Genomic DNA, 71705 nt, shown 5'->3' on the forward strand with positions numbered 1-71705 from the left:
CCGGCGAACCTGGCCGTCTCCGGCCAAGCCGTCAAGTCCGGCGTGTTCCTGGTGAGCTTGCGATTCGCCTGAGCTTAATATTGCATCCTATAATCGCCTGTAGCTAGTTCTTGCAACTTGGCCGGAGTGCACCGCCGCGGTACCTCACCGCCGGGCATGCTCCGGTGACCTATTTGGGGCGGCGTCACCACCATTTGGTTCCGTTCGTCGTGCTGAATCGATAGAGCATAGTCACGCATCGGGGGATGCACTGCATCGCCGGCTTCGTGGTAGTCTGGCCGCCGGCGAGGTGCTCCTCTGCCCAATCATCGATTTTGACCAGTCAAAATCAACGTGGCTGCTGACATGGACCCGTGGCCCACTCGTCAGAGACTCTGGGTAACACTAGCCCGGGTGTCTTTAGCCAATTCGTTTTCAATTCCAAATTTCAGAAATTTGCTGCAACTTTGACAAATTGTAGAAAATCCAATATAACTCAGAAAAATAAATAGAAGATATCAAAATTCTTATAAAGAAAAACTCTATCCAATAAAAATATAAAATGAAATTTTTATTTTTAATAAAAATTCACTTATTTAATACTTGTTAGTTAAGACTTTAATTCTAATTTTAAATGCTATTAAAATTCAATAATTAGGAAAATCTTCCAAATTAAATAAAAAACCAATAAATAAATAAATAAAGAAAAACATGAAAACTAATTTTCTTTATTTATCCTTTGTTAAATCATTATTAGTGAGATTTAAACCCTAATTAATAATTACCTAATTATTAATTGTTTAAAATAATAAAATGCCAAATTCAATATTATTTTTATTCCCAAATTATTAATAACTTCAATTTTAAATTGAAGTTATTAATCATAGAACTATATGGTGATTAAGAAACCCTAGTTCCATATGGTAGAAAACTAGGAACTCATCATCTCATGTGAAACCTAAAACCCTAATTCAATTAGGAATCCTAGCTCCATTATTACATGTGAACCTTAAATTGCTCCTAACCTAAACCCTAGGTTAGAGCATGTGATCATGATACCTTATTACAAATCATAGGACCATAGTAGCAACTAAATACTTGTCTTGGACACATAAAATGTAGAAGACCTATCACTAATATATAGGTATCCCATGTGTTTATTCTTATCAGACTTAACCAATCAAGTGGGATCAACCAAGTATAAAACCCTAGTTCCTATCCCAAAGACCACCATCCTTAGTTATCCATAATTAGCATCACACCAGTGTGATGAACCCTAATAGCAACTACACCTACTATTTAGTATTACATACCATATTCCACTAAACCCTACTAGTGTTGAATACTTATCCACCATCCTATTCAGGAACCAATCACTCCTTACTTAATAGAACCAACAGTAAAACCTAGACCACTTCAACCCTAATTGATATACTTCTTATTATTTAAGAAGTATGTTCTTCAAAGGTTATTCTTTTGAAGAAAATAAGGAACCATCATCAACCCTGTTTATTAGGACCTATAAACCCTAGCCAGCTATCACCAACAAGGTATACCACTTTGATAGCAACTTTTGGTAAGTAAAATGTTTAGGCTTAATTCAACAATACAAGTCTAGTAGCTAATGAATCCAACTAGGTTGTGATCCATGTACCACTTACTCCAGAAAACAATTAGAACCATAGAAAACCATAGAACCCCCACAAATCTAATAATCATACTTATTCTTTATTAAATAACATGTTCTTCAAAAGTTATTCTTTTAAAGAATATAACAAGTAATCATCAACCATGCCTTATAGGACTTAAAATTGACAATTGCTCTTTACTTATTATACAACTACTATTCCTGGTTGTGTATGATTGTTACTATTCATTTTGCCATCTGCTTATAATTCTAAAACAACACAACCCTGAATAAGAACCTTGTTTGTGAATCACCCTAAAAGTGCAACACACCCTGAAATAATCATTACAACTCACCGATCCTAAATCATCGGGGTTAGGTCACGCTTAGAGCGATTGCATCTCATTCTTATGCATTATTGCATCCTTGCCAATCTTTTAAACATCGTCCTTACCGGACGATGATGCTATTTCAGAATTTGGAGTTATTGCGTATCGAAGACCTTGCCTGCATAATCTTGCAGTCAAGAAAGGCAAGTTCATCACTTGCTCATGTCATTTGAGTATTTTTATCAAATTACTTGCAAAGTATTATGGTTATCACTATTGCACAAAAATCAAAACCACTACTTTCATAACTATGAATATGACTATGTGGTGGGCAATGGAACCATGGATTGTGTTGATATGGTGGAGGTTCCATTGCACGGGTTTATATCCATCTAGGATTAAACAACAAATGTCGCCAGTGATTCTTGTGCCGTAATACCCGTGTTAACCATAAGATCCGGAGTGGGACGGAGTAGTCAAAAGTGTTTCCACCTCTCGTTCATCAACGGATGCGCTTTACCGTAGACACTTGTATCTGTCGGCGGCAAGCGGTAGGCTGGGGAAGCCTTAAGTCCCCACGGCACAGTCCGTAGACACTTGTCGTTCGAAGAACAAGCGGTAGGCTGGGGAAGCCTTAAGTCCCCACGGTATTGCGGTCTATGATGGGTTGCAGCCACCGGCGTAGGAGTGTATGGTAGAGCCCAGCACTGTTGTCGTGGTCGGGGTCCACCCTGAAATTACGGGAATAATGGGACCGACGTGGACCCAGGGTCGGCGCATGCAACAACGGGTGGGTGTTCGAGGTAGCGGAGGAACATGATTGGCTAGACCTTATACCGGGCCTCACACCAAAGGAAGTGTGGACGGGTAACGTGCTCGGTTGGCAACAAGGTTAAGATCTCTTATGGGTAAAGCAACACACCTCTGCAGAGTGTAAAGAACCGTGACCTGTCACTCCCTGTTCCGGGATATGGAACTGCGAACGCGGCCGGAAAGGAGCTCCATGAAGTTCTAGTAAACCGGTGAAGGCTGACGGACATAGTTCTTCTGAATAAAAGCAACCTTTTGAAGAAATGGTTATGAAAACTTGCATTAGTATTAGACTTTCTGGTCTAATGCTGTAGCTAGTGCATTAAACACCTCTTTTCTATAATGAACTTGTTGAGTACGCTCGTACTCATCCCACTCTTAAATCCCCTGCTTAGATATGGAGGCATCGAAGGAGGATCTACAGTGCAACTCGAAGGCCAAGGAGCCAACAACTACTTCACAAGACAGGACCCTGTCAGCGGAGTCAGATACGTCATCCAACAAGGAGAAAACCTAGATTAGCAGTAGAAATGAACTAGCTTCCTCAACCTAGCTCCTACATAGATAGAATCTATTCTTAGCCTCTATAGCTAGTCAAATACTCTACAAATAGAGTTCGTGATAGAATTAGATTACGAGTCGTTCTTCTGGAGTTCATTTGCAGATTTACCTCATTGTAAAGTAGGAGGCTGTGCTGATCTTATGTAATAGAGTCAATGTTGTAATTCTATAGACATGCCTTGGACCCGCATATGTTTCTGTTGTACCACTCTGAGCGATATAATACTAGTGGAACGGTGTTTCATTGGTATTATATCAGACTTGCATACTACACCATGCAGTGGTATGCCGGGTCACCACAGGTTGGCACACACCTTCCTCCTCCATCTGTCTCTCCTCTCCACTTCCCGCACAACACAGTCTCCATGGTAGACAAGGGCGGTGAGGGCACCAGCGGGAGCGCTAGCCACATTTCTCGTAATCTAACCATCGATGAGGCCACTGTGCTCGTTGAGAACTGTGTATTGGTATCATCGGTTACCCGCCCCACTGGCGGGTGGAATATTGGCGCGATCGTCCTTGTTGTCCCGCCTGTTCTAGAAGAATAACGACTCGTGACGATGCTCGAGCAGCGCCGCGTCGTCCCAGTGCAGCATTATGTTCCGGACGCCAAAGCCCTATGCACGCTCGCCGCCACACGATGGCATTGTGTTCCAAACCCCAAGTCCTAGCTACGTCGAGGGGTGGTGGCATAGTGTTCCGTAAGCCTAAGCTGGAGCCATCGTCGCCGAGGGGTCGCCTCTTCCTCGAGCGTCGGGGAAGAAGGCGAAGCATGAGGAGTCGGCGTGGGTGGCAGATCTACTAGTGCATGCGATGATGCGTGACCCCGCCAACCTCGACGACGAGTCGGGCCTCCACAAAGCCCTTGGAGACTCCACCAACGTCGCTTTGCCGGTGACGTTTGACTCCACCAACTTAGACAACGGCGCGATCATCGACCTCGATGTCGCGGAGGAGTCCAGCGACAACGATGACGACGATGGTGGCGATTACCGGCGCCAGTAGATCTATGGTTTAGTTTACGCTTTAAAATAATAAAAATTGTTAAAATTTGTGAGATGTCCTAAAACCAGAATAACGTTCACCATTTTTCTTTGAATTTATGTTTTAATTTTTTTGGTGGCACCTGGAAATGCCCTAATCTCGTCGTACCAGTGAATTCAGGATCATAGATTATCTTGATGATTGATGACTTATGATGGGGAAAAGAAGAGCACTAGTACACCTCGTACTTGTCAAGTGGCACGCCGATGGAATTCCCCGAGCTGCATCCCAACACGCTCACCTAGGTAGGAGGCGCTGGTCGGCGATGCAGCGTTCGGACTTGCGAAGCGGGTGCGAGTTAGGGCGCGTATGGACATGGCGTCGACCACGGTGAAAGAGAAAGCAAACAATTCGGTGCTTTTGATTCACCCGAGCCCGGTGTCTGCTAGTGGCTTGTCTTCTTTATCTACCGATGCGCCGATCCTTGCATAATGGCTGCATTGACATCCGAAACCTGCTCGAACTTCGTGTCACTGCTGTCTTGATGCTCCTCCCAGGGTTCAAACTTTCTCGCGATAAGATTTACAAATGGGACAAATGCAATGAATTGATATGAAACCTGTGGCGCCCAGGATCAGGTTAAGACAAATATTATATCTTCGTCTGACATAAGTCTAACCTCGAGCTCGAGAGACTACAGTGAGAGAATCGGTAATACAACAGTGACTCTACGACTCAAAACCATATATTACAACTCTTAGCAGAGTAAGATCCAAATTATTACACGCAGAGATTGACCCAACATTCAACAAGCAACGGAAAGCAAATTATGTTATTCTACATAACAAGATAGCAAATGGCTTAAGAAGCCATAACATAAAATAAGTCCCAGGCTGCTCCGATTACCCTATTTATCCTACTGTACTCACTTCACATCGGTTTAACGACAATGCACGTAGTTTAAAATAAAATTTAACCACTAAATTGGTCAACAAAATATAAATTACGATATATGTCTACAAAATCTATCATCAGATTCATATTTTACAAAAAAATGATCTAATTTTCTTGACATATATTTTATATTGTATTGATTAAAATAATGGTCAAAACATTTTCTTCACTTGCATGCGCGTATGTTATGTTAGGGCAATATACTTGTTGTATTACCAGGGGGCCAAAGGCCACAATATATAGTACATGTACAGGTGCACATATGCAGAAAGCCCCCTAACATATGGGAAAACTACAATATACAGATATATACATCTAACACCCCCCCCCCCTCAAACTCATGGTGGATCCATGATACGTCTCCAACGTACCTATAATTTCTGATGTTCCATGCTTGTTTTATGACAATACTTACATGTTTTGCTTGCACTTTATAATGTTTTTATGCATTTTCCGGAACTAACCTATTAACAAGATGCCGAAGTGCCAGTTCCTGTTTTCTGCTGTTTTTGGTTCCAGAAAGGCTGTCCGGGCAATATTCTCGGAATTGGACGAAATCAACGCCAAAGATCTTATTTTTCCTGGGAGGCTCCAGAACACCGAAGGGGAGTCGGAGGAGAGCCAGGGGGCCACCACACAGGTGGGCCGCGCGGGCTACACCCTGGCCACGCCGGCCTGCTGTGGGGCCACCCTGTCGCCCCTCCTGCGCCGCCTCTTCGCCTATATAAGCCCTTTCGACCTAAAAACACGAGACCTTTTGACGAAACTCCAGAAAGACTCCAGGGGCGCCGCCGCCATCGCGAAACTCCAATTCGGGGGACAGAAGTCTCTGTTCCGGCACCCTGCCGGGACGGGGAAGTGCCCCCGGAAGCCATCTCCATCAACGCCATCGCCTCCATCATGCTCCGTGAGTAGTTTCCCCATGGACTACGGGTTCTAGCTGTAGCTAGTTGGTATTCTCTCCCCCATGTACTTCAATACAATGATCTCATGAGCTGCCTTACATGATTGAGATTCATCTGATGTAATCGGTAATGTGTTTGTTGGGATCCGATGGATTGTTACGTTATGATTGTCTATCTATAAAGTTTGTGAAGTTATTGTTGCTGCAATCTTGTTGTGCTTAATGCTTGTCACTAGGGCCCGAGTGGCATGATCTTAGATTTAAGCTCTATACTTATTGCTTAGATTGTATCTACAAGTTGTATGCACATGTCTATGTCCGGAACCAAAGGCCCCAAAGTGACAGAAATTGGGACAACTGGAGGGAAAGGCTTAGATATGAGGATCACATGTTTTCACGGAGTGTTAATGCTTTGCTCCGGTGCTCTATTAAAAGGAGTACCTTAATTTCCAGTAGATTCCCTAGAGGCCCGGCTGCCACCGGCTGGTAGGACAAAAGATGTTGTACAAGTTTCTCATTGCGAGCACGTATGACTATATATGGAAAACATGCCTACATGATTAATGATCTTGATGTTCTGTCTTAATGCTATTTCAATCCTATCAATTGCCCAACTGTAATTTGTTCACCCAACACTTGTTATTGGAGAGTTGCCACTAGTGTAGATAGCTGGGAACCCCGGTCCATCTCTCATCATCATATACTCGTTCTACATGACATTGGAAGTAGTATCAACTATTTTCTGGTGTCATTGCTCTCATGTTACTATTACTGCTGATGTGTTACTGTTACTATTGCTCTCATATCACTGCTACTTTCACATCACCCCTGTTACTAGTGCTTTTCCAGGTGCAGCTGAATTGACAACTTAGTTGTTAAGGCTTATAAGTATTCTTTACCTCCCCTTGTGTCGAATCAATAAATTTGGGTTTTACTTCCCTCGAAGACTGTTGCGATCCCCTATACTTGTGGGTTATCAAGACTGTTTTCTGGCGCCGTTGCCGGGGAGGCATAGCTCTACTCATAAGTTCACCTGGGGAGTACACTCTACCTCTCTCTCTGTTTTATTTTATTTTGTTTTGCTTAGTTTACTTTTGTCTAGTTTATTTGTGCTTAGTTTATTTCTGTCTAGTATTATTTTGCTTAGTTTACTTTTGTCTAGTTTGTTTTTGTTTTGTTTTAGTTTTCTCATATACCCAAAAATCCATAAAAATTTGAAAAACCTAAAAATTAAAAACTGCTGTTATGGGAGAACCCATAACCTACTTGGAGCTTATAGAATATTATAATAATTATAGAGAATCAAGAGCGGGAAAAGTGATGAGTGCTGTGATAGAAAAATTGAATACAATTGCTAAAATCTTGCTTAAACGCCATGATATAAACTGTTGCTCTCAACAGGACACTAAACATCTTAAATTTCAATGTGGCTTTAGTGAGGAATTTTTAATTAAGAACTATAATCGGAATAGCTATATTCATTTTGGGTTTGAAGAGGTAGAACAATTTGTCATATTTATGGGAGCCTCTGAGATAGAATCCTTCATGGTTAAAAATTATGAAACTTGTGTTGTTTGTAAGGACCTTAAAGATTATGTCTCTTCTATCCTTAATTTTTGCAATGAAAGTTACACTGATAATCCTTATATCATTGATTATAAAGAGAGACTCATTAATGCACAAGAATGCACTCACAATTTGCAGGAACCAGTGGAAGAAGAAATTGATGAACCTGAAAGCTCATTGGATGAAAAAGAGGAGGAAATTGATGAACCTGAAAGCTCATTGGATGAAAAAGAAGAGGAGAGTGATGAACAAAAGGAGGAAGAATGGATTAGCTACCCATGCCAACCTTCTAATGAGAGTAACTCTTTATCTCTTACACTATTTGATTGTCCTCCATGCTTACCAAAGGAGGTTGAATATTATGTTCATGTGGATTCTCTTGAAATATTTCCTATGAGTAAAACTTGTGAGAATAATTATGCTACTGTTATCTACGATAATCCATGCTATTTTGATAAATCTTATGATAATGCTTTGTTTGTGCCTGATGTCGAAATGCATGGCACTAAAGAGTTTTGCTTGGCAAATGTTTATGATAAATCTCTAGATGATGGTCCTATGTTACTTGATACTATTAATTGTACTACTAATGAAAATGGGATTGGAGAGTTCTTGACTTTATCTATGAGTCCCATATCTTTTAAGATTGACCAATCATCTTGTTACATTATTGATAAAAGTGGTTTTGAAAGTTTTGATCCTATTATTTATTATTTTTAAGCTTGATAAAAATTATGTGTTTATGGATCATGAAAAGCATGCTGTATGTGATAGTTATGTTGTTGAGTTTGTTCATGAAGCTACTGAAAATTATTATGAGAGAGGAAAATATGGTTGTAGAAATTTGCATGGTACTAAAACACCTCTCTATATGCTGAAAATTTTGAATTTACTCTTGTTTTATCTTCTTATGCTTATCACTTTGTTCTTCATGAATTTATTTGTGTACAAGATTCCTATGCATAGGAAGTGGGTTAGACTTAAATGTGTTTTGAATTTGCTTCTTGATGCTCTCTTTTCCTTCAACTCTTATTTCTTGCGAGTGCCTCATTAAAATTGCTGAGCCCATCTTAATGGCTATAAAGAAAGCACTTCTTGGGAGATAACCCATGTGTTTATTTTGCTACTGTTTTGTTGAGTCTTGGAAGTTGTTACTACTGTAGCAACCTCTCCTTATCTTTATTTTATTGCAATGTTGTGCCAAGTGACGCCTCTAATCGAAGGTTGATGCTAGATTTGGATTTCTGCGCAGAAACAGATTTCTATCTGTCACGAATCTGGGCTGTTTTCTCTGTACGTAACTCAGAAAAATCTGCCAATTTACGTGCGTGTTCCTCAGATATGTACGCAACTTTCATTAGTTTTGAGTTTTCTGATTTGAGCAACGTAAGTACCTGTTTTGTCACTACAGGACCAAGGTGGATTCAAGTTTTTTTGAGTACTAACCCCTCTAATGAAGTTTATGAGAAGTTTGGTGTGAAGGAAGTTTTCAAGGGTCAAGAGAGGAGGATGATATATGATCAAGAAGAGTGAAAAGTCTAAGCTTGGGGATGCCCCCGTGGTTCATCCCTGCATATTTCAAGAAGACTCAAGCGTCTAAGCTTGGGGATGCCCAAGGCATCCCCTTCTTCATCAACTTATCAGGTTTCTTCTATTGAAACTATATTTTTATTCGGTCACATCATATGTGCTTTACTTGGAGCGTCTGTTTGTTTTATTTTTGTTTGTATTTGAATAAATTCGGATCCTAGCAATCCTTGTTTGGGAGAAAGACACGCTCCGCTTTTTCATATGAACACGGTGTTCTTAGCTTTATTTTAATGTTCATGGCGGAGTTGAAAGCTATTGCACTTATTGATATTTGGTTGGAAACAGAAAGTGCTTCATAATATCTTGAATAATTTGATACTTGGCAATTGTTTTGAGCTCTCAAGTAGATCATGATTAAGTTTTTTCATGTAGTTTAAACCTATTAGTGGAGAACTACTGTAGAGCATGTTGAAATTGATTTGCATGATTGGTCTCTCTTAAGGTCTAGATATTTTCTGGTAAAAGTGTTTGAGCAACAAGGAAGACAGTGTAGAGTTTTATAATGCTTGCAATATGTTCTTATGTAAGTTTTGTTGTACCGGTTCATACTTGTGTTTGCTTCAAACAACCTTGCTAGCCAAAGCCTTGTACTGAGAGGAAATGCTTCTCGTGCATCCAAAACCTTGAGCCAAAACCTATGTCATTTGTGTCCACCATATCTACCTACTATGTGGTATTTCCTGCCATTCCAAGCAAATACTTCATGTGCTACCTTTAAACAATTCAAAAGCTATTATCTCTTATTTGTGTCAATGTTTTATAGCTCATGAGGAAGTATGTGGTGTTTTATCTTTCGATCTTGTCATTTACTTTTGACAGACTTTCACAATGGACTAGTGGCTTCATCCGCTTATCCAATAATTTTGCAAAAAGAGCTGGCGCGGGGTTCCCAGCCCCCAATTAATCAACTTTCATTAATAATTCTCTTCACATGTTTTGCTCTGATTCATCAGTAAGCAACTTAATTTTGCAAATAGACACTCCTTCATGGTATGTGAATGTTGGAAGGCACCCGAGGATTCGGTTAGCCATGGCTTGTGTAAGCAAAAGGTTGGGAGGAGTGTCAACCATAAATAAAACTAAAATACATGTGTAAACAAAAGAGAAGAGGGATGATCTACCTTGCTGGTAGAGATAACGTCCTTCATGGGAGCCGCTCTTGAAAGTCTGGTTGATAAGGTAGTTAGAGTACCCGCTACCATTCGTTGACAATAACAAACACCTCTCAAAACTTTATTTTTATGCTCTCTATATGATTTCAAAACTTAAAAAGCTCTAGCACATGATTTAATCCCTGCTTCCCTCTGCGAAGGGCCTTTCTTTTACTTTATGTTGAGTCAGTTTACCTACTTCCTTCCATCTTAGAAGCAAACACTTGTGTCAACTGTGCATTGATTCTTACATACTTGCTTATTTGCATTCATTATATTACTTTATGTTGACCATTATCCATGAGATATACATGTTGAAAGTTGAAAGCATTTGCTGAAACTTAAATCTTCCTCTGTGTTGCTTCAATGCCTTTACTTTGAATTTATTGCTTTATGAGTTAACTCTTGTGCAAGGCTTTTGATGCTTGTCTTGAAAGTACTATTCATGAAAAGTTTTGCTATATGTTATCTATTTGTTAGCAACTATAGATCATTGCCTTGAGTCACTTTATTCATCTCATATGCTTTATAATACGATGATCAAGATTATGTAAGTAGCATGTCACTACAGAAATTACTCTTTTATCGTTTACCTACTCGAGGACGAGCAGGAACTAAGGTTGGGGATGCTGATACGTCTCCAACGTACCTATAATTTCTGATGTTCCATGCTTGTTTTATGACAATACTTACATGTTTTGCTTGCACTTTATAATGTTTTTATGCATTTTCCGGAACTAACCTATTAACAAGATGCCGAAGTGCCAGTTCCTATTTTCTGCTGTTTTTGGTTCCAGAAAGGCTGTTCGGGCAATATTCTCGGAATTGGACGAAATCAACGCCAAAGATCTTATTTTTCCTGGGAGGCTCCAGAACACCGAAGGGGAGTCGGAGGAGAGCCAGGGGGCCACCACACAGGTGGGCCGCGCGGGCTACACCCTGGCCGCGCCGGCCTGCTGTGGGGCCACCCTGTCGCCCCTCCTGCGCCGCCTCTTCGCCTATATAAGCCCTTTCGACCTAAAAACACGAGACCTTTTGACGAAACTCCAGAAAGACTCCAGGGGCGCCGCCGCCATCACGAAACTCCAATTCGGGGGACAGAAGTCTCTGTTCCGGCACCCTGCCGGGACGGGGAAGTGCCCCCGGAAGCCATCTCCATCAACGCCATCGCCTCCATCATGCTCCGTGAGTAGTTCCCCCATGGACTACGGGTTCTAGCTGTAGCTAGTTGGTATTCTCTCCCCCATGTACTTCAATACAATGATCTCATGAGCTGCCTTACATGATTGAGATTCATCTGATGTAATCGGTGTTGTGTTTGTTGGGATCCGATGGATTGTTACGTTATGATTGTCTATCTATAAAGTTTGTGAAGTTATTGTTGTTGCAATCTTGTTGTGCTTAATGCTTGTCACTAGGGCCCGAGTGGCATGATCTTAGATTTAAGCTCTATACTTATTGCTTAGATTGTATCTACAAGTTGTATGCACATGTCTATGTCCGGAACCAAAGGCCCCAAAGTGACAGAAATTGGGACAACTGGAGGGAAAGGCTTAGATATGAGGATCACATGTTTTCACGGAGTGTTAATGCTTTGCTCCGGTGCTCTATTAAAAGGAGTACCTTAATTTCCAATAGATTCCCTAGAGGCCCGGCTGCCACCGGCTGGTAGGACAAAAGATGTTGTACAAGTTTCTCATTGCGCGCACGTATGACTATATATGGAAAACATGCCTACATGATTAATGATCTTGATGTTCTGTCTTAATGCTATTTCAATCCTATCAATTGCCCAACTGTAATTTGTTCACCCAACACTTGTTATTGGAGAGTTGCCACTAGTGTAGATAGCTGGGAACCCCGGTCCATCTCTCATCATCATATACTCGTTCTACATGACATTGGAAGTAGTATCAACTATTTTCTGGTGTCATTGCTCTCATGTTACTATTACTGCTGCTGTGTTACTGTTACTATTGCTCTCATATCACTGCTACTTTCACATCACCCCTGTTACTAGTGCTTTTCTAGGTGCAGCTGAATTGACAACTCAGTTGTTAAGGCTTATAAGTATTCTTTACCTCCCCTTGTGTCGAATCAATAAATTTGGGTTTTACTTCCCTCGAAGACTGCTGCGATCTCCTATACTTGTGGGTTATCAATCCACAACACTGAGTTTGGAGAGTAAGAAATCATGCTGCTCTCGAGTCTGTGCCTTCGTAAACAAATCCGCCAACTGCAAATCTGAAGGCACATAATGAACCGCAACAACATCATCTTGTACCTGTGCACGCGTGTAAAAAGCATCAACACCGATATGCTTGGTCAGCTCATGCTTGACCGGATCACGTGCAATACTGATAGCACCTGTACTGTCAGACAAAAGTGGAGTGGGTGTCGTAACAGAGACCCCAAAATCTGCAAGCAACCACCGTAACCAAGTCACCTCAGCAATCAACAAAGCCATAGCCCGCAACTCAGCCTCAACACTCGAACGGGAAACTGCGACCTGTTTCTTCGTCTTCCAAGCAACAAGCGAACCACCAAGAAACACACAGTAAGCAGAAAGCAAACGACGATCTGTAGGATCACTCGCCCACGTAGCATCCGAATAGCACTGGAGCTGGAGAGAGCTGGAACGGGGAAAGAAAAGGCGACGAGTGATCGTGCCACGAAGATAACGAAGAACACGGAGGAGATGACTATAGTGAACAGTGGTAGGAGATGAGACAAACTGACTCAGAATATGAACAGGATAAGAAATATCAGGACGAGTGACAGCAAGATAAACAAGACTCCCAACAAGATGGCGATAACGGGTGGGATCAGGAAGAGGATCACCATCAGTAGGATGAAGCTTAACAGTAAGCTCCATAGGAGTATCAACCGTGCGCTCATCCCCAAGAGCAGCACGAGCAAGAAGATCCTGAATGTACTTTTCCTGAGAGATAGAAAAGCCATCAGAAGTGGAGGAAACCTCAATGCCAAGAAAATAGCGAAGAGGACCAAGATCAGTCATAAGAAACTGATCACGAAGACGAGTATTGACGAAGGCAATATACTCAGGATCATCACCAGTAATGATCATATCATCAACATAGAGGAGAAGAAGAGTACGTCCACGAGGAGAGGTGTGAACGAAAAGTGCTGGATCATGAAGACTAGGAGAGAAACCAGCAGCAGTCACAACAGAGGCGAAGCGCTCAAACCAGGCACGAGGGGCCTGTTTGAGACCATAGAGAGAACGTCGAAGACGACAAACCATCCCATCAGGAACAGAATACCCAGGAGGAGGCTGCATGTAAACCTCCTCACTCAACTCGCCATTAAGAAAAGCATTCTGAACATCAAGCTGGGAGACAGACCAGCGGCGAACAGAAGCAACAGCAAGAAGGGTACGCACAGTAGTCATATGAGCCACAGGGGCAAAAGTCTCATCATAGTCACGGCCGTGCTCCTGCTGAAAACCACGAGCCACAAGACGCGCTTTATAGCGCTCAAGAGATCCATCAGAGCGAGTCTTAATTTTATAGACCCACTTACACGTGATAGGACGAACACCAGAAGGTGGAGAAACAAGATCCCAAGTGCCAGTGCGCTCAAGCGCAGCGATCTCCTCGGCCATGGCAAGCTGCCATTCAGGATGACGCTCGGCATCCCGATAAGAAGTCGGCTCGGAAACGACAGAGAGACCATACTGACTAGGAGAGTAACGAGCTGGAGCACGATGCTGACGGACAGGCCGTGACGGGGGAAGGTCATCAGCAGAGGACAACTCATCAGAAGAAGCGGAAGAAGGGACAACATCAGAAGGATCCGAAGCCAGAGAACGAGGAGTACTAGGTGGACTAGACAGAGGAGAGGATGGTGATACGTCTCCGACGTATCGATAATTTCTTATGTTCCATGCCACATTATTGATGTTATCTACATGTTTTATGCACACTTTATGTCATATTCGTGCATTTTCTGGAACTAACCTATTAACAAGATGCCGAAGTGCCAGTTGTTGTTTTTACTGCATTTTTGGTTTCAGAAATCCTAGTAACGAAATATTCTCGGAATTGGACGAAATCAACGCCCGGGGTCCTATTTTGCCACGAAGCTTCGAAGTCCGAAGAGGAGACGAAGTGGGGCCACGAGGTGGCCACACCCTAGGCGGCGCGGCCCCCCCTTGGCCGCGCGGCCCCGTGGTGTGGGGCCCTCGTGCCGCCTCTGACCTGCCCTTCCGCCTACTTAAAGCCTCCGTCGCGAAACCCCCGATCTGAGAGCCACGATACGGAAAACCTTACAGAGACGCCGCCGCCGCCGATCCCATCTCGGGGGATCCAGGAGATCGCCTCCGGCACCCTGCCGGAGAGGGGATTCATCTCCCGGAGGACTCTACGCCACCATGGTCGCCTCCGGAGTGATGTGTGAGTAGTCTACCCCTGGACTATGGGTCCATAGCAGTAGCTAGATGGTTGTCGTCTCCCCATTGTGCTTCATTGTCGGATCTTGTGAGCTGCCTAACATGATCAAGATCATCTATCTGTAATTCTATATGTTGCGTTTGTTGGGATCCGATGAATAGAGAATACTTGTTATGTTGATTATCAAAGTTATATCTATGTGTTGTTTATGATCTTGCATGCTCTCCGTTACTAGTAGATGCTCTGGCCAAGTAGATGCTTGTAACTCCAAGAGGGAGTACTTATGCTCGATAGTGGGTTCATGCCTGCATTGACACCTGGGACAGTGACAGAAAGTTCTAAGGTTGTGTTGTGCTGTTGCCACTAGGGATAAAACATTAGTGCTATGTCTAAGGATGTAGTTGTTGATTACATTACGCACCATACTTAATGCAATTGTCTGTTGTTAGCAACTTAATACTGGAAGGGGTTCGGATGATAACCTGAAGGTAGACTTTTTAGGCATAGATGCAGTTGGATGGCGGTCTATGTACTTTGTCGTAATGCCCAATTAAATCTCACTATACTCATCATGATATGTATGTGCATGGTCATGCTCTCTTTATTTGTCAATTGCCCAACTGTAATTTGTTCACCCAACATGATGTTCGTCTTATGGGAGAGACACCTCTAGTGAACTGTGGACCCCGGTCCAATTCTTTTTACTGAAATACAATCTACTGCAATACTTGTTCTACTGTTTTCTGCAAACAATCATCTTCCACACAATACGGTTAACTCTTTGTTACAGCAAGCCGGTGAGATTGACAACCTCACTGTTTCGTTGGGGCAAAGTACTTTGCTTGTGTTGTGCAGGTTCCACGTTGGCGCCGGAATCCCTGGTGTTGCGCCGCACTACATCCCGCCGCCATCAACCTTCAACGTGCTTCTTGGCTCCTCCTGGTTCGATAAACCTTGGTTTCTTTCTGAGGGAAAACTTGCTGCTGTGCGCATCATACCTTCCTCTTGGGGTTGCCCAACGAACGTGTGAAATACACGCCATCAAGCTCTTTTTCTGGCGCCGTTGCCGGGGAGATCAAGACACGCTGCAAGGGGAGTCTCCACATCTCTTTACTTTGTTTTTGTCTTGCTTAGTTTTATTTACTACTTTGTTTGCTGCACTAAATCAAAATACAAAAAAATTAGTTGCTAGTTTTACTTTATTTGCTATCTTGTTTGCTGTATCAAAAACACAAAAAAATTAGTTACTTGCATTTACTTTATCTAGTTTGCTTTATTTACTGTTGCTAAAATGGCTACCCCTGAAAATACTAAGTTGTGTGACTTCACAACCACAAATAATAATGATTTCTTATGCACACCTATTGCTCCACCTGCTACTACAGCAGAATTCTTTGAAATTAAACCTGCTTTACTGAATCTTGTTATGCGGGTGCAATTTTCTGGTGTTAGTTCTGATGATGCTGCTGCCCATCTTAATAATTTTGTTGAACTATGTGAAATGCAAAAGTATAAGGATGTAGATGGTGACATTATAAAATTAAAATTGTTCCCTTTCTCATTAAGAGGAAGAGCTAAAGATTGGTTGCTATCTCTGCCTAAGAATAGTATTGATTCATGGACAAAATGCAAGGATGCTTTTATTGGTAGATATTATCCCCCTGCTAAAATTATATCTTTGAGGAGTAGCATAATGAATTTTAAACAATTAGATACTGAACATGTTGCACAAGCATGGGAAAGAATGAAATCTCTGGTTAAAAATTGCCCAACCCATGGACTGACTACTTGGATGATCATCCAAACCTTCTATGCAGGACTAAATTTTTCTTCGCGGAATTTATTGGATTCAGCTGCTAGAGGTACCTTTATGTCCATCACTCTTGGTGAAGCAACAAAGCTTCTTGATAATATGATGATCAACTACTCTGAATGGCACACGGAAAGAGCTCCACAAGGTAAGAAGGTAAATTCTGTCGAAGAAACCTCTTCCTTGAGTGATAAGATTGATGCTATTATGTCTATGCTTGTGAATGATAGGACTAATATTGATCCTAATAATGTTCCGTTAGCTTCATTGGTTGCACAAGAAGAACATGTTGATGTAAACTTTATTAAAAATAATAATTTCAACAACAATGCTTACCGGAACAATTCTAGTAACAACTATAGGCCATATCCTTATAATAATGGCAACAGCTATGGTAATTCTTATGGGAATTCTTACAACAATAATAGGAGTTCACCCCCTGGACTTGAAGCCATGCTTAAAGAATTTATTAGTACACAAACTGCTTTTAACAAATCTGTTGAAGAAAAGCTTGGGAAAATTGATATACTTGCTTCTAAAGTCGATAGTCTTGCTGCTGATGTTGATCTTTTGAAATCGAAAGTTATGCCTAATGAAAATCATCATAATAAAATTACTACTACAGCAAATGCCATCCAAGTTAGAATTAATGAGAATATAAGATTAATGGCTGAACTGCGTGCTAGGTGGGATAGAGAAGAAAATGAAAAACTAGCTAAAGAGAAGAATGTAGCTAAAGTTTGGACTATTACCACCACTAGTAATGCTAATGCTACACATGTTGCTGCACCTCCTACTATTAATAATAAAAGAATTGGTGTTAGCAATGTTTCCACTTCTAATGCAAAGCGCGAGAAAGCACAAAGCGCTAAAGCTACTGAAACTGCACTTTGTGATAAAGCTGCTGAAATTTTTTCCAACATTGGGGATGATGATCCCATTGCTTTAGATTATAATGGTTTGAATTTTGATGATTGCCACATCTCTGAAGTTATAAAGTTCTTGCAAAAACTTGCTAAAAGTCCTAATGCTAGTGCTATAAATTTGGCTTTCACGCAACATATTACAAATGCTCTCATAAAAGCTAGAGAAGAGAAACTAGAGCGCGAAGCTTCTATTCCTAAGAAGCAAGAGGATGGTTGGGAGCCCATCATTAAGATGAAGGTTAAAGATTTTGATTGTAATGCCTTATGTGATCTTGGTGCAAGTATTTCTGTTATGCCTAAGAAAATTTATAATATGCTTGACTTGCCACCGCTGAAAAATTGTTATTTGGATGTTAATCTTGCTGATCATTCTACAAAGAAACCTTTGGGGAAAGTTGATAATGTTCACATTACCGTTAACAATAACCTTGTCCCCGTTGATTTTGTTGTCTTGGATATTGAATGCAATGCATCTTGTCCCATTATATTGGGAAGACCTTTTCTTCGAACTGTTGGTGCTATCATTGATATGAAGGAAGGTAATATAAAATATCAATTTCCTCTCAAGAAAGGTATGGAACACTTCCCTAGAAAGAGAATGAAGTTACCTTTTGATTCTATTATGAGAACAAATTATGATGTTGACACTTCGTCTCTTGATAATACTTGATACACACTTTCTGCGCCTAGCTGAAAGACGTTAAAGAAAAGCGCTTATGGGAGACAACCCATGGTTTTTACCTACAGTACTTTGTTTTTATTTTGTGTCTTGGAAGTTGTTTACTACTGTAGCAACCTCTCCTTATCTTAGTTTAGTGTTTTGTTGTGCCAAGTAAAGTCGTTGATAGAAAAGTTCATACTAGCTTTGGATTACTGCGCAGAAACAGATTTCTTTGCTGTCACGAATCTGGGCTGTTTTCCCTGTAGGTAACTCAGAAAATTATGCCAATTTACGTGAGTGATCCTCAGATATGTACGCAACTTTCATTCAATTTGAGCATTTTCATTTGAGCAAGTCTGGTGCCTCGATAAAATTCGTCAATACGAACTGTTCTGTTTTGACAGATTCTGCCTTTTATTTCGCATTGCCTCTTTTGCTATGTTGGATGAATTTTTTTGATCCATTAATGTCCAGTAGCTTTATGCAATGTCCAGAAGTGTTAAGAATGATTGTGTCACCTCTGAACATGTTAATTTTTATTGTCGCTAACCCTCTAATGAGTTGTTCTAAGTTTGGTGTGGAGGAAGTTTTCAAGGATCAAGAGAGGAGTATGATGCAACATGATCAAGGAGAGTGAAAGCTCTAAGCTTGGGGATGCCCCGGTGGTTCACCCCTGCATATTCTAAGAAGACTCAAGCGTCTAAGCTTGGGGATGCCCAAGGCATCCCCTTCTTCATCGACAACATTATCAGGTTCCTCCCCTGAAACTATATTTTTATTCCATCACATCTTATGTGCTTTGCTTGGAGCGTCGGTTTGTTTTTGTTTTTTGTTTTGTTTGAATAAAATGGATCCTAGCATTCACATTGTATGGGAGAGAGACACGCTCCGCTGTAGCATATGGACAAGTATGTCCTTAGTTTCTACTCATAGTATTCATGGCGAAGTTTCTTCTTCGTTAAATTGTTATATGGTTGGAATTGGAAAATGATACATGTAGTAATGGCTATAAATGTCTTGGGTAATGTGATACTTGGCAATTGTTGTGCTCATGTTTAAGCTCTTGCATCATATACTTTGCACCCATTAATGAAGAAATACATAGAGCATGCTAAAATTTGGTTTGCATATTTGGTCTCTCTAAGGTCTAGATAATTTCTAGTATTGAGTTTGAACAACAAGGAAGACGGTGTAGAGTCTTATAATGTTTTCAATATGTCTTTTATGTGAGTTTTGCTACACCGGTTCATCCTTGTGTTTGTTTCAAATAAGCCTTGCTAGCCTAAACCTTGTATCGAGAGGGAATACTTCTCATGCATCCAAAATACTTGAGCCAACCACTATGCCAATTTGTGTCCACCATACCTACCTACTACATGGTATTTTCCGCCATTCCAAAGTAAATTGCTTGAGTGCTACCTTTAAAATTCCATCATTCACCTTTGCAATATATAGCTCATGGGACAAATAGCTTAAAAACTATTGTGGTATTGAATATGTAATTATGCACTTTATCTCTTATTAAGTTGCTTGTTGTGCGATAACCATGTTCACTGGGGATGCCATCAACTACTCTTTGTTGAATTTCATGTGAGTTGCTATGCATGTTCGTCTTGTCTGAAGTAAGAGCGATCTACCACCTTATGGTTAAGCATGCATATTGTTAGAGAAGAACATTGGGCCGCTAACTAAAGCCATGATCCATGGTGGAAGTTTCAGTTTTGGACATATATCCTCAATCTCAAATGAGAAAATTATTAATTGTTGTTACATGCTTATGCATAAAAGAGGAGTCCATTATCTGTTGTCTATGTTGTCCCGGTATGGATGTCTAAGTTGAGAATAATCAATAGCGAGAAATCCAATGCGAGCTTTCTCCTTAGACCTTTGTACAGGCGGCATAGAGGTACCCCTTTGTGACACTTGGTTAAAACATGTGCATTGTGATGATCCGGTAGTCCAAGCTAATTAGGACAAGGTGCGGGCACTATTAGTATACTATGCATGAGGCTTGCAACTTGTAAGATATAATTTACATGATACATATGCTTTATTACTACCGTTGACAAAATTGTTTCATGTTTTCAAAATCAAAGCTCTAGCACAAATATAGCAATCGATGTTTTTCCTCTATGGAGGACCATTCTTTTACCTTCAATGTTGAGTCAGTTCACCTATTTCTCTCCACCTCAAGAAGCAAACACTTGTGTGAACTGTGCATTGATTCCTACATACTTGCATATTGCACTTACTATATTACTCTATGTTGACAATATCCATGAGATATACATGTTATAAGTTGAAAGCAACCGCTGAAACTTAATCTTCCTTTGTGTTGCTTCAATGCCTTTACTTTGAATTATTGCTTTATGAGTTAACTCTTATGCAAGACTTATTGATGCTTGTCTTGAAGTGCTATTCATGAAAAGTCTTTGCTATATGATTCACTTGTTTACTCATGTCATATACATTGTTTTGATCGCTGCATTCACTACATATGCTTTACAAATAGTATGATCAAGGTTATGATGGCATGTCACTCCAGAAATTATCTGTGTTATCGTTTTACCTGCTCGGGACGAGCAGAACTAAGCTTGGGGATGCTGATACGTCTCCGACGTATCGATAATTTCTTATGTTCCATGCCACATTATTGATGTTATCTACATGTTTTATGCACACTTTATGTCATATTCGTGCATTTTCTGGAACTAACCTATTAACAAGATGCCGAAGTGCCAGTTGTTGTTTTCTGCTGTTTTTGGTTTCAGAAATCCTAGTAACGAAATATTCTCGGAATTGGACGAAATCAACGCCCAGGGTCCTATTTTGCCACGAAGCTTCCAGAAGTCCGAAGAGGAGACGAAGTGGGGCCACGAGGTGGCCACACCCTAGGGCGGCGCGGCCCCCTTGGCCGCGCGGCCACGTGGTGTGGGGCCCTCGTGCCGCCTCCTGACCTGCCCTTCCGCCTACTTAAAGCCTCCGTCGCGAAACCCCCGGTGCCGAGAGCCACGATACGGAAAACCTTACGAGACGCCGCCGCCGCCGATCCCATCTCGGGGATCCGGAGATCGCCTCCGCACCTGCCGGAGAGGGGATTCATCTCCCGGAGGACTCTACGCCGCCATGGTCGCCTCCGGAGTGATGTGTGAGTAGTCTACCCCTGGACTATGGTTCCATAGCAGTAGCTAGATGGTTGTCTTCTCCCCATTGTGCTTCATTGTCGGATCTTGTGAGCTGCCTAACATGATCAAGATCATCTATCTGTAATTCTATATGTTGCGTTTGTTGGGATCCGATGAATAGAGAATACTTGTTATGTTGATTATCAAAGTTATATCTATGTGTTGTTTATGATCTTGCATGCTCTCCGTTACTAGTAGATGCTCTGGCCAAGTAGATGCTTGTAACTCCAAGAGGGAGTACTTATGCTCGATAGTGGGTTCATGCACTGCATTGACACACAGGACGATGTGAGAAAGTTCTAAGGTTGTGTTGTGCTGTTGCCACTAGGGATAAAACATTAGTGCTATGTCTAAGGATGTAGTTGTTGATTACATTACGCACCATACTTAATGCAATTGTCTGTTGTTAGCAACTTAATCTTTGGAAGGGGTTAGGATGATAACTTTGAAGGTGGACTTTTTAGGCATAGATGCAGTTGGATGGCGGTCTATGTACTTTGTCGTAATGCCCAATTAAATCTCACTATACTCATCATGATATGTATGTGCATGGTCATGCTCTCTTTATTTGTCAATTGCCCAACTGTAATTTGTTCACCCAACATGCTGTTCGTCTTATGGGAGAGACACCTCTAGTGAACTGTGGACCCCGGTCCAATTCTTTTTACTGAAATACAATCTACTGCAATACTTGTTCTACTGTTTTCTGCAAACAATCATCTTCCACACAATACGGTTAACTCTTTGTTACAGCAAGCCGGTGAGATTGACAACCTCACTGTTTCGTTGGGGCAAAGTACTTTGCTTGTGTTGTGCAGGTTCCACGTTGGCGCCGGAATCCCTGGTGTTGCGCCGCACTACATCCCGCCGCCATCAACCTTCAACGTGCTTCTTGGCTCCTCCTGGTTCGATAAACCTTGGTTTCTTTCTGAGGGAAAACTTGCTGCTGTGCGCATCATACCTTCCTCTTGGGGTTGCCCAACGAACGTGTGAAATACACGCCATCAGATCGGGAGCAGGCGGGCGGCCTCACGCGGGCGAATCGGGCGGAGCGGAGATCGGCCGGGGCGTCGGGCAGATGAGCAGGGGAGAGATCGGCGCGGAGAGAGAAACTGGATCGGCCGGAACAAGCTTGAACGTCGGCCGTACGGACTAGAGGAGGAGGACCAATTTTTGCTCTGATATCATGTTAGGGCAATATGCTTGTTGTATTACCAGGGGGCCAAAGGCCACAATATATAGTACATGTATAGGTGCACATATGCAGAAAGCCCCCTAACATATGGGGAAACTACAATATACAGATATATACATCTAACATGTTAAACCGATCCGGGCGAAGTACTTATTGTACTTTTAATAAATTTGAATTTTCATTATCCTATTTATTCAACAAAAATAAGAGTCTATAGTCGAAAGTCGGCATGTGGAAGTGAGATCTCACTTATCGAACTAGTCCTAACTTCCTATGATCCTACACCGTGAGCAACTTGGTGAACTGAAATACATGAATGGCCATGTACCTCTTCGTAACCAGGGGTGTAATGGTTAAAAATGTAAAAAGACATAACTACAAGCCCTACGGTAGCCGTTTAAGTCTATATTGTTCAGTAGTCAGCTGCGCGGATAAGGTGTACGCTAAAAACCGAAATGTCCGTGGGTAAAATATTCCGTCGACCACATCGGCTGGTAGGAACATGAAATACATCTAGTATATATATATGAGGGTATATATATGGCTCGATATGAACTTTTTGCGGGCTAAAAGAAGAATGCACTAGGGAAAACTTACCCCTTCAAGTTTTGATGAGGGGGGACACCGAAGCAAGCCTCGAAATATATATTTCTTCAAAACTTTAGTTAGATCTAACCCTTTTTTATCGCCAAACGCTCACCCTGTCGAGGTACCACGTACAAGGCTACCGGTAGAGCCTCTCGAGGTACAACGTCTAACTACACCGCTAGAGAATTTGGAGGTACCAAAATGAGTTAGAACTTGCTAAGTTTAAAGAAGTTTTAAACTTTCATACAAGAGTCAGATTTTTCAAAATTGCCGCCTAAATGTGGTTGCCCGGGGGCTTTCTCTTTCTCCCCACAGTTCGAAGCACCGCGAAACGCGAATTTATACAGGTTCTTGGTCGGTGGATAAACTGGGCCGCTTAAATTTGTGTGTTTCGGGTCAAGAACAAGTGTAAAAAGAAAAAACAAGTGCAAATTGTCCGATGGCTGTCCAAACTTTTGGGTGTTGTTTCTCTGCGAATTAAAGAAGTGCCGGAATGTCTTGCCAGGACAACCTTGTCTTCATCAAAACCAAGTCAGCGAGATTTTGGAGCTCTACACAAGTGTAGAAAATGAAGTGATAATGAGCCGATGATTCTCCCGACGTGTCGATGTCCCGGGACCACTCCTCTTGAGATCAACGGTCCCAGCTCCCAACCTCAGAGGGAGAGTGATACTAGGAGGGAGACGGACGACGTGGAGACAAAGGCCTCAGCTTCAAACTCCACTCGTACCGTCCGTGCACGCCCATGTTTCCCTCGTGCTTTGAGTCTACCTTCCTCAGAGCCACCACTCTTTCTTTTCTCTTGGGTTCTGAAGCCAAGGAATTTGGTTCTAGTCCGTTTTCGCATGTGGACACATCTTCCATGCATTTTAATTGTCTCGAATATAGATGTATTTAAACAAATTTTAATTCTAGATATATTTATATCAGTGATAAATAATACTCCTTCCGTTCCTTTCTATAGTGCCTATAGATTTTTGGCATTTGTTTCACAATATAAGGCTGTAGCTTGGCTTTTTTTCAATTGCCCCCTCCACCGGTTAACTCCCACACGACATGCATGAAAAAAAATCCATACAAAATAGGAAATAATTAATTGAGATTCCTAATGCATGGCCCCAAGGATTGCTTAGATTTAGGAAGCAATATTTTTCTTTCCTTAATTAAATATGGCTGCACATATATGGATAGTCAACCAGACAGATTTGTGGGATTTGTTATGGTAAGTTAGGAAGTTATCGATTTCCCTAATTTTATTATGATCTCAAATCGTTCAGTCAGGGGGTTTTGTGTAAAAAATACTCTTGCGCTAATTTCCGTGCCAAAAATCTATAGGCACTCTAGAAAGGAACGTAGGGAGTATGAATTAGAGAGAGTAAGTAAATTCTAGGGACTATATTTATAACACATTCATAGCAAAGTTAGCCGCGGAGAATGACATGGAAGCCGAGATCTGAAAATGGTAATTGTGGTCCAAGTCCAAGTGACGATGAGGTTTTGGATTGGTGATTCGTGACTTGGATCGACGACATCGACCATCTTGTGTAAAAAACTATGACCTATGATCAGCACGGTAATGACGAGTGTGGCTGAATTTTGTATTAACATGAAAACCGTATTGAGCTTGGCATTGGCATGCCCTAATTCCGATTTAACCACACTCGACCTAAAATAAGATCCACTTGTAACCCGTACAAGAGTGCATGCCTGTGTACATGCACGAGACCTTTTTGGATTCAGGCGCCAGAAGTCCAAAAGCATCTTAAGCACGCCGGGAAAAGGGTGAGAGAGAAAAGACAGAAAATGTCATGTACTGTACTACTCCTATTTGTCGAGTTCGTGCCCCGATTTGATTTGAAAGGTTCCATCTGATTAGCCACTCCATCAAAGTCCGCGACGTCGCTCCGTATATGATCGACTCAGGGTCGTAAAGCTGCACGTCCTTGAGAAAAGAAGTGCTTGACCTTAAATTTTTTCAAGGAATCAACTAAAGGCGATGAACCCGATTACCCAACAGATAGCAGCATGCTAGCTTGATGACAGGACGTGCCGAGTTTCAGGCTTTCAGCTCAGCGTGCTTGTGTACTATGAGAACGAAAAGGCATGAATAGATTGTCACAAGAATTTATTCACGTGGAGAGGGTATATTAATCGGATAATGTGTCACAATCTTCGCCAATTACATTGGCTACAATTGAAGAGAAGTTACCAGCCAGACATCAAATTTTAGCTCCCGACCGCATTGGTCACCAGTACATCTCTATTGGTCACCACTCACCAGTACTACATCTCTACCATCTACCATACACCGGGTCATGCTCTCGATGACTAATCGCGGTGATGAATTCACCAAAGTCCTTCTCCAGCACAAGTGCACAAGGTTTTTTTTCTTTTAACAGAGCAACTCCAGTCTCCAGATCTAGTCCCTCTCAACCTCACTGCGATGCGATGGCATAGCATTCAGCAGGTTGCAACTTGCAACTTGCAACCTCAGAGAATACAATTCAAAAAGATTTCAATATAGAAAATTTCTCTTTCAAATCATTTTCCATCTAAATCCTTCCTAGTCGTATTAAAAGACCTATTTATGTTGTTTTTTTTTAGAATCGATTAGGTGTCAGGTTGTGCACTTGCTACCAAAACACAAGAAGCCGTTTTAACTCTCACGTGCAACCTCACGTGCAGAAGGACGTGGAGCCGGCATTCACGTGAGGATGCCGTTGAACTGTTGAAGCCCTCACCCCTCACGTGCACAAGACCGTTCAGGAAAACTATTTCACTCCGAGCCAAATACACTACTGCAACTGGTAGTACATAATCTGTCAACAGTACTTCCCATGTAATACAAAATTCAGCCAAGCGGACCACCCTCCTCTTTAGACCATAACATGGCCTTCCATTTGCTGATAATATGATAATCCCAAAGATACAGTAGTTCTACACGTTACCAACAATGTTGGGATCCATGGCCTTGGCTGATCGGTACATGAATTTAAAGCCAAAGTGAATAAAACAGAAGCACCAAGCACCGAAGACAACCACGGAGCTGGCTGGGATACTTTTAGTGTCTTGATCTGCTTCTGTACCTGCAGTGTGACCGCTCTTCAGATGGTATACATCCTAAAATCTGCTTGAACAAACATATCTACCATATATTACCTTGGAGAGCGAGAGGGCGAACTCGAGGGTGAACGGTGTCTTCTTGGGCTCCTGCTCCTGCTACGGCTTCTGCTATAGTGTCGCTTTCTGCACATGAAACCATCATACTTACTAAACATGGCATATTGGAATAGTAAACATCTGGCGTTCTCGACAAAATCATGGCAAGCTGAGAAAACATAGTTTGCTAGTAAAGTTTAATATCAAAACATATTTTCTGGGCAAAATCAACAATGATGCAACTGTTTGCATTACAAAGAAAATGCAGCAAGTTTCTATTACGGTCCTCGACTAACCCACAAACTTAAGGCGACAGTGATTGAATCAGGTACCTTGGTGGAGAACGACTAAGACTTCTACTCCTGCTACGGTGCCTGTATCGGCCCACTTCTGCAAGTTTTTCCTGCCTTTGTCGCTCCTGTTCTCGTTTCTTTGCAGTCTCCGCAGCAGTATCTTTCTTAACTGTAGAGACAAACAAAAGCTTAGAATAAAGTACATATGAAGATACATGATTAGCATTGCGCAAAATTACTAATGCAGATAAGAACGAAAAAACGTGGCATACTTTGCTTGTTAAGCTGTTTGCTCATTATCCTTTTAAGACGTTCTTGTGGTGTTTCTTTCTTTTCAGCCTGGGGAGTTTTACCAACTCCTCCAGAAGCGCCCTTTAGTTTCGCTAGTGCTGATGGTGCGCTGTCAACCAGAAATACACCAAAGATTAGTACTTGCCAGTTAAGACTGAACATAGACACGACTATACTGGTACCATATATATGCTGAAGGTTAGGTAGTGTATAATGACTGCGAAAATGATGTAAAGGCTTCTAGGCAAATACACAATCACAAGCAGCTTGGTTGCACATACAGCTGCTCTCTTCATAACGTTGTAACCATGTTGACAAACCTGATAGGTGGTTTCAAAATTTTAGCACTTTTTTCCTGTTCCACAGACAAAGAAGATGCAGGATCACTGTGAAGTGCCTCCAGAATTTGGACACCTGATGACCTGCAAGAATGAAGGACTGTTATAGAAAAGAAAAGAAAAAGTAGGAGCAAAGAACTTAGGTCAGAAGCTCCATAGCTGATAGTAGGTGTATGTACACTATATCTTATTCCTTTCAAGTAAACAACATAATACAGTCTCTTCCACATGTCTATCTACCAATCAATCATCATTTTATGCCATAGCAATACCATTGAAACCTTGTCTTCACCTATCCTAATTCTGACACATATAAGTTTTACGATAACAAGCCCCTGCCAGTAAGCTGCAGTGGATAAACGACACCCCAATGTATCTTATTGCAAATATTAAAGTTCAAGTTCCCCGACCGGTTAGGTATGCCAACTCGTTTTGGAGACGAAGGCGGAGAGATCCCTGTAACTTTCAGGTCACTGGTGTCTTCTGAACCTCCAAATTCAGTAATGTATTCAACTCTTGGAGGCTTCGCCTTGCTTCGATGGTTACTTTCAGCATGTGAACCACGGGCATGACGTCTAGAATATGAAGGTGAACGAGATCTTGATCGTGACCTTGATCTGTCAAATGAAATACTATGCAGGTCAAGCAAAGCAAAGAACTTCGCAAGCAAATTGTTCCAGTCAACACAAGGCATAGTAGCATACCTTCTGCCCCTTGAATATGCTTCATATGATGGGCTTCTCCTTTGTTCCCTTGATTATAATATATATGATGTTAGAGCACTTAAACATGGTAGTCAAAATACAACTGCCACACAGTTCTCTTTTTACTCATTCAAAAGCTCATAGCTGCTTTTACCTATAAGGGTCATGATAAGATAGCCTTCCAACAGAACGTACTGCCTCCCTCTCTCTTTCCCTCTCAGATTGAGAAGCCTTCCTTCTTTCTCGTCGACTCAACTTTTTCTGCATACTTTCTTATGTTAGTTCTTACAAGAGGCAAATAAAGAGACACTTATCTGAAGCTATTGAGGTACTAACGATGGATGGATCGCCTTTAATAATTTCCTTCTGCCGCTTCTCTTCTTCTTTAACCTTTTTGTCCATGTAAACAAGCCAGTTATATCTTTTCACGCCAAATTCCTTAGCTAAATTTTCCATTCGCTCATCACTGCTATCATCACTACTGAAGTCCTTGCCATCATCATCTTCTTCCTCTTCATCTTCATTGTCACTGTCTAGATCATCAGAATCTTCATCTCCGTCCCCTTTATATGAGTATCCAACCTGCGAATAGGAACCTTTGCTAGCTGGAGTCTGCGAGGATTGAGGCCTGCAGAAAAAAAGAAAAATAACTCAGAAAACTGGACCAATGAAAGAAACTGGCAGGCCTAATAAATATAATTGCCTAACTAATCTAGATATATTTCCATCATGCCAACAATGCTAATTACACCAAATAGTAAAAACATGGGTAACTTTCACACCTGTTACGTATATAACAGAAAACAAATTGTAAGGGAAACAAAACTCGAACTGAAATTTTCAACTCGCAGAACAGTTTTCTATAAAATCTGGCATGTAGAATATTTAGTTGAGAAAGTATTGCTGTTATATGTAATTTTAAATAATTTTCTCTAAAAACAAACATTAGTGCCTTCAGTTATGTTCATTCACATTGTACACGTTGATAGATAACTCTGGTTTACTTCAGCGCAATGGAAAACGTTACAGATAGTCTTTCCATTAATAATCTTGTTCATGTGGCTGGTCTACCAAATGGCCAGCTTTTTAGCTTGTATTACATGCTAACTTGATGAACGTTTGATCTATATATGAACAATAGGCTAATAAATTTGATTATATTTATCCTTTTTGGATAAATAACTATTATAAACCTATGTAAACTTGCAACAGAGGCAACATAGCTGGCTCATTCCGCAAATTTGTAATAAGTTATAGATTAAATAATTTAGTGCTTCTATGCACGACAAAAAAAAAAAATGCACATATTTAGAGTCGGGAGTGATGAGTTTGGAGATGACTTTGGCCATCTGGGTCACCCATTAATAATAAATAACCACACGTGTTGTATCATTTATTTATCCATGTTTAATTTGGTATAGCACAGAAAGCACTCCACTTCAACTCCTTTGAGCATCACATAAGATATTCATTTAAGTAACCAACAGATAAAAAGTGGAATAGTAGGCTTACTTCTCAAAGCTAAAAGGAAGAATAGCTTTTGCTTCCAACTCTTGTGCAACATGTTGCAAACCTGCCTCGTCAGAAACTGCAGAGGAAAAAAGGAAAAATCCGTTTGGGTAACTAACATTGGGAAGCAAAATGACCAGAGCAATAGAAAAGTGGGATCCTCTCCCAAATACAAAAAAACTGAAGTACATAAGGATGAACATATAAGTAGGCAAATGGAAGAAGGATAGCAAATCCTATAACAATGGCAACAAACAAAGAAACCAAAAAGGTACCGACATCCTCTGCGACGATGCTTAATCAAGTCCCGGTAACGTTCAAAATTAACAAATTCCTCTAACTCTTCATCTTCTTCAGATTTTTCCTGAGCTCGAAAAGGCCGAGAGCTAGGGTCACGGATGAAATCCAGTAGTGCACGGCCATCAAATCTGCACATCGATAGAATGGAGATCAGCTTTGTTCCTCATAACATGGTTTAACAGCTCACAGATGACACATACCTGTCAATCAAAACATCTTGTTTCCCATTCCATGGTATCCTGCAATACAATAAGTTGGGTACGTGAGTAGTACCATTAAATCAAAATTGCAATGCTTTTTTTCTTTCTAGACAAACAGGAAGAGAGCAGAAACATAACTGTTTTTGATTGACATATATTCAAAACTTAGCCTGTGTTATTGCAGTATGCTAAACAAAATTCGAAATGAACCTACTTTGCTAGCACTCCATCACATGTCAGATGAGTTGTTTAGGGTCATTTAACACATTAGACAGATATAAGAACTCAGAATCATATACACTTGGAGCACTCCTGCAACCCTAGAAGCTGCTATGTTTGGTTCAGGCACAAACAGATATATCTTCACAATAGAGATCCTGGTGAATGCTTTAACGCTGCATATATTTAAGTTCATTTCGATGAACAAATAATATTGGTGTGATAGCAGTGGATAAAGTTTCATATAAAACCAAATGAAATGCTTCGAGAAATGATACTTTTGCAGTTTTGCTAGTAATGAACTTGCTTCTGTAGCTAATTACTAGAGCAACCAGGAACAATACGTAAGCTCCAACATTGATGTTTAAACTTTAATTCAGTCTAACCAGCATGTGAAAAACATAATTCCTGGCCTTTTGCAGCACATGGCTCAAATTAAACATCCACACGAGCAAATCGTAGTAAAGCAACTAATATTCACAGCAAGGAACTAATCAATCTATCCATTGACACATGGCTGAATCTAACCCACTATGGAAACAAAAAAAACACATTTCATCAACTACACCACACCATCAAGCCCCTAGCAAGTACCACAGTACATTTAGCATGATCACAAACAAAGCATATGGCTTGAAATTGGAAACAAAATCCAGTCGTCGATAGAATGAGAGGTGCCGCAGGAGATGCAACCTAGCTAATTGATGAATCACTGGCTGTTGTTACTAGTTTACTTCTAGCACTTGTCAGAGGAATCTACTGGTGGCACAACATCAGGAAACGTATTCTGCATCGATAGCGCACAGCCAATCCATCAGACTGCCAGCTAATTTGAGAAAATTCAGCACACTTCTGCCACGACAAGCAAGCAACACAGCACAGCCAATCACATGAGATCAACTGGAGAGACAAAGTGAGGGTGGTGAGAGAGCGGAGGGAGGCACGCACAATCCCTGCTGGTCCTCGGTGGCCTGGTAGAGCGCGTCGTCGCGGTGGACGCGGCAGCGCGCGCCGGAGACCTGGAGGGACTGGTGCGGGTCGCCGCGGCGGCGGGCGAGGTAGGCGGCGCGCCGCTGCGCCCGGCGGCGCGCGGCGTCCATGAGCTCATGGACCTTCTTCTCCGACCGCCGTGCCTCGTGCCACATCGCGCCCCTCCTTCCGGAAGGTTCTAGAAGCCCGGAGAGGTGGTCTTGCTTTAACCTAACCCTAGACGAAGAAGGTGCTGAAGGCTACGGTGGAAGGGGAATTTTATTTTTTGCCCCTATTTACTTGGTACATCTACAATTTGCCCTCAATTAGTTTGAGCTTTCCTTTTTGCCACGCTTTAGTTTGGTAACCATATTATTTGCCCTCTAACAGGCTGGCCCCACAAGCTATGACGAAAATACCCCTAGTACTAGATCGATCAAAGTTGAGATGAGTTGAGAATCCAGTCCGTGCCATTCTTTCTCCCGTCCTTGGAACTGAGCGAAGAACAGAGCCGGTCTCAGGAACCAACTTGGCGACGGCGGCGGCGGCGGTAGTCTTCACGCAGCTCCGGCCGCCGGCAGAAATCAACGGAAAAGGGCGAGCTCTCCCTCGCGAAGGTAGGTACTCTCATCTCCCTGTCCCTCTCTGCGAATTCCACAGAAGAAAGGCGACCTAGGGTTAGGATTTTGGGGCTTCGGCTGTCGGCGACGAGCTGCTGCTCGCTGCTCCGTTCTCTTGTTTCGGTTCGTCGCTAGTCTCTGCTCCTGTAGCTGTTTGGATGCCCTAACTATCTGTCATTTTGTAGTTGATGCAGATGATGGATTTTGGATGATTTTCTGCCGATAATTGTTCATTATGACTGATGTGGACGGGGGCGACGGCATTGGTCCCGTCGACCCTGTGATTGCAGCACCGCAAAGGTGAAGATATTTCTATGCCCTGTTGTACAAGCTAAAATTATGAAACTAACCCAAAATTTTCAAACTTTGCTCATTTTTGAGTAGGGATCCGTGTGTTTATACAATAACTGTTAGGGTAGATCCTTATGTGGCACAGTTCGAAGATGGTAGGCAGGAAGCGGTGGAAAAGCACGATGTTGTGTTCCAAATTGACATTGGCGGGCTTACATTTGCTAAGTTCCATGAAATATTGGCGGAACATATCCAAATGGGGCCAGGCCAGGTGGTGCACCTTTCTGCACATGACAAGAATACAATGACCATCGAACCAATTCTTTGTGGCGAAGAGCTTATAATGCATCTTGTAGGAAATTATAGAGACTTTGAGAACAAAGTTTCGTTTATGTATGGTGAGGTAATTACATTGGAGAAAACTAATGCAAAGAAAGCTGGCAGGAAGAGAGCTCCAAAAAAAACACCCGCTCCCAAAAAGCCACGCGCTCCTAAAAAGCCACGTGCTCCAAAAAAGCCACCAGCCCCCAAAAAATCTACTAAAGAGACAACTCCAAATTCTGTGGATTGCAGTGCTACCTCATCTGTAGTTGTGGACAATGTCCCATTGTCTGCTTATGAGATGGGGAGGACAATGGGTAGTCAATACCGTGTTGACGATGCAGAATTCTCTTCCATTGAAGATGAGATGCAACCCGCTGAGCAATCAGAAACTTGTTGCCAAGTGAATGACAGCAATGATATGCGTGTGTCATCTATGGTGTTTGGTTTAGAAGCACCTATTGATTGGAGCCTCATTGAGATAGCTCCTCCTGAAGAAGATAATGTTGATATTCCCATATCCGAAGATAATATGTGTAATATGCTTGGTATCGAGGATGATGCTGAGCTGCCTGAACCACCTCCTCCTCCACCCTCTGAAACCGTGTACATGACAGATGAAGAGGATCGGCAGCTCTTTATTGATGCAGCCATACCTGTTGATGATAGAGTACCGGTAGAAGAGGAGATATTCTATGACAAAGAGAACCCTTCGATGTACTTGGGTGCTTTGTTTCCTTCGATGGAAGATTTCAGGATGGCTATCAAACAATATGCTATTAAAAAAGAGATCGAAATTTGGGGTTCTAAAAGTGACAAAACAAGATATCTTGGGCAATGCATGGCCGAAGGTTGCCCATGGAGGATAACAGCTCGTCTCCGAGCCGATGGGAAGACCATAAGGGTGAAATATTATTGCTAACATGTATCTATGAAATCTGATATGTGAACCATATTTTTGTTCTGTTTTGCATACCTTTTATGGCACACATTTTAATGGGTTTCATGTTTTGTATACAGATTACCAAGATATCTTTGAAACACAAGTGCTCTTCTACCAGTAAGGTCACAAGCATCATGGCAACTCAAGGATGGGTAGCAAGCAAGGCAATTAGCATACTTCAGAATGAACCTACCATTGGGTGCAAGGAGTTGCAAGAGAAGCTAGAAGAAAGGTATGGCTTGACACTTGAGTATCAAACCGTGTGGAAGGGGAAAGAAAGAGCAGAGAGGGAGATTTATGGTAGCATGAAGCAGAGTTTTCAGTATTTGTTTAACTTCAAAGCAGAAGTTGAGTTGAGATCCCCAGGCAGCATTGTAGAGGTGGATGTGAAGAAAGTTGACGGTAAAATTCATTTCAACCGATTCTTTATGGCTCTTAAGCCTTGCATTGATGGCTTTCTCGCTGGCTGTAGACCTTATCTTAGCATAGACTCAACCGCCCTCAACGGAAGGTGGAGAGGTCACCTAGCTTCTTGTACAGCATTAGATGGTCATAATTGGATGTTCCCTGTAGCAATTGCATTCATCGATTCTGAAACTGAAGAAAATTGGACATGGTTCATGTCACAACTCAGCAAAGCATTAGGCCCAGTTTCCCCTCTAGCTATATGTACAGATGCATGTAAAGGCTTGGATTCTTGATATGTGCAAGGAACCCCAATTGGGAAGACTATGTTGACAATTACTTCTCGCTGGACATGTTTAGGGCAGCTTATGCAGGAGAGATTGAGCCATTGACAGATAGGTCTCAATGGCCTCATGTTGACATGGACTTTGATATGCAGGCTCCAATTGACAAGCCTAGAGGTAGTGGTAGGCCTAGAAAATTAAGGTTTAAGGGGTTCCTCGAGGGTGGAGACGGCGGGCCTAAGAAGAAGAAAGAGCCTAAGCGCTTAGGCAGCCAAAACAGGTGCAAACGATGCAACGAATTAGGCCACAGGCAATCTACATGCCATTTGAATGGTCCCAAACCAAGGTAATTCATTGGTGTCTTTTCCTTTGGTTGTTGTTTCTTGTATACTAATTCTGCATTCACTTGCTTTGTGTACAGGAAACGAAAGAAAAGGGCAAGAAGATATCCAAGTGATGATGAGGACACTCATGATCCTCAAAATGTTGAAAACACTCCTAATAGGCAAATGATCACCATTCCCGCAAGTTTGCAAGGTAGTCCCAGTCCTATCACAAGGAGGAGGTTGGCTATTGCATTGGCAGAAGAGGAGGCGTTGCAACAGTCCCAGGTAGCTGCATCAACCATGGACCCAATGACGATGACCATTCCTTCAAGTCTTCAAGGCAGCCCCAGTCCTATCACAAGGCGCAGGTTGGCTATTGCCTTGGCCGAGGAGCCGTCTCAGCTAGCTGCGCCTACTTTGGGCACAATGATGATGGGCGTTGACATGTATTCAACCCCAAAAGCTAGAAAGTTAACCCCAAAGAGAAAGAAAATGGCTTAGTCATGTATCTCTGTCTTTTGTGTAGTAATATGCTAGACCTTTATGTCGATATTTTGTGTTGTAATATGCCAACTTTGGGATGTAATACTTTGAACTACTAACATCCTGCTATTTCCTCTATGTTATTTACTACTTTTGATTTGCATAATGTGCAAACTGTCACATGTAGTGTCTCCGAATGGTCCAAATGTACTTCAAATTCACTTGCCCAGAATATTCTGTAAAAAATGCATAAAATTGAACATTTCTATGTGACTGATCTGTGAAAGTTTCATTCCATTTCAATGAGTGGTTTGAGAGAACGATCGATTTTAATGTTCACTTTCAAATTTTGACAAAAAATTCAAAGTGTTCAGAAAAAATTGAAAAAATTCAAGCAATTCAATTACATGTATGTAAGTAATCTGGGAAATTTTCAATCCATTCGGACGGTTGGTTTGAGAGAACGGTGCTTCTGAAATCTGGGAAATTTTCAGTTCAATCTGCCATGGAGCTAGCTGCGCTTCTTCTCCGTGACGCGCTTCTTCTCCGTGACTTGATTTCTGTCCGGTGTGTATCCAGGGGCAATTCAGTCCTCAGGCTTTTCATTGAATCCTCTAAACAAAACAAACTAGGTGAAAAGGGCAAATAATATAGTTACCAAACTAAAGCGTGGCAAAAAGGAGAGTTCAAACTAATTGAGGGCAAATTGTAGAGATACCAAGTAAATAGGGGCAAAAAATAAAATTCCCCACGGTGGAAGCAGAGAGGTGCCGATGGCCGAGAGGGCAGACCAGGATGCGGAAGCCTAGGACCGGCAGGATTCCTCTCGAAGGTGGGGCCTCATGTCAGCAAACCGTGATGTAGTAATACTACTATGTCTTAAATTTAGGCAAATTTATAGTTTGGAAATTTCCAGATTTAGACAAATCTAAAATATTTTTATAATTGAGGAGTACTTTTTGCAAAATAATTACAGATGTAGTGATGGGAACCATTTATAGTGTACAAACTTGTGAAGTGCGGCGACCGGTCAATAAATTAGTCAAACGGGCTGAAATGGTCGGAAACTCAAAATCACTCCAAATGGGTTCTAATCACACCCACTTTATGTTTTGCGAAAGAACCTAAAGCTCAAAAAATTACACAAACCGATACTCAATGATGCCATTTAATTAGATTCTCTATTTAAGACCTGCTTTTCACAAAATTTTATTCGCACTTGAGAACAAAATCACAAAATAATTCAGTCATACCTTTATCACGGAAGGCTCTAAAAAACGAAACCATCGCCTTTGTCGAGTTTAGTGTGGCAGCCAGCCGAATCCCCGGTCACGAGCACCACGTCGAGGCCCATCCTCATGCCGGTCTTCTTCGACGTCTTTACGGCATGTTGCTTGTCGACGTATATGTCTTGCAACAATGGTGGTCAATGGTTACCCGTACCCGAAGCAGCCTTACGGAGAGGGGATGGGCGGCCGATTTCTATGTTGGGCACCCATAGTTTTACTATGGGACCGACATATATTGGGTATCTCTTTTTTTTTCTATTGGGACACCATTGATAATGCACGGACATGAAAGGTACGACAAACACCGGTAAAGTCAAGAAGGGTCAGCTAGAAGTGATAGAGAGGAGGGCGTATTGGGAGCTATTGCAAGATTACATGCATGTATTGGGTTGACTTTGCAAACTAGGTTATCGGCCTTCAATTATCAAACATCAATGTCCTTGCTATCTAGGAAATAGAAAACGGAGGAAAATTGGTAGTTTGAGTGTCATACATACACATATGAAGTGGATAATATCTAAAGGTGGTGAGAAACAACAAATCTTGTCAATGTTCTAAGTAAGATACTACTGATAAATGCAAAATCAATACATGAAAGAACAAGTTATAACGAGAGTGAGCAAGATATGATCATTTTAGCAACTTTTTCTATGTATATACTAGAGAAATGAATTGCTTTCGACGGACACGACACGCAAAATGCACGGTAAGAAGAAAATTAGCACCCAGCAAAAATTCAGAGGCATTATGGCCAATATGAGGCGTGGAGAAGAGGAAGACAAAATATTTTCATGTGAGCCATAAAATATGAAACGCACTCTCTTGGCTATACGGTGTGCGACTCGAACCCGGGTAGTCTAGGTCAATATACTGAGCTCTAGCCACGAAGTAAGCACTTAGTTCTCGAGAGCCATAAAATATTATTGGTAAAAAGAAACTCAAGATGCGTTGATAAAGAGATATACACTAAAGGATGTCAAATGTAAGCGATAAAACTACAAATTATAAGTGAACTCCTTGCAAGACAGACCACATGCCTTCAATCTTCCGCTGTCACACCAATATCCTCAGGAAAGTTACTCACGGGGAAACAAAGCCAAATTGTTTATTTAGCTGCAGAATGTTCTATAACTTTTTTCCCTAAGAAAAGGATTTTGTACAGTTTTAAATGTCCGTCTAATAGCACACTAACTTCCCGAAATGGCACACCAGCTAGATAATTCAGAACTGAAAAGGGTAGGAGTGTATGACCTTGCTTCGCGGAGTTTATCTAGAAACCATCGATATCTCCAAGTCTCCAACAAAACAATTCTGGCTCGTTTAAAATTTTCGTGGGCATAGCCTGCAGTACTAACGCTGTGCGTCATTGGCATTCAGGAGAGGTTCTTTTTTTTTTTGGGAAATACCAGAAATACTGGTCATAAAATCATCCGAGATTATTCAGATGAATTCAAAGACTCGTCCACACATCTATAAAGTTCTCAAATTCCTTGGATACCTGTATATTTCGTCCAGTATTTTTTTCTGGTGGTAACCGGAAAACCCCGTTTCCAAAGAAATGTCGGAGATACCGGCAGAAAAAAAAACCCTCGAGGAGCATATCACCATCTTCCATTTCTCCGTTAAAGCTTTGCTCGGTTAATACACTTATCAACTGTATTTGAGTGGATTGGGGCAGCGAGGGGGGATTAGGGAGAATTTTGACTTACATGGGACTTAGTCCCCTTAAATCATGTCAACCCTCTTCAAGATTTGTGAAACCGAACAAGGCCTCACATGTGAATCAAGACACCGGAGAATTCTTCTTTCTCGTCTCGCACAAGGATGTATGTAGGCAATAGACCTGCATGGCCACCCTGAAGGTCTGAAATCACAACAATATAAGAGCATCTGTAACAGATCCTGTAGAAGTGGCCAAACCCTTAAAATTAATGGCTTTTATGATTTTGGTCAAAAATTTGTCTAGAACAGATCTCCTAAAAGTGGTGGAACCCTTAAAAAAAATTTAAGGCTAGCGAGAGTCCACGCACAGGAACCTTGTATTCACAATTTTGGAGACGATTTTACGGGTTTCCCTTAAACCGGTCAACGCTTCGTGAGAGACTGTGTTGGTGTTGTCCTGCCATGTGACTCAGCGGAATTTCGCCGCGGGTGAAACCCATAAAGATAAAGCCTGCTATTATATTGTATTCATCAGCAGAAGGTCGTGCCGGTGCCGCCCCTTAAACCCATGTTTTGCCACGCAAACTGTCATTCATACGTATTTTAAGGATCAAACTTTTACGGAATCTGTTAGAGGTGCTCTAACACCTCCCTGAGTTTGAACGGAAGCCAAAGGAGACACGAATTTGATCGGAAACCAAGCGAACAAAATGCACACCGACATACTTGCACTACTCATCACATATAGTACGGCATATCCAGCTAAGCTATGATGCCCATGGCGTACGGACCACCCTTTTTCGTCATGTAGTCACCTTTTGCCTTCATAGATCCACCGCACCACCTCTCCAAAATCGAAACGGGTCTTCGGCCTCCGGCGGGCCGCGGCCCATTCTCCTGACGGGGCCAAACTGTTAATCAAAGGTAACAAATAAAGCATTTATTGTAGTCGCATAACACAAGTACCTATTAAAGTAAGTAATCGTAAAATACATGGATAGGAGAAACCTAGGGCTACGATGTCATGCTCATTCCAATCCTACATAATCGATTTCATATGTAGCAAGTTTTGTTTGCTTGCATCACATGAAAACAAGCTTCTTACCAAGGGGATTGCATGGTGGATGTTAAACTATGAGATGTATGGTAGTGCAAACAATTGCTTGCAGAAAAATCATATAGCATCAATCCTACAAATCAAACAACCCACGTAGAAAAACTTTCTTAAGGATTTTCCGATCTTTCAAATTTCCAACAGAAACCTTTTGAATCTAAGAGGTCCATAAGTACCAAAGTTGAAGAAAAATAATTTATTTTCCTAACCATCTCTAAGCACCTTACATTGTATATGTGGCACTCGATTTGAGTCAATCTTCTATCTTGGCACCACATCAGCACGTAAGAAACATCTGTCACAAGTCAAGTTGCAGAAGCATTCTGCCACGGTCCGGGTTTTGACGAACTAGCTCATAGCGCGAAAAACCAATTTATGCGTGTTACTTTTTACAATGCAAATAATCACGTAACCGATTACCTTTTAGAAAAGTACACAGTGTTGTAGCCCTTGCAAAATTGAAAATTCTGAAACACTACCAGGTCCTATGGTATTTCCTCACTAGTTTCTTTTCAAGTACCAAAAACTAAAAACAAATAAAAAATAATAGTTGGGTTACAATGTCTAGTAAAAAATGTGCCGTCGATATCTTTCGTAATATTGTAGCAACACCTAGGTTGCAGTTCATATCAGAAAATTATGGTCCGCAAAGTCTTAGGATTTTTCCTTATATGTAGCATGTTGCTTCCTACCACATCGTTTTAAATGAAGTTTTGTGGTAACAAATGTTTTTGATTTAACTAACTACTTGTATTTTGAAGTCTGGTTCTGAGTTCTTAATAATGAGTATGAATCATAGTTCCATTTTTATCCACTATATCTATTGATCGATCTTCAAACTAGCCCATTGAGCTTCTTGTATTCCAAAACAGAAATCTTCATACGCATTGTTTGATAGATCGCCTTAACGACCGAATGCATGTCTGTCACTATGAATATGAGCTTGGACCAAGCCATCTCAAACACTGAATCGGATCTTAAAAACGGAAGTGAGCATCCTCATTACCAGCCAAGGAAGGATAAGAGAAAGAGAACATCCTCAATGGCTCAAAGTGTAGAGGCGTTTACTCAGAGAAGTTTGTAAAAAGGCTAGACGAGGAGAATGAGGAAAAGTGGCTTAATCGAGAAATAACAATTTCCGTTGGGTCAAACCGCTGGCTCAAATTCTAGTGCAGCAAAAACTTTTTTTTTTTCTTGAAGATTGCCGCAACCAGAGACGAGGTGTAACTAATATTGTCACAATATTAATGTATTTCTTGCATCAAAAAAATCACCATCTCGAATTCTATTGCGGCAAGCACATCTTAATGTCCCTTTTTGAGAATTCTTAATACAAGCCTGTGCGCAGAGGATCCCATGATCCTATTCCAGGTTGGAGCGGTGGTGGATGGACAAGCGGAGCTCGGAAGCAAAGCGGCCTACATGAGATATTATCTCCCACGTGGAAAAGCGAACGTGCCACGCAGGATAAAAGAGCCCCCCCTGCTCTTTTGCCTTTTCCATTCCCCTCTTCTCTCCTCTCTCCTCTCCTCCCCTCCCACGGCGAGCTTCCAACTCCGGCCACCGCCAAGGTTCGCCAGGCCCTTTCCTCCTCCTCTTCTTCATCCACAGCCTACCCGCGCGAGCGTCTGATTCCTCACTTCGTTGTCGTCAGGCCCGCTGATTCGGCGGATGGGCGGATTCGCTCGGCGCGGGATGGCAGAGACGCCGGGCGATCCGCTGCGCTTCGGGGTAATCTCCTATTCACGCACCTCTTCTCTTCTTCACGCCTTCGAATGACCTTGCGCGGATTCTCTGTTCGGTTTTGCGCGGATTCTCTGTTCGTTAGCTGTAGCGAGAAGGAGTGGTTCTAGATTCGGTCCAGTCAGTGTAACGGGTCAGGATCGTTTACGTTATTATTATTCATTCACGCGGGATATTTTTTTCTTTTTGCTGGAGTACGCGTGGTGAATCGATGATGCTCCGCGCCTGCGGTTGGGAATTTCTGGTGATGAATGAATTGTTTTGTCCAACCTGCCTATAGCATCATGTGATGCTGCCATGTTTGAAGTTAGAGGTTGTTTCTAATTAAATAGGATTCTGTTGCTTGGATATTATAGCAATCACGACGGTCTGATGAGGACGCAGTATGGAAGTTCCATCCAGCCCTGCTTTCTGAATGTGAATATGCACGCCGGCCTCTTGTGAGATGTATAGAGCATGTAGCATTCATCGCCGAGCTTTTTTACTCTCATGTTATTTTGATACAACACATGTGCTCACTCATCTCATTTCCAATAGTTTGCCATCTGACATGACATAACAGTCTCATATTATTGCCACTCATCTTATTTGCTTGAATAGACTAATCAGTGCCCAATGGGTTGCACGATTTTTCTTGCCTGCATCTACCTTCTGTTTTTGTTCTGGTTTCTTGTGGAGAAATTTATGGTGGTTCTGATGTTTGTTTTGCTATATGTGTTACTTGTATGATCCAGTGCCTCCTGATTGGTTAAGATTACACTCCTATTGACCTTTTTTTTATCAAGGTTTCTTTTCAAGTTGTTTTGGTGAGGCTAAGTTGTAAGGTAAAGGCCCAACTTGAGTACATCCCAAACTACTTTTAATGAGCTGACCAACTGTTGCTAACAATTTACCAAGTAATTAGAACGCAATATTGGCATGCGATGTAACATCCCAAGTTTATTAGCTTGCAAAAAAATGCATGACCCTCCACAAAGAGGGCAGTTGCAGCACACAGGTGTGCAGTAGTGAACCTCTTGACACAAGGGACATTTTCGCATAATAAATGTTAGAAGGGGAAAAAAAAACTAACATGGTAAGTATAATGCCAGCTTTAGATAGGCATATAGTATTTCTTTTCTTTGTTTGGAATTCAATTGCAGGAACATGGCATGAATTCCGCTTTTCATTAGTGAAGTGTTACCTTATATGGGTTTATGGAGTTTCTTTACTCTGTTTATTCATACGCGTGGGTGCTTTTCCTTCCATCCTCTTATTTTTGTTTTGCTATTCTGGGTGGGTGGTGGTGTTACTTTTGAAGACGTCACAGTTTGCTCCACCTAATCTGACACTAGTTGTGCAAAGCACCACGTTAGAATTTCCGTGCACGTAACACTGCACTTTACAGCATTTCTCGACTCTGGGCTGATCTTTTGAATTAATTTGTTATCTTTTGTAGAAAAAAAAATTAAAGGAGTGGCATAAAATATCACGGTTGGAAAGGTTACTACTATAGGAAAAGCTATTGGAATTAATATTTTGTCTATCGGAGTATCAACTTGCGGGTGTGCATAGTTTGGTTTGTGGGCCATGTTGAGTTGGAGCCGAAATTGGTGCCAAGTGCAGCTCAAGGTCAAAATACTAACCCTGCAGTTTTGCTCAGTAGGTGTCAAATTAGGAGCAAATGCAGTGCGCTCTTTTACTTCTAGACATTCAACAAACATAGCCAAACGAAAAAAAACAATGTGGAAAGTTGGTGCATCACTGATACTCTTTTGGGCAAGAGGGAAAGATGAAATACAGTGGGGTGCACTCGCTGCGATTTTTGTTTAATCCAATAGCTAACGCCAGGAAAAATGTGCATATACTTCCAAATTTAGTGTTACGTCTGTTCAAATTTCGAGTTCCCATACTAACACATGTTAGGTCATGATCGAATATGCACTTTCAAACATAGGTAAATTACAGTACATTGTTTCTATACAAACTTTCGTTACTTTTAGTACTGGATTGCACGATTACGGATTGCATCCAATACAGCTGTCTTTCTAGGGGCCCTCCTGTGGTCTATTAAGTGCTGGCAGTTGATTTATTCATAGTTGATAATTAATAGTACAAGAATTGCTTGACTGACACTACTCTGAGATCGACAGATACAAGCCACCTATTCAGAGCCACAACACAGAGATGCCATATGGGACAAAATGTGATACTACTCCTAGTTCGATAGATACAAGCCACCTATTCAGAGCCACAACACGGAGATGCCATCTGGGATAAAATGGGATAGTACTCGAAGTTAGACAGATACAAGCCACCTATTTAGAGCCACAACACAGAGATGCCATCTGGGACAAAATGTTGAGATTTAGAATGGTAGCTAAGGTGATAAACTAAGTTCAGTTTTGAGAATCTAGTGGTTTCACTGCAAACCATACCAGGTCTTTGTTGCAGTTCACAAAGCACAAACTTTACGTTGAAATTGATGTAGAAGCCTGCAAAGTGCAGGATAATAGAAGTATGATATGTTTCTGCTGGCTCTGTCATCTAATTGTTTTTCACTGCCTCAGCATGTCTGTTAATGAGATTTCTGATAGAGTAATGAGAGAATTGCTTGGTTGTTAACATGTTATACAAGTTTTGGCATGATTTCAGTTCCAGGAATCAAATATATTGTTAGTTTGAGATGTACTAATATGTGGTATTTCCGATAGCACGAAAGGAGCATTGAGGTTATGAGGTATACAGACTGCCCAGTGATGCTTTCTGTTGTTCCGGTCTTAAGCCATACTATTCAGACATACGTACTTGAAGTCTTTATATTTCTTGAAAAAATCATATATCGGATAATTGCTGTGCAAGCCATTATCAAGTTAGTTGCTTTACTCCTGGTTTTCTTCTATCAGGACACACTGGGCGGTTCATCGACTGGATGGACAGATGAGAAGCACATGCTCTATATTAGCTCACTGGAGTTATCATTTGTTACTAAATTATATGATGGAGAAGTCAACTCGAATGGGGTGCTCTGCTGGTCTTCAAGTGAATGGAGGCATAAAAATCATAATGGAAATCACAGAAACATAGAAGTTGATCAGGTATTTACAGTACTGTCTCATTCCTCAATAAGAACAAACATTTGGTATTTAAAGTTTTTCTTATATCAAATCAATAGCAGGTATATAGCAGGATGGTTGAGGCTGATGCAGCCGAATCCAGATTATCACAGGCTGAGCATACGCCTTCATATGACGAGGATCAGGATGACAGGAAAGCTTATTATATGGATGATGATGATGATGATGCATCAACTAGTGATCCAAGACAAGAGGGAATCAGTTACTATGCAAGACGGAAGAACTTTGGAGGGTCTTGTACTTCCCATTTGCACTGGCATGGGCATTCCCTTTCTGGAACAGGTAGCTTATCTTGAGGCTTCTGTACCGTACCATTTAACATTTTACAGAGGGACCAGATGGTTAGTATGACTCTTGAAATCATGAAATATATACAATTCTGTGGCATTCCCTATCACACAATTTACCGCTCCCTTTCCAAAGAATACTACTAACATTCTAAAACAACGACACTTATGGGAGTAGCACATATACTGGGATAACCTATATAGGCTCTCTGTACCAAGCTAATTTGCTACTCATTCGTCTGTAAATAGTATTGAAGCGGACTGCCCTTGTCTTTCTTCAGATTTATCAGATCAGAATTTTGTTGACAATGAGACTGAAGTTAGCGAGGAACAAAGGAGAGTATGTAGCAACAAGCGACTGAAACTTGCCGCTGATACAACCAGTAGTCCGGTAATGAACATCTGCCTCTAGTTATTCTTATTTTTCTGACATCCATTTTCCGTGAACGTATGTTAACCTGCTCAAATCGATGATATATGACCAGGCCGCTCCATCTGCAATTCATCATGTGGAAATAGATTACAGTGGTAACTCATCAGACTTTGACATCAGGTTACTCAACACGGAGCCTGCATCTCGCAAAAGCCATGGATCGAGAGATGGTCTGTCTAAAGGTTTTCGACTGGAGTAGATACCTGCCGGGAAATAAAGAACATGAGAAGTACTCCCCCGTCTGTTGACATCCTTTATGGAACGAAAGGCGTACAGTTTTCGTTTCAGAAAAGGGCAGTACAGTTTGTGTGTAGAGAGTTCAGTGTATTTATGTCCAGATAGTGACAAAATCGTAGCTGGTCCGGTGCATAGTTTACGTAGATGCTAACTCCTTCCTGCAAACTCAACCAGGATTAGCAGGTTGATTTAATTGACTGAACTAGTGTGTAATACAACACCACTTACAGAATATCGAAATGTCCTATTTGACCTTGTGACTAAAGACATTTCGGGGCAAGTATTAGGTGCAGACCTTGTGACTGAAGACCTTTTGAGGCAAGTATTAGGTGCAGCGATATTTACTTTTTTTTTAGGTATCCAGCGATATTTACTTGTATGATGTCTTTGCCTGTCTAGGCTCCAAAATGAATTACTCAGTTTTACCATCATTTCTTCTGCTAGGAGCTAGTCCTTCTGATCTGATAATAAAAAAGTGTTACGCTAATAAAAAAAAAAAAAAAAAACTGTACTGTCCACTGTGCAAAGGTTGGCTAATTTACAAATAAGTGTATGATTCATGGGTTTTTGATGCTATGATTCAGAAATTAAAAAAGGGCCATTGTAGGAAACATAAGATTCTTAGACCAGATATCATGGAAACAGGAAGTGGAACATCATATTTTGATGCAGTTTCAAATGAACGATGAAGTGCATGATCTCACAAAATAGCTCAACTTTGGACGACGAACACATTCCACAAGGCATGTTTGCATGCTCATTATGGGCACCTCATAAGATGCCCTCTGAGTCATCAGGCAACAAGTATATATTGATTGTAATAACAATTCAGATAGCACACAGTCAACATACACGACACAGATTGGTCGGCTGCAAAATTTGACGGAATATTGCTTTAAAGAGTTTGAACACTGCAACCACACTACCTTTTTCTTTCTCTATGCACGAAAATGAAACAAAAATGAACAATGCGGACAGTCTATAATCACCAGATAAACAATGGATTGACACATCGAAATATGCTCCGCATACACAGACATTTGAGCTGTTCCTGCCAAAAGCATATCTGCCCTAGCCTGATGGGGCTGGGCCACTTGTTGATGACGATTTGGCGACATAGATCTGCTTCATCCTACCAGTGCCATATTTCTTGTCAGAACCGGAGTTTTGACTCCTTCCCGGATATCCTGACCGACGTTGCCATTCATTCAGAGGTCCAGTCTTCTGGGTAACTCGGGCCCGCTGATCCTGATTATTAACTGGATGTTTGTACTGTTGATCTGGTGATGACGAAGACTGGTGTGGCTTGGAGGGCATGTTGGCAACCTGACCAGGGTTGGGATTGCTAGTCACCCCTGTAGCATTCCCAGGGTTGATATTTGGTGCGTTGGTCCTAACCATAACTTTGGCACTGTTTGGGACTTCATTGCTGACCATGCCTGTCCGGACCAATGAAGACTGAACAGTTTTAGCATCTGAACTGCTGGAGGCTGGCTGTTTAACAAGACCTAACTCATCTGAGAACTGAGAGGCAGCTGTACTTGTGAAGCTCTTGTTGCTATCTGATGGCATGGCAGATGTTGAGGGCTCCTGGAACCGGTCATTTGTACTTGACTTGTCGCTTGGCATGTTATGAACATACTGTGGTGCCGCTGTACCCTCTACTGGATGTTGCAGTTGCACTGATAATGGGACTGAGTGTAGAGGCTGTACAGGCATATGTGGCCAACAAGGTTGCATCTGTATGTCTCCTGATGACTGGAATGATAGTGAGGTGAGTTAATTACAGCACAAACGAAGGAAATGCTGTGGCATAAAAAAAAACAGAGAGAATAAAGTTTCTAACCAGGCTATCTACTCCCTCCGTCTATAAATATATGTCTGAGGTTTATCTAAATTTGATTGTATCTACACACTAAATAGCATCTAGATACATGCAGATTTATACAAAACTTAGACGTTTATTTATGGACAGAGGTAGTAATAAATAACGAGAATCAAGATTCATTTCAGTTTAATGCACAATGCTTCTTTGAAATCGGCGAGCTATGCACATAAACTAAAACTGCCAAATGTAAGCTATAGTAAATGCTGACACGAAGTGCCTTCAACTGATTCATCAAATAGAGATTATCCTTTAGGATCCTATACAACAAAAAAATTCACCCTTCTGATAACCAAAATGATTGTATCTACACACTAAATAGCATCTAGATACATGCAGATTTAGACAAAACTCAGACGTGTATTTATGGACAGAGGTAGTAATAAATAACGAGAATCAAGATTCATTTCTAATGCACAATGCTTATTTGAAATCGGCGAGCTATGCACATAAACTAAAACTGCCAAATGTAAGCTATAGTAAATGCTGACACCAAGTGCCTTCAACTGATTCATCAAATAGGGATTATCCTTTAGGATCCTATACAACAAAAAAATTCACCCTTCTGATAACCAAATGTATATCCAAACATATACGCATGAAGCATAAACCAATTCAATCTCTATACATGCAATCTAGAACTATTGCATACCTGGAATGGAGACATGTCAAACATTGTCAATGGGGATGGGATTTGCATGATAGAAGTTGGGCGTAGATGCTGCACTTGAGTAGGAACGCCATGTGAGGCTACTTGACCAGGTAGCATATTTTGGTTGCTTGGATCACTCTGGCTAATGCTAACAGAAGGTCCCTGGTTTTGCTTCCAATCAGGCTGCTTGTCACCAGGGATATAAGTGGCTCCCATAAATCCAAGCCCCATTTGACCAAATTGCCCAACTGGGGCAAAGTGGTTGTAGACCACCATATGTGGAGGACCTTGCACACCCGGTATTCCTCCAGGGCTAATGAAAGGACCAGCGAAGCCAGTAGGGGGGCGATAAAATGAATCCACCATAGAGTGGCATTGTGGCCAAGCACCCAATGGTGCTGAAGGCAAAGCGTTGCTTCTTTGAGGCTGTTGACCCTGAGCGCCAGCAGATTCATCACTTGGTCCAAAAGTAAAAGGATGTGCTCCTAACATGGTGTTCATCTCAAAGCAAGAAAAATGGGACGGTTGTGCACCAGGAAACTGAGAAAGCATTGGCCCCGATGCCTGTGGACTGGGTAAAGGAGGCCACAGGGACATTGAAGGAGTGTCGACTGACAAGTCTGCTGGAAGAGCAACCGTCAGTGGTTCCTCTCTAGATGATTGACCACGTTGAACTGTTACAGCCCCTGCTTCAGTTTGATTAAGCTCTATGAATACAGCTACCTTCTAAAAAAGGTAATTTTAAAGCCAAATAATTAACAACCTAAAGATCATACCTCCTGCTGTTAGCCCAGTGAGATCCTGACTGCTAAAGCTTTTGTTGCCTGTAGTAGAAGCTGCAGTTGCATCAGCGGTGGATGAAACTGCCTCATCAGTACAAATAGCTGCAACAGCAATGGCAGAAGCAGCTGCTTCAGCCTCAGCTTCAACCTCCTCTGAACTTGGACCTGGTTCTTTAGTTGTAGCCTTCTCCTTATCGAACAAAACAGTAGCACCATTGTCATCACCAGGCCTTCGGTCAATCTTCATATCAGGCCTAGATGAACCTGGAGCACCAAGCCCAGTTGAAATTGTCCGGGTGATCGGAGCCAGTACAGTTGGCGAGGTAACTGCACCTGGGCATTGTTATTATTTCACTGTCAATCAAGCAACTAAAAGCATTGTACAATGCTAATGATGTGTACAATACAAACATGATGTGCTTACCAAACTGAATCTTCTCCCCAGCCAGAAGAGAGTTAACAGGGCTAGCAGATGATGTGTACGCATTTTCTGTGGTTATTGTGGGAGATAAAGCATTGTCGGACTCCAAAGGACCAGCTCGTTCAAACTTTGCTGGTTCCATAGCTTCTTCGAGTTGAGTTTGAGTTAATGACATAACCTATCGTGGGCACAAGTTGTCAAAAGATAAACAAGCACGTAATTATAGGACATCTATAGTTAAGAGACAACCAGTCTTTAAAAGCAAGGCAATAGCTGTCTGAAAATTAAGAAGCATAATGTGAAACGACAATATGTTGAGATAATCGATTCTCCCACCTTTGGATTGTTAGACCACTAAACAAAGAGAACCCTCTATAAGGAATTATCAATCAAGCAAGAAAATACAAGAATACTTCTATCTTGCCCCTAGCCCTAGGTGAGAGCCCTTATCCTACCTCTCCCTAAAACCATAGTACAAAACACAAAAACAAAAAGGAAACAGAGTATTCAACAGTAAGTTTAGTGCAAGCCTTCAATACAAAGCATAAAGGGATAAAACCAGCGAATAATTTGACTGGATTTCCCTATTAGAAGTTAGAACTGCCATAAAGAAGTAGTAAATAAAAGTTGCCAAATTAAGATAGCAGAGATAATTTTCTCCAGCATTAGATTCAAAATAATAAATGCACTATTTACACAGAAAACATAAGTAGCATAGGACTATCCACATAAGCTTTGCACATGGAAGAGAAGTCAGCAGGCACACAATAATAACGGGTTCCCAAAGGCAAACAAAAAAGGAACCTTAAGAAAGCAATCTACCTGCTGGTTTGTCTGTGAACTATCCCAGGTACCCATGTTAAATGGAGTGCCAATGGATGACGCTTTATTATTGTTTTCGGATAAGCCTGCCACGAGCTTTGCTGCAGCACTAGAAGTGATCAAGTTGGAGCTTGCCTGACCTTGGATAGGCCTGCAAAAGTATTATTAAACAAAGTCCCAAAGGAGAATCCTAACTAAAAAACATAAACATAACTAGAAACAGTGATACATACTTCTTGCCGTAGCAGTTTGTATGAGATCCTGTGTTGGCTGAAGGTGGCGCTATGGGTGTCACTGAAGCAGTTTCACCAATGAGTGGAGTTGATGGTTCAATTTGGCCAATTCTTCTTTCAACTGCAGGGACAGAATTCGTAACTTTCTTTGCAGATGCTCCGCCTAAGGAAACTGTTCCCTTATTATTGAAACTTGAACTGCCAGAACTGTGTAGGGAGATCTGATGCTGTTTGCGGGGAGCCTGGTTCAACAAATGACAAAGCATTAATTTAGGGGAAAAGGTAGGAAGGCACAATTTAATCATTTAAGAGATAAAAATGGGGCACCTTTGCCATCCTCATTTTGGATCTATTTTCTTTCTCCCTCTGTTCTCTTCTGACACTCATGATCTGCTTCTTGGACCTTACTTCAATAAAACCATCTGCGTCAACAGGCACTTCAATGCCTTGCTGCTTAACAACACGTACAACTCCTGCCAGCAACGAGGTATTAGCATCTCCTTCAGAGATAGTACCCGCTCTAGATTTCTTGTTCCCATAATGAGATCTCTCATAAGATGGAGCCTTCTGCGCAACTCTCTCTGTTTTACTGTAATAATCAGCAGACGTAGATGAAGGACCTGCTCCACTAATATCACTTGCTTCATTAGACCTAAATGACCTATCGCCTTCCTTTCTGTTCAGATTTCTCACCGAGATCTCCCTTTCTGATCCATCAGGAAATGGCTTCTCATTCTGCTCATCATGGCTAAATGACTCGGAAGCTTGGGTTGGGTTCTTCTCGACATTTTCCCGCACTCTAAATTCAGTTCTTCTTATATTCTTACGAGACCTTCTCTGGAATCCCCTGGAATCTTTATGAGAAGGTTCAACAACTGAACCTGTTGATCCCATAATAGATTCTTTGACAGCATAACCATATCTCCTCCCTCTTCCACCAGATACAGCACCTGGAGCCTTTGGGCCATTCAAGACATTGCCATATGGGCCAAATTGAGAAGATTCTCTGTTGTTGGAAGTAGATTTGTGATTCCTCTTCAGAGAGAGATCATTGTTCCTCTGAGATTCACCTTTTGAAACTCCAGAACTTGCATTTTCCCCAATTGAAGTACTGTCAAGCCGGCTGTGAAATCCATTTACATCAGCCATTTGGTTATTTGCAGGTGCATTGTGATGAAAATTTATATGATCCATCCCAAGCTCTGCTGAAGGTAAAACTGATTTATCAATAAAGCTAGAAGAGACTGGCTCGCTTGGAACATTATGATTTGCATCTCGATTCATCTCATTAGGGAGATAACCTGAACCATTCGGTTTTGATGCATGTGGATTTGGTGCGGGGGGATGAACAGAGGGCACCACCTGAGAATGCGGCTGAACATTCTGAGGCGCAGGACGGACATGCCTCAACTGACCAAACTGGAATAAAGGAGCTGATGAAGGCAGCATTTGAGCCAGGGTTGGGTTGATCTGGTTGTGGAGATGGATTGGCATCTGTATGGAACCAATCTGAATGTTGGCTTGAACCGGAGTGGGTATTAGAGATGGCCCAGAAAACAAACCGAACTGCAGACTAACAGGAACATCATTCCGATCAATTACTGTTGAAGCTGATGACTCAGTAGTGTGGGTGAAAGATGCCTGAGGTAACTTGGAGCTTGACGCGGCTGTGCCACCTGATGGATCAACACTAGATTCACCTGTCAAGGCATTTGTTTGATCAAGATCCAAGTCTTGCAGTCTCTTCTCTGCTTCCGTAACAAGGTTACGAGGATCATCTGAACCACTACAGAACTCTTGCTCCACAACACCTGAGTGTACACCAACTTCCCGTTCAGTGCTCTTCACAGGAGTTAATTCAAGCTCACTATTCAGCGGAATTTCAACCTGTACACCCTCATCAAATCCAAGTATAACCGGTTCCATTTCTACAGGTGTATTCTGCCCATCTGCAAACCCATCATCCAAGTCAAGATGCCTGTCTGCAAACTCATGATCCAAGTCAAGATTATCATCATCACCGTCATTGATTTCATCTTCCTGGTAGATGTTGCCTTCCTCGTCATATTCATCCTGTTTTTGCTTGGCTTCATTGTGTTCACTTGGCCATTCATCATCCTCCATGTGAGACGCTGTGCTTGAGGTGGCGATTCTGCTTATGTTTGCTGCATCTAGAGTTGAAGCTGCAAGGTCATTGTCAGATACCACAGTTCGATCACCATCAGCAGAAGTTGGCAGTGCAGGTGAATCACCAGAAACATCCATCTCATCATGTGAGACGTGTGGTGGTGAGGTAGGAGGGCTTGAAACTGAAAGAGAAGATTGTGAGCCCAAAATAGGGCTGGCCCTGTCCTCATTATGCTGTTCATTGACAACAAGGTCTCCAGCTGGTGTCCCGTGCTGGAGGGATGCCTCTTGGTATGCACTACTGGAACTCTCTCTCATTCCACCATCAATGAAAGATGAATTGGCGCGTTGAGTGGAAGTGCCAATTGCACTTCTGTGCATTGAAGTCACAGCCGGTGGTGGGGGTACACGTGGTTGCCGCATAGAGTAGCGGGATCTTGTAAAAGATGAGAAGTCATTAGCCTCAGAGTTCTGAAACATCCTATCTCCTTGCTGAGCAGCGGGGATTCCATAGGAACCACTAGGCAGCCATGCCGCATCTCCAAACCTGTCACTGTTAAAAAAATCGCTGTCAAATTCAGACTGCTTGTCAAAACTGTCATCCTCCCTTGGTGCATCCCACCTTGGAACTCTTCCTTGACGGTAATCTTCCAGTGCCCATGGTGAATCAGTTGTTTGGCCTCTCGAAGATGGCCCGACTGACAATGCCCCAAATCCATCATAAGAATCTTTCTTAGGGAAACTTGCCCTTTTTGTACCCAAAGTGTCATGCCGTGGACCGTAATGCAGATTTTCCTGGCCTTCAAATGCAGCCCCTGCACTGTGATACACATGTTCTCTATCAACAAAGCATGAGCGTTCATCTCCCAAAGTGTGCAGCGCCCTTGGAACTGTATCACTGTACTTGTTGACACTGGAAGACTCCAAAGCTGCGGAGGTAGTGATGTGCTCCCTCATTCTGTCAATATCAAGTCTTTCACCAGCATTAGTATACTGTGCCACGTCTCTGTCTTTCGAGGCTCCAAGTGCTAGTTCATCATTGGCAACTGAAAGAAGATTTCCACCTCTCATGTTTGGTTCAGCTCGTCGTCTAGCGATCTTTGCCTCCAACTCTAGGAGCTTTTGGCGTGCTGCTTCTCTACGCCGCTCCTCCTCCATAGCAACCCTCATCTTCTCCTCCTCCCTAGCAATCCTCTGCTCCTCAACTCTTCTGGCAGCTTCCAGCGTCTCTTGCTCAGCTTGCCAAGCAGCCCGTCTCGCCTCTTCTTCCACCAAGCGCCGCCTCTCCTCCTCCTCTCTGATCAGCCTCTCCCTCTCCTCATCTTGTTTGCGAGCAACCTCTCTAACTCTGGTCTGTTCTTCCACTACCCGCTGTCTCTCTTGCTCTTGTATCCTCAAGATCCTATCGAGCTCTGCCTCAAATGACTCCCTTGCTGGATCATGGAAATCTGATGGTTTGGTTGCTTCTTTCTTCTTCTTTATTGAGCTCAAATTAACGGCAGAAATGCTATCAAAGCTGAGATCCTCAACTAAAGGCTTGGCAGAGCTTCCAACAAGCCACTTATCCCTGCCAAATTTAGTTCCGGGGTCATTAATTGGAGGACCCTTGTTACCAAGATATGGCTGCACCTTTGAAACAGCATTATTATGGAAAGGATTCCCTCTGTACCAGTTATTGGAATTATCGATGTGGCGTTCACCCACGTGTGCAGCTCCATGCAGTTCTGTCCCGTTCTGTCCGTAGGCTCGGACCGTTGGCTCCCTATTAGAAGTCCGCAAATCCTTGGAGGCACCACTGGTAACGGTTTCTCTGTCTCTAGTGTGGTTGGGCAGAGGGGATCGCCACGGACCATCTTGCCCGCCCTCTTTAGCGGCAGCAACGGAAACTCTCCCAAAGGAGTCGGGCTCCCTCATATAAAGGTCACGCCCCGGAGCCATGGGTTCACTCCTACCAAATCCAGTCTCCCTATTGTCGCGTTCCGGGAGACTCAGCCCTGTATCACGCTCATCGTCAGCCCAATCAGAATTATACCTAAGGCGCACCAGCGGAAGCGGCCCCAAATCATGCTTTCGCGCCTTCTCCGCCGAAGCATGGACAGCAGCACCAGCAGAAGCCAAGTGGTCAGCGCCACGCGAGGGCGTGACCTGAGGCCGCATACCGAGGGGCATCGGCCGTGCCTCTGGCGTGGCGGCCCGAGCCCCATCGCCGTCCTTGTGGCGCTGCTGCACGGGCGGCGGAGGCGGCGGCGCCACGGCTGCTTTGAGAGAAGGGAAGTCCTCCCCCCGCAAGACGGCGGCTTTGTCCTGAAACCCGTACGAGGGGGGCCTGGCGACGCCGCTTGGAAGCGGCGCCGAGCCGAGCGGCTTCTCGGATGCTGGAGCGGGCTTCGTCCAGCCGGCCACGGCCCCGCCAGATCGGGCCGGTGCCGAGGCGGCCCCGCCGGCTGAAGTTGCGGTGGCGCCATCGAAGCGCTCGTGCTCCTTGCGGAGGGAGGGGAGGTTCAGCGGCGGCGGCACGGAGAGCTTGGGCTGCGGCGGCTTGGCGACGGAGGAGGCGCCGCGGCCGCGGGAGAGCACCACCATGCCCCCGCCGGCGGCGGCGGCAGAGGGGGCGGCGGGGCGGGAGGGGCGGCCGCCATGGTGGGGTTGGGTGGACTGGCCGTAGGATCGGTTGAGGTTAACGGATACGAACTTGCCGGGGTGCGACATCGGCGGCTGCGGCTGCGGCGGCCGCGGGGCGCATGAAACCCTAGCCGCAGCCCGATGCGCGGAGGTGGAGGCGCCCGCGTAGGCTCACCGCGGGGTTGCCCTTGATAGGAGGGCTGGGTGGGGCGGAGGTGGTGGTGGTGGTGGTGGTGGCTCACCGCCGAGGAGGAGGCGACGGCGGTGGTGTGGTGTGATGGGATTTGGGGACGGAGGGGTTGGTGTCAGGTCCGTCCGAAAGAGGGAGAAGAAGGGTGCGGGGAGGGAGAGAGATGCGGAGCTGCGCGCGGCGGCACGAATCTTGAGGCTGATGGACGCCAGCCAGGTCGGTCACTCTTCTCTACTAGAGTCGGCAACATGTATGCGTGCTGCGCCCACTCAACCCTCCGGGCACTGCAGACCGTACGATGTTTTCTGTTTGCGAATCAGACCGTAGGATGCAACCGACATGTGACCTGCGTGTGAAGGCATTATTCCGCACTCGTATCCTCTACATAAAAAATAGCAACACCGATAGGGGAGTCAAAAGGTTGGAACATGCTGATTCAAGGATCGGGGTTGTCTCGGAGTGCAAGGAGAAGTATAGCTGCCAAGACATAGAGGCTACCTTATGTTCATGTTGGGAGTTTTCTTCGGAGGTGTGATGGTACCGAGGGCATTTGCTGCTTGTCAAGGTCATGAGACTCAGAAAGCCTCCATTAGGTTTAGGATGGTGTCATGGTGATTCTGCAACATCATTCCTCAACAATGGTTTAAGAGGATGAATGTGTGATATGGGATGCATGGAGATCCAGGAACGGGTTTGAAATATGTGGTACCCAGGTTCGGAACCCTGAGGTAGAGGTAACACCTTACTTCTGCTTGTTTGGTCTCGATTATGTGTTTAGGCTACAACGGGTCGTGTGTGTCCCTAGATTATTACCTTAGATGGGGTGACATAATCGGACAAAAATAATTACGTAGTAGGGTGTTACTGCTTTTGATTACATTGGTAAGTAGTGAGTTTAATGCTTAGTGGGTGTAGACTTGCAACGTCTGCATTGAATGCTGGTAACGCACGTGTTGATGGCCACCCGCACCTGCAACATCTTCATGAGCTAGCCATGTTGGGCCACGCAACGAAAAACAAAAACTTTTTCCATACGCAGTACTTTCAAGATCTAGCTGAGGTAGAAGGCCAAAAGGACTACCACTAGCCACGTAGGTGCAGGATCTCGATAAAGCGCGTTGGGGCATTAAAGTCTCCAATCCAATCACACGATCATCCATTTAATAGTTGATTGTGCATTTTATATCATTAATGTTTGATCATATTGCTCAAGTTTATTATGTTATTTGTATTGAGATTGCATTATTTAACTGTGTTGAGATGATTTATGGGACTTTCCTCCAAAGTCCTAATGTATTTGACTTTGCAAGACACAAAAACCTTCTCGTATTTTTTAACTTTCAATAAGCTGCGGAACTCAAAAAGGAGCTAGGTAAAAGATTCCGGTTAGAAAATTTTCATATAAATCTAATAAGCTAAAGTAGGACCCAATGTGACATAGGCATCCCCAATGGGCCTGCCGAAGATAGTACCCGGGGTTTATTGGAGGCCCACGACTCGAAGAATAAGAAGAATCGGAAGCCCAAGTTGTTAGTAAGGAAAGCTAGAGTTGTATTAGGAGATAATATTTGTAATCTTGCGGGATGAGTTGGAAACCCTCCCGGACTCTGTAACTTGTACAATACGAATCCCTCGCCTCCACCTCCTATATAAGGGGGAGTCGAGGGACAAAGATAGCATCGAATCATTGTCTCTCAAACCCTAGTTTTCATATCGTCGAGTACTTTTCGGCTGAAACCTTCGAGATCTACTTGCACTCTACTTCCAACTAAACCCCAGTCTACAACCCGTAGGCATTGACAAGTTAATCCCTTGTCAATTGGCGCCGTCTGTGGGAATTAGAGGCGTCAAGGATCTGATCTCGATGGCACGTTCAAGATCGTCGACTTCATCAACAGCAAGCAACGCGATGGATCGAGGTAAACAGATCGCAACTGGTCCTATCAATTTTGTTCCTCACCCGCCCTCCCGTTTGGATGCATATGCGTATCTGGAAGAGCCTATGGAGATGACATTCGGAAGATTCCACTTTCGCGTCGAGAAAGAGGGAACGTATCGTCTCGAAATTCCGATCTCGTCGGGATTGTCGGCGGTCGATTCCGATTTTTCGAGCTCAACATCGTCAATCGAGTCAGGCGAAGAGGTGACTTCATCGCCACGCTTCATCAGCACCAGGGCAAGCGAAAAGCTCGCCAAGATCTTCAGCGACATGTCCTTCGAGTCATCCGCGGACTCCTATATAAGCGATGACTCGAGCAGTGTCGACAACTTTAACTTCATCGACAAATCCACTACAGTGGGCAAGGTCTTCACCAATTTTTATGATGGTGTCACCAAACCCAGCACAGATCTAAATACAAAATACCATCAGATTTATGCCATCGGTGAGCCAAGCCGCGATCAGGAGGAAACGTCTGAGGCTTTCGACGATTTGGGAAATCCATACGTCGATCCCTCTGATTTACGACGAGGTATAGGCAACAAATATGTCAGACCTACGCCTCGTGTTAGGGTTCAACTCCCGCAAGCAGCATGGGATAGAGTCGCAAGAGCTATGGATGGCTCAGAACCAATGGCCACAACAGTCACGCCAGAAGAGTTGCAAGCATATCAATATAGGCTCGCACGAGCTGTGAGGGAATTGGAAAAACAGACAGCTGCTCTGAACAGAAGAAAGGAGGCAGCCTCCGCGTCAAGCAGGCGAAGGGCAGAGCTGAGTCGACAATCTGGAACTTCGGGAGATAGCCACAGGGAAGCTCAGAACAGAGTAAGATCAAGGTTGCAACATATACCTGAAGGAGAAAGAGAGCACTTGGTTCAAAACCTCGATATGTCTTTTATGTCGATAGACACGAGAGGGAATATTATCCCCAAGACACCAGAAGCTGGGTATATGGCGACACAGGCCTTTATGCTTGCATCCAGGCCACCTCCAGGAGATCCAAGGGAGGCACCGTACAACATGGCAATGGCAGGAGTCGGAGCCATGGGAACGGCGTTTACATCAACACCTCCCGAAGGAGCAGCGAGGCAAAATAGTCCATGACCTGCGGCAGCAGCAGCGGCTCCCGAAGGAACAAGTGGAGCAAGAGACACGGCAGCGCAGGCAAGGGTGGACAGAGCACGGCAAAGTAGAAGGGAACATCGGCATTCCCCAGAATTAAACGACGAGGATATGTGCGGTTTGCCATGCTTCACGAGGAGAGTCCGAAAAACTCGAGTCCCGTCAGGGTTTAAATTGCCTGATAACTTCAAAAAATTCGACGGCCTGCAAGATCCAGAGGATTGGCTAGTTGATTACCTCGAGACGGTGAAACTCACAGGAGGAACCAGAGCAACAGCTATGCAAAGCATCCAGGTGCATTTAAGTGGAGCTGCGCGATCTTGGATAAAGAAGCTCCCTCCAGGATCTATCGACAGTTGGGATAGTTTCGAGGACGTGTTCGTCAAGAACTTCCGGTCCACCTGCAAAAAACCCGCATCGCTAGAGGAATTGAGGGCGTGTCGACAAAAGCCAGATGAATCAATGAGAAAATACATCCAAAGGTGAAATATCATTAAAAACTCGGCAGAGAATATATCTGACGAGAGAGCGATAGATGCGTTTGTCGCAGGAATCAGGCGAGGAGATTTTGTCGAGGATTTGGGGAGAACCAATCCAAAGACAGTATTCGCATTAATGGAGATAGCAAACAGATGGGCAGATGGAGAAGATGCTGTTCACAACAAACGGCATAGGTCACCAGAGGAGGACCGCGGCCGAAATTATCAAAATAGGCGATGATTTCCTCGGCAGTACTCGGGCTATGATGCTCCTGGGAAAATTTCGGCTGGCTTCCGAGCAAGCGCCGGAGGAAACAATAGAGATGATTATCAAAGGAGCAGCGAGGCGACAACAGAGATGACTCTCGAAACAACAGGCAAAATACAGGGTCAAGGTTTCAGAGGCCTTTCGTGTCTCCCGAGGAGATGATGAACGGGCCGTGTCAGATGCATTTTTATCTCGACAAGAACGGAAAAAGACAGTCAGGACACTTGCAAAAGGATTTCCGAAATTTCCAGGCAATGTTAAGGTGGGCAGGGCATGCCAATGCTTAGGCAGCGCCCAGAAATCCTCAAGGACCCAGGAGTGAGATTCACCTGCCACCTCCTCCCGCAATTACGGACGATAATCGACATCAGCTCAGAATTGCGGCAGCACCTGCACCACCGCCTTATGTTGACCCCAATTCCAACGGAGCGGTCTCGATGATTTAGAAAGGCATGCCATCCAATAGAGCTCAGAAAGTAATCTCGCGACAGGTGTTCATGGCAGAGAAGATGCCTCCACCAACGGTTGAGTATCTAAATTGGTCAGGGCAATATATTGGATTCACAATAGCGGATCATCCACAGCAAGTTCCTCGACCAGGGCAATCAGCACTTATCTTACCAGCAGTAATTGCAGGATTCGAGGTATCTCGAGTGTTCATAGATGGCGGCAGCAGTTTAAACCTTATGTATGCAGATACATTAAGGAAGATGAATATATCCCTAGCAAACCTGAAACCAACCGACACGCGATTCCACGGTATTACACCGGAGAAGCCAAGTTATCCGCTGGGGAAGATTAATCTCGACGTCCAGTTTGGGACCCGAGAAAACTACAGAATAGAGAAGCTGGAATTTGAAGTCGTGGATTTCCCATCACAATACCACGCTTTGTTGGGGCGCCCAGCATATGCTAGGTTTATGGCGGTACCACATTATACGTACCTGTTATGGAGGATTCCTGGACCTAAGGGACCAATCACAGTCAAAGGAAGCTTTGCGCTAGCTGATAAGTGTGATAAGGATTTTCATCGACTGTCAGAAACCTTCGGGATGCAAGCAGAGTACATGGCGTCAAGGCTCACGATTGACTATGATGTGTTGCCAGATGTAGGAAGGCCAAATAAAGAATCAACTTTCAACACTGAAAAAAATTCTAAGGAGGTGCAGATCCACCCGACAGACCCAAAAAAGACGACGTCCATTGCAAACGACATGGACCTCGCATAGGAAAGCGCGCTCGTCGAGTTCCTCCGAGAGCACTGGAAAATCTTCGCATGGTGTCCAGCTGACATGCCAGGAGTACCCAGGGAACTTGCCGAGCACCACCTAAACTTGGATCCATTAGCGAGACCAATCAAACTACCTTTGCGGCGTTTTTCAGAGCCAAACCGCAAAGCTGTGCTGTCAGAAATCGATCGACTAAGAGAAGCTGGTTTTATCAAGGAGCTGCATACAGAGGCCACATGGGTAGCAAATCCAGTGTTGGTGCCGAAGAAAAACACTAAAATCCTTCGCATGTGCGTCGATTTTACGTGTCTGAATAACATTGTCCAAAGGATCACTTTCCCCTCCCGAGGATCGATCAAATTATCGACTCCACGGCAGGATGTGAACGTCTTTCCTTCCTGGATGCATATTCTGGTTACAACCAGATCAGATTGAAAGAAGAAGAAGAAGTCAAAACAGCGTTCATCACACCTTATGGCGTGTTTTGCTATAGAACAATGTCTTTTGGTCTGAAAAACGCGGGAGCAACATACCAGAGGATGATGCAGAAGTGCTTAGCAACACAGATTGGAAAAAATGTACAAGGATACATCGACGATGTCGTCATAACACCAAAAAAGGGGACAACACTAATCGAGGATCTGAAGGAAACTTTCGACAACCTCGACAAGTTTTGCCTCAAATTGAACCCGATGAAGTGTTCCTTTGGTGTCCCTGCAGGAGAACTTCTTGGGTTTCTAGTCTCAGCAAGAGGGATTGAAGCAAATCCCGAAAAAATCCAAGCTATCGTAACAATGAGGAAGCCAACAAAGTTGAAGGAAATACAGCAGTTAACTGGGCGAGTCGCAGCTTTAAGCGGTTGTCGCGGCGGGAGAAAAAGCGTTACCGTTCTATTCTTTAATCAAGCAAGGAGAGAAATTCCAGTGGAACGAAGAGGCTGATAGAGCCTTCGAGGATTTGAAGCGCACAATTTCGACACCACCAATCTTGGTGGCGCCGAAAGAAAAGGAACCTCTCATATTATACATCGCAGCCACACCTCAGGTGGTTAGCACGGTGCTAGTCGTCGAAAGAGAAGAAGAAGGGAAACTCCATGGAGTGCAAAGGCCGGTATATTTTAACAATGAAGTTTTATCGCCTTCCAAACAGCGGTACCCGCAGTACCAGAAGTTAGCATATGGAGTATGATACGCGTCCGTTGGGAACCCCAAGAGGAAGGTGTGATGCGTACAGCGGCAAGTTTTCCCTCAGTATGAAACCAAGGTTTATCGAACCAGTAGGAGCCAAGAAGCACGTTGAAGGTTGATGGCGGCGAGATGTAGTGCGGCGCAACACCAGGGATTCCGGCGCCAACGTGGAACCTGCACAACACAACCAAAGTACTTTGCCCCAACGAAACAGTGAGGTTGTCAATCTCACCGGCTTGTTGTAACAAAGGATTAGATGTATAGTGTGGATGATGATTGTTTGCAGAGAACAGTAGAACAATTGCAGTAGATTGTATTTCAGATGTAAAGAATAGGACCGGGGTCCACAGTTCACTAGAGGTGTCTCTCCCATAAGATAAATAGCATGTTGGGTGAATAAATTACAGTTGGGCAATTGACAAATAGAGAGGGCATGACCATGCACATACATGATATGATGAGTATTGTGAGATTTAATTGGGCATTACGACAAAGTACATAGACCGCTATCCAGCATGCATCTATGCCTAAAAAGTCCACCTTCAGGTTATCATCCGAACCCCTTCCAGTATTAAGTTGAAAACAACAGACAATTGCATTAAGTATGGTGCGTAATGTAATCAATAACTACATCCTCGGACATAGCATCAATGTTTTATCCCTAGTGGCAACAGTACATCCATAACCTTAGAGGTTTCTGTCACTCCCCCAGATTCACGGAGACATGAACCCACTATCGAGCATAAATACCCCCTCTTGGAGTTACTAGCAAAAACTTGGCCAGAGCCTCTACTAATAACGGAGAGCATGCAAGATCATAAACAACACATAGATATAAATTGATAATCAACATAACATAGTATTCTCTATTCATCGGATCCCAACAAACACAACATATAGCATTACAGATAGATGATCTTGATCATGTTCGGCAGCTCACAAGATCCGACAATGAAGCACATAAGGAGAAGACAACCATCTAGCTACTGCTATGGACCCATAGTCCAGGGGTAGACTACTCACTCATCACTCCGGAGGCGACCATGGCGGTGTAGAGTCCTCCGGGAGATGATTCCCCTCTCCGGCAGGGTGCCGGAGATGATCTCTTGAATCCCCCGAGATGGGATTGGCGGCGGCGGCGTCTCTGGAAGGTTTTCCGTATCGTGGCTCTCGGTACTGGGGGTTTCGCGACGAAGGCTATTTGTAGGCGGAAGGGCAGGTCAGGGGGCCACACGAGGGGCCCAGATGATAGGTCGGCGCGGCCAAGGGCTGGGCCGCGCCGCCCTATGGTCTGGCCGCATCGTGGCCCCACTTCGTTAGCTCTCCGGTCTTCTGGAAGCTTCGTGTGAAAATAGGCCCCTGGGCGTTGATTTCGTCCAATTCCGAGAATATTTCCTTACTAGGATTTCTGAAACCAAAAACAGCAGAAAACAACAACTGGCTCTTCGGCATCTCGTTAATAGGTTAGTTCCAGAAAATGCATAAATATGACATAAAGTATGCATAAAACATGTAGATATCATCAATAATGTGGCATGGAACATAAGAAATTATCGATACGTCGGAGACGTATCAGCATCCCCAAGCTTAGTTTCTGCTCGTCCCGAGCAGGTAAACGATAATAAAGATAATTTCTGGAGTGACATGCCATCATAACCTTGATCATACTATTGTAAGCATATGTAATGAATGCAGCGATCCAAACAATGTAAATGACATGAGTAAACAAATGAATCATATAGGAAAGACTTTTCATGAATAGTACTTCAAGACAAGCATCAATAAGTCTTGCATAAGAGTTAACTCATAAAGCAGTAATTCATAGTAAAGGCATTGAAGCAACACAAAGGAAGATGAAGTTTCAGCGGTTGCTTTCAACTCATAACATGTATATCTCATGGATATTGTCAATGCAAAGTAATATAACAAGTGCAATATGCAAGTATGTAGGAATCAATGCACAGTTCACACAAGTGTTTGCTTCTTGAGGTGGAGAGAGATAGGTGAACTGACTCAACATAAAAGTAAAAGAATGGTCCTTCAAAGAGGAAAGCATCGATTGCTATATTTGTGCTAGAGCTTTGATTTTTGAAAACATATAGAGAGCATAAAAGTAAAGTTTTGAGAGGTGTTTGTTGTTGTCAACGAATGGTAGTGTGCACTCTAACCCCCTTGCCAGACAAACCTTCAAAGAGCGGCTCCCATTTTATTTTATTTTTGTGTGGCACTCCTTCCAACCTTTTTTTCACAAACCATGGCTAACCGAATCCTCGGGTGCCTGCCAACAATCTCATACCATGAAGGAGTGCCTTTTTATTTTAGTTTTATTGTGATGACACTCCTCCCCACCTTTGCTTTCTCAAGCCATGGCTAACCGAATCCTTCGGGTGTCGTCCAACAATCACATACCATGGAGGAGTATCTATTTTTGTTAGTTAATTTGGGACTGGGAATCCCATTGCCAGCTCTTTTTGCAAATTTATTGGATAAGCGGATGAAGCCACTAGTCCATTGGTGAAAGTTGCCCAACAAGATTGAAAGATAAACACCACATACTTCCTCATGAGCTATAAAACATTGACACAAATCAGAGGTAATAAATTTTGAATTGTTTAAAGGTAGCACTCAAGCAATTTACTTTGGAATGGCGGAGAAATACCATGTAGTAGGTAGGTATGGTGGACACAAATGGCATAGTGGTTGGCTCAAGTATTTTGGATGCATGAGAAGTATTCCCTCTCGATACAAGGCTTAGGCTAGCAAGGCTTATTTGAAACAAACACAAGGATGAAGCGGTGCAGCAAAACTCACATAAAAGACATATTGTAAACATTATAAGACTCTACACCGTCTTCCTTGTTCTTCAAACTCAATACTAGAAATTATCTAGACCTTAGAGAGACCAAATATGCAAACCAAATTTTAGCATGCTCTATGTATTTCTTCATTAATGGGTGCAAAGTATATGATGCAAGAGCTTAAACATGAGCACAACAATTGCCAAGTATCACATTATCCAAGACATTATAGAAAATTACTACATGTATCATTTTCCAATTCCAACCATATAACAATTTAACGAAGAAGAAACTTCGCCATGAATACTATGAGTAAAGCCTAAGGACATATTTGTCCATATGCAACAGCGGAGCGTGTCTCTCTCCCACACAATGAATGCTAGGATCCATTTTATTCAAACAAAACAAAAACAAAAACAAACCGACGCTCCAAGCAAAGCACATAAGATGTGATGGAATAAAAATATAGTTTCAGGGGAGGAACCTGATAATGTTGTCGATGAAGAAGGGGATGCCCAAGGCATCCCCAAGCTTAGACGCTTGAGTCTTCTTGATATATGCAGGGGTGAACCACCGGGGCATCCCCAAGCTTAGAGCTTTCACTCTCCTTGATCATGTTGTATCATCTCCCTCTCTTGATCCTTCAAAACTTCCTCCACACCAAACTCAAAACAACTCATTAGAGAGTTAGTGCACAATCAAAATATACATGTTCAGAGGTGACAAAATCATTCTTAACACTCCTGGACATTGCACAAAGCTACTGAAAGTCAATGGAATCGAAATATCCATCGAACATATCAAAACAGGCAATGCGAAATAAAAGGCAGAATCTGTCAAAACAGAACAGTTCGTAAAGACGAATTTTATTGAGGCACCAGACTTGCTCAAATGAAAATGCTCAAATTGAATGAAAGTTGCGTACATATCTGAGGATCACTCACGTAAATTGGCATAATTTTCTGAGTTACCTACAGATAATTTGGCCCAGATTCGTGACAGCAAAGAAATCTGTTTCTGCGCAGTAATCCAAATCTAGTATGAACCTTACTATCAACGACTTTACTTGGCACAACAATGCACAAAACTAAGATAAGGAGAGGTTGCTACAGTAGTAAACAACTTCCAAGACACAAATATAAAACAAAGTACTGTACTAAAACATGGGTTGTCTCCCATAAGCGCTTTTCTTTAACGCCTTTCAGCTAGGCGCAGAAAGTGTATATCAAGTATTATCAAGAGACGAAGTGTCAACATCATAATTTGTTCTAATAATAGAATCAAAAGGTAACTTCATTCTCTTTCTAGGGAAGTGTTCCATACCTTTCTTGAGAGGAAATTGATATTTAATATTACCTTCCTTCATATCAATGATAGCACCAACAGTTCGAAGAAAAGGTCTTCCCAATATGATGGGACAAGATGCATTGCATTCAATATCCAAGACAACAAAATCAACGGGGACAAGGTTATTGTTAACAGTAATGCGAACATTATCAACTTTCCCCAAAGGTTTCTTTGTAGAATGATCAGCAAGATTAACATCCAAATAACAATTTTTCAATGGTGGCAAGTCAAGCATATTATAAATTTTCTTAGGCATAACGGAAATACTTGCACCAAGATCACATAAAGCATTACAATCAAAGTCATTGACCTTCATCTTAATGATGGGCTCCCAACCATCCTCTAGCTTCCTAGGAATAGAAGCTTCGCGTTTTAATTTCTCTTCTCTAGCTTTTATGAGAGCATTTGTAATATGTTTCGTGAAAGCCAAATTTATAGCACTAGCATTAGGACTTTTAGCAAGTTTTTGTAAGAACTTTATAACTTCAGAGATGTGGCAATCATCAAAATTTAAACCATTATAATCTAAAGCAATGGGATCATCATTCCCAATGTTGGAAAAAATTTCAGCAGTTTTATCACAGGCAGTTTCAGCAGTTTTAGCAGTTTCAGGCAGTTTTTCGCGCTTTGCATTAGAAGTGGAAACATTGCTAACACCTATTCTTTTACCATTATTAGTAGGAGATGCAGCAACATGTGTAGCATTAACATTGCTAGTGGTGGTAATAGTCCAAACTTTAGCTATATTATCTTCTTTTTCATTTTCTTCTCTTTCCCACCTAGCACGCAATTCGGCCATCAATCTTATATTATCATTAATTCTAACTTGGATGGCATTTGCTGTAGTAACAATCTTATTATTATGATTTTCATGAGGCATAACTTTCGATTTCAAAAGATCAACATCAGCAGCAAGACTATCGACTTTAGAAGCAAGTATATCAATTTTCCCAAGCTTTTCTTCAACAGATTTGTTAAAAGCAGTTTGTGTACTAATAAATTCTTTAAGCATGGCTTCAAGTCCAGGGGGTGTGTTCCTATTATTGTTGTAAGAATTCCCATAAGAATTACCATAGCCGTTGCCATTATTATAAGGATATGGCCTATAGTTGTTACTAGAATTGTTCCGGTAAGCATTGTTGTTGAAATTATTATTTTTAATGAAGTTTACATCAACATGTTCTTCTTGAGCAACCAATGAAGCTAACGGAACATTATTAGGATCAACATTTGTCCTATCATTCACAAGCATAGACATAATAGCATCAATCTTATCACTCAAGGAGGAGGTTTCTTCGACATAATTTACCTTCTTACCTTGTGGAGCTCTTTCCGTGTGCCATTCAGAGTAATTAATCATCATATTATCAAGAAGCTTTGTTGCTTCACCAAGAGTGATGGACATAAAGGTACCTCCAGCAGCTGAATCCAATAGGTTCCGTGAAGAAAAAATTCAGTCCTGCATAAAAGGTTTGGATGATCATCCAAGTAGTCAGTCCATGGGTTGGGCAGTTTTTAACCAAAGATTTCATTCTTTCCCATGCTTGTGCAACATGCTCATTATCCAATTGTTTAAAATTCATTATGCTACTCCTCAAAGATATAATTTTAGCAGGGGGATAATATCTACCAATAAAAGCATCCTTGCATTTAGTCCATGAATCAATACTATTCTTAGGCAGAGATAGCAACCAATCTTTAGCTCTTCCTCTTAATGAGAAAGGAAACAATTTTAATTTTATAATGTCACCATCTACATCTTTATACTTTTGCATTTCACATAGTTCAACAAAATTATTGAGATGGGCAGCAGCATCATCAGAACTAACACCAGAAAATTGCTCTCGCATAACAAGATTTAGTAAAGCAGGTTTAATTTCAAAGAATTCTGCTGTAGTAGCAGGTGGAGCAATAGGTGTGCATAAGAAATCATTATTATTTGTGGTTGTGAAGTCACACAACTTAGTATTTTCAGGAGTACCCATTTTAGCAACAGTAAATAAAGCAAACTAGATAAAGTAAATGCAAGTAACTAATTTTTTTGTGTTTTCGATATAGCAAACAAGATAGCAAGTAAAGTAAAACTAGCAACTAATTTTTTTGTGTTTTGTTTTAGTGCAGCAAACAAAGTAGTAAATAAAGTAAACCAAGACAAAAACAAAGTAAAGAGATTGCGATGTGGAGACTCCCCTTGCAGCGTGTCTTGATCTCCCCGGCAACGGCGCCAGAAAAAGAGCTGCTGGCGTGTAGTTGACGTGGGAGTCAGAAATCTTTGTGGTGACTTTTCTTCAGGTCCCCGGCAACGGCGCCAGAAAAAGAGCTTGATACGCGTACAGCACGCGTCCGTTGGGAACCCCAAGAGGAAGGTGTGATGCGTACAGCGGCAAGTTTTCCCTCAGTATGAAACCAAGGTTTATCGAACCAGTAGGAGCCAAGAAGCACGTTGAAGGTTGATGGCGGCGAGATGTAGTGCGGCGCAACACCAGGGATTCCGGCGCCAACGTGGAACCTGCACAACACAACCAAAGTACTTTGCCCCAACGAAACAGTGAGGTTGTCAATCTCACCGGCTTGCTGTAACAAAGGATTAGATGTATAGTGTGGATGATGATTGTTTGCAGAGAACAGTAGAACAATTGCAGTAGATTGTATTTCAGATGTAAAGAATAGGACCGGGGTCCACAGTTCACTAGAGGTGTCTCTCCCATAAGATAAATAGCATGTTGGGTGAACAAATTACAGTTGGGCAATTGACAAATAGAGAGGGCATGACCATGCACATACATGATATGATGAGTATTGTGAGATTTAATTGGGCATTACGACAAAGTACATAGACCGCTATCCAGCATGCATCTATGCCTAAAAAGTCCACCTTCAGGTTATCATCTGAACCCCTTCCAGTATTAAGTTGAAAACAACAGACAATTGCATTAAGTATGGTGCGTAATGTAATCAATAACTACATCCTCGGACATAGCATCAATGTTTTATCCCTAGTGGCAACAGTACATCCATAACCTTAGAGGTTTCTGTCACTCCCAGTTCACGGAGACATGAACCCACTATCGAGCATAAATACCCCCTCTTGGAGTTACTAGCAAAAACTTGGCCAGAGCCTCTACTAATAACGGAGAGCATGCAAGATCATAAACAACACATAGATATAAATTGATAATCAACATAACATAGTATTCTCTATTCATCGGATCCCAACAAACACAACATATAGCATTACAGATAGATGATCTTGATCATGTTCGGCAGCTCACAAGATCCGACAATGAAGCACATAAGGAGAAGACAACCATCTAGCTACTGCTATGGACCCATAGTCCAGGGGTAGACTACTCACTCATCACTCCGGAGGCGACCATGGCGGTGTAGAGTCCTCCGGGAGATGATTCCCCTCTCCGGCAGGGTGCCGGAGGTGATCTCCTGAATCCCCCGAGATGGGATTGGCGGCGGCGGCGTCTCTGGAAGGTTTTCCGTATCGTGGCTCTCGGTACTGGGGGTTTCGCGACGAAGGCTATTTGTAGGCGGAAGGGCAGGTCAGGGGGCCACACGAGGGGCCCAGATGACAGGTCGGCGCGGCCAAGGGCTGGGCCGCGCCGCCCTATGGTCTGGCCGCCTCGTGGCCCCACTTCGTTAGCTCTCCGGTCTTCTAGAAGCTTCGTGTGAAAATAGGCCCCTGGGCGTTGATTTCGTCCAATTCCGAGAATATTTCCTTACTAGGATTTCTGAAACCAAAAACAATGACAACAAGAATCGGCTCTTCGGCATCTCGTTAATAGGTTAGTTCCAGAAAATGCATAAATATGACATAAAGTATGCATAAAACATGTAGATATCATCAATAATGTGGCATGGAACATAAGAAATTATCGATACGTCGGAGACGTATCAGAGTATTCATGATAGCAAGAAAATTGCGCCACTATTTTTCGGCACACCCGATAATAGTGGTCAATGAAGCACCTCTATCACATATACTGAACAATCCAGAAGCTACAGGGCGTGTCTCCCTTTGGGGAATAGAACTTTCCCCTCGGGACATCACGTATGAAAAAAGAAAAGCAATCAAGTCGCAAATTCTGCCAGATTTCATTGCAGAGTGGATGGAGCTACAAAATACAGGACCCCCAGATTTGTCGAGAACTTGGACCATGAACTTCGATGGATCCAAGAGAGTAGAAGGAGCTGGTGCAGGAGTGATACTCATATCACCTGAAGGCGACAAATTAAAGTATGTCCTACGGATGACGTTCCCAAACGCATCTAACAATGAAGCAGAATATGAAGCTTTTATACACGGGATGAAGATGGCGAACGCTTGCGGTGCAACTCGACTAAAAATCTTTGGCAACTCATAATTGGTAGCTCAGCAGGTTATGAACCAATGTGATGCAGTCAATGATAGCATGGTGGCATACAAGGAAGTGTACAACGAGCTTGAGAAGCTGTTTGATGGATGCGAAGTAAATCACATCAGTAGGCTGAGCAACGATGAAGCCGATGTTCTCGCAAACATCGGGTCGCAGTGCCTTCCAATCCCGCCAGGTGTGTTTTGGGAAGAGATAGCTGAGAGATCTACAAAGCCAAAGAAGGCGCAGAAGAAGAAGAAGGAGGAGAAAACTTCGGCGCCTCTCAAAGAAGCTACAGACGAAGAAGAGGACCAAGAGCTGGTGATGATGGTAGAAGTCCCATGGATGCAAGCGTACATATCGTATATCCTAAGGAAAGAAATACCCGACGACCCAGTTGAAGCAAGGCGAGTTATTCGACGATCCAAAGCTTTCACAATGGTCAAAGGGGAGTTATACAAGCTAAGTATTTCGGGCGTGCTGCAAAGGTGCGTTACACCCGAAGAAGGAAGGATAATCTTAAAGGATGTACACGAGGGAATATGTGGTCACCACGCGAGCAGTCGAGCTATTGCGGCTAAGGTTTTTCGGGCTGGATTTTACTGGTTGACAGCAATCGAGGATGCAAAAGAAATAGTACGGACCTATGACGCATGCCAGAGATTCGCTGCAAGACCCCACTCTCCAGCAGCAGAGCTGATGCCAATACCATTGTCTTTGCCCTTTGCCCAATGGGGTCTCGATATGGTGGGAAAATTACACAAGGCTTCACCAGGAGGATACGAGTACATGTTGGTTGCTGTCGATAAATTCACCAAATGGATAGAAGCAAAGCCGATAAATTCACCAGATGCAGCATCAGCAATAAAATTCGTGAAGGGCATCGTTTTTCGATTTGGAGTACCTCACAACATCGTCACAGACAATGGTAGTAACTTTACATCCAAGGAGTTCAAGGCATACTGCGCAGAAGTAGGCATCAAATTGCACTTCGCGTCAGTTGGGCACCCGCAAACCAACGGCAAGTCGAGAAAGCCAATGGTATCATCTGCAACGGTATTAAAAAGCGCCTGCTAGGACCGCTGATACGTCTCCGACGTATCGATAATTTCTTATGTTCCATGCCACATTATTGATGATATCTACATGTTTTATGCATACTTTATGTCATATTTATGCGTTTTCCGGAACTAACCTATTGACGAGATGCCGAAGGGCCAGTTGCTGTTTCTGCTGTTTTTGGTTTCAGAAATCCTAGTAAGGAAATATTCTCGGAATCGGACGAAATCAACGCCCAGCATCTTAGAATCCCCGGAAGCATCCAGAACACCCGAGAGTCGCCAGAGTGGACCCACAGGGGGCCCAGGAGGTAGGCCGGCGCGGCCCAGGCCCTGGCCGCGCCGCCTTATGGTGTCACCGCCTCTTCGACCCTCCGACGCCGCCTCTTCGCCTATAAGAAGCCCCTCGACCTAAAACCTCGATACGGAAAAGCCACGGTACGAGAAACCATCCAGAGCCGCCGCCATCACGAAGCCAAGATCTGGGGGACAGGAGTCTCTGTTCCGGCACGCCGCCGGGACGGGGAAGTGCCCCCGGAAGGCTCCTCCATCGACACCACCGCCATCTTCATCAACGCTGCTGTCTCCCATGAGGAGGGAGTAGTTCTCCATCGAGGCTCGGGGCTGTACCGGTAGCTATGTGGTTAATCTCTCTCCTATGTACTTCAATACAATGATCTCATGAGCTGCCTTACATGATTGAGATTCATATGAGTTTTGTATCACTATTCGTCTATGTGCTACTCTAGTGATGTTATTAAAGTACTCTATTCCTCCTGCATGATGTAATGTGGACAGTGTGTGCATCATGTAGTACTTGGCGTAGTATATGATTGTGATCTCTTGTAGATTATGAAGTTAACTATTACTATGATGGTATTGATGTGATCTATTTGGTTATGTTGATCTGTCATGCACTCTAAGGTTACTTAAACATGAATATCGAATATTGTGGAGCTTGTTAACTCCGGCATTGAGGGTTCGTGTAATCCTACACAGTTAGTGGTGTTCATCATCCAACAAGAGAGTGTAGAGTCTAGCATCTATTTATTTATTCTGTTATGTGATCAATGTTGAGAGTGTCCACTAGTGAAAGTATGATCCCTAGGCCTTGTTTCCAATACTGCTATCGCTGCTTGTTTACTGTTCTACTGCATTTGTACTGCCTGCAATATTACCACCATCAACCACACGCCAGCAAAGCACTTTTCTGGCGCCGTTACTACTGTTCATACATATTCATACCACCTGTATTTCACTATCTCTTCGCCGAACTAGTGCACCTATTAGGTGTGTTGGGGACACAAGAGACTTCTTGCTTTGTGGTTGCAGGGTTGCATGAGAGGGATATCTTTGACCTCTTCCTCCCTGAGTTCGATAAACCTTGGGTGATCCACTTAAGGGAAACT

The 71705-nt window shown here is 42.9% G+C and overlaps 3 protein-coding genes and 1 long non-coding RNA gene across 11 annotated transcripts; 2 read left to right on the forward strand and 2 right to left on the reverse strand.

Moving 5' to 3' along the window:
• Window positions 1–26006: 26006 nt before the first annotated feature.
• LOC127332396 (uncharacterized) lies at window positions 26007–31480 on the reverse strand. Its single transcript, XM_051358696.2, has 13 exons — window positions 31194–31480; window positions 30027–30065; window positions 29806–29954; window positions 29530–29605; window positions 28354–28645; window positions 28172–28278; window positions 28018–28065; window positions 27724–27930; window positions 27296–27397; window positions 26957–27084; window positions 26724–26853; window positions 26392–26478; window positions 26007–26318 (listed from the first exon to the last, which is right to left on the reverse strand). Exons 1-13 carry the CDS (start codon window positions 31388–31390, stop codon window positions 26294–26296), a joined length of 1587 nt encoding a protein of 528 aa, XP_051214656.1. The 5' UTR covers window positions 31391–31480; the 3' UTR covers window positions 26007–26293.
• Window positions 31481–34083: 2603 nt separating this feature from the next.
• LOC127332395 (uncharacterized) lies at window positions 34084–35067 on the forward strand. The gene is made up of 2 exons (XR_011743459.1): window positions 34084–34424; window positions 34500–35067. It is a non-coding gene; the product is annotated as an uncharacterized lncRNA (long non-coding RNA).
• A 5377-nt stretch (window positions 35068–40444) lies between these two features.
• On the forward strand, window positions 40445–45060 carry LOC127332393 (uncharacterized). 6 transcript variants are annotated; one of them, XM_051358688.2, is made up of 7 exons: window positions 40445–40523; window positions 40607–40683; window positions 43389–43451; window positions 43581–43772; window positions 43850–44093; window positions 44380–44489; window positions 44584–45060. In XM_051358688.2, exons 2-7 carry the CDS (start codon window positions 40624–40626, stop codon window positions 44728–44730), a joined length of 816 nt encoding a protein of 271 aa, XP_051214648.1. In that variant the 5' UTR covers window positions 40445–40523; window positions 40607–40623; the 3' UTR covers window positions 44731–45060. The 6 variants fall into 6 exon arrangements, with proteins under 6 accessions (XP_051214648.1, XP_051214651.1, XP_051214647.1 ...); XM_051358691.2 differs by lacking the exon at window positions 43389–43451 and having other exon boundaries at window positions 40447–40523; XM_051358687.2 differs by having other exon boundaries at window positions 40461–40683.
• A 501-nt stretch (window positions 45061–45561) lies between these two features.
• Window positions 45562–54654, reverse strand: LOC127332392 (uncharacterized). 3 transcript variants are annotated; one of them, XM_071819116.1, is made up of 7 exons: window positions 49891–54654; window positions 49564–49805; window positions 49331–49481; window positions 48512–48686; window positions 48082–48414; window positions 47306–47994; window positions 45562–46526 (listed from the first exon to the last, which is right to left on the reverse strand). In XM_071819116.1, the coding sequence occupies exons 1-7, from the start codon at window positions 54397–54399 to the stop codon at window positions 45840–45842; spliced, it is 6786 nt and encodes a 2261-aa protein (XP_071675217.1). In that variant the 5' UTR covers window positions 54400–54654; the 3' UTR covers window positions 45562–45839. The 3 variants fall into 3 exon arrangements, with proteins under 3 accessions (XP_071675217.1, XP_071675216.1, XP_051214645.1); XM_071819115.1 differs by having other exon boundaries at window positions 48082–48420; XM_051358685.2 differs by having other exon boundaries at window positions 47306–47991; window positions 48082–48420; window positions 49891–54653.
• Window positions 54655–71705: the final 17051 nt, after the last annotated feature.

The sequence above is a fragment of the Lolium perenne genome, chromosome 4, assembly GCF_019359855.2.
Source record: "Lolium perenne isolate Kyuss_39 chromosome 4, Kyuss_2.0, whole genome shotgun sequence".
In the NCBI taxonomy this organism is placed as follows: Eukaryota; Viridiplantae; Streptophyta; class Magnoliopsida; order Poales; family Poaceae; genus Lolium; species Lolium perenne.

What these genes read in the sequence shown, in the direction of transcription:
- LOC127332396 (XM_051358696.2), bottom strand. Translation starts at nt 31,390, where the DNA reads ATGTGGCACGAGGCACGGCGGTCGGAGAAGAAGGTCCATGAGCTCATG. An exon ending in ATTTTGAAACCACCTATCAG is followed by an intron (nt 27,085 to 27,295) that starts GTTTGTCAACAT and finishes TCTGGTTGACAG; the next exon opens with CGCACCATCAGCACTAGCGA. An exon ending in TCGCCCTCTCGCTCTCCAAG is followed by an intron (nt 26,319 to 26,391) that starts GTAATATATGGT and finishes GTCACACTGCAG; the next exon opens with GTACAGAAGCAGATCAAGAC.
- LOC127332393 (XM_051358688.2), top strand. Translation starts at nt 40,624, where the DNA reads ATGGGCGGATTCGCTCGGCGCGGGATGGCAGAGACGCCGGGCGATCCG. An exon ending in TGATGCTTTCTGTTGTTCCG is followed by an intron (nt 43,452 to 43,580) that starts GTCTTAAGCCAT and finishes TTCTTCTATCAG; the next exon opens with GACACACTGGGCGGTTCATC. An exon ending in CTGATACAACCAGTAGTCCG is followed by an intron (nt 44,490 to 44,583) that starts GTAATGAACATC and finishes ATATATGACCAG; the next exon opens with GCCGCTCCATCTGCAATTCA.
- LOC127332392 (XM_071819115.1), bottom strand. Translation starts at nt 54,399, where the DNA reads ATGTCGCACCCCGGCAAGTTCGTATCCGTTAACCTCAACCGATCCTAC. An exon ending in CCAAAATGAGGATGGCAAAG is followed by an intron (nt 49,806 to 49,890) that starts GTGCCCCATTTT and finishes TTGTTGAACCAG; the next exon opens with GCTCCCCGCAAACAGCATCA. An exon ending in CACTGGGCTAACAGCAGGAG is followed by an intron (nt 47,995 to 48,081) that starts GTATGATCTTTA and finishes ATCAAACTGAAG; the next exon opens with CAGGGGCTGTAACAGTTCAA.